At 37.3% G+C, this 72,089-nt stretch overlaps 4 protein-coding genes across 5 annotated transcripts; 3 read left to right on the top strand and 1 right to left on the bottom strand.

The window, feature by feature from the left end:
* Window positions 1–6,823: 6,823 nt before the first annotated feature.
* LOC131302148 (aldehyde dehydrogenase family 2 member C4-like) lies at window positions 6,824–15,282 on the top strand. Its single transcript, XM_058328762.1, has 9 exons — window positions 6,824–7,193; window positions 8,444–8,586; window positions 12,478–12,861; window positions 13,050–13,139; window positions 13,508–13,681; window positions 13,800–13,937; window positions 14,049–14,186; window positions 14,299–14,360; window positions 14,815–15,282. The coding sequence occupies exons 1-9, from the start codon at window positions 7,091–7,093 to the stop codon at window positions 15,086–15,088; spliced, it is 1,506 nt and encodes a 501-aa protein (XP_058184745.1). The 5' UTR covers window positions 6,824–7,090; the 3' UTR covers window positions 15,089–15,282.
* Window positions 15,283–18,071: 2,789 nt separating this feature from the next.
* Window positions 18,072–21,755, bottom strand: LOC131302164 (trihelix transcription factor ENAP1-like). Its single transcript, XM_058328764.1, has 2 exons — window positions 20,408–21,755; window positions 18,072–18,415 (listed from the first exon to the last, which is right to left on the bottom strand). The coding sequence occupies exon 1, from the start codon at window positions 21,456–21,458 to the stop codon at window positions 20,409–20,411; it is 1,050 nt and encodes a 349-aa protein (XP_058184747.1). The 5' UTR covers window positions 21,459–21,755; the 3' UTR covers window positions 18,072–18,415; window position 20,408.
* A 4,147-nt stretch (window positions 21,756–25,902) lies between these two features.
* On the top strand, window positions 25,903–27,900 carry LOC131302112 (glycine-rich cell wall structural protein-like). 2 transcript variants are annotated; one of them, XM_058328751.1, is made up of 3 exons: window positions 25,903–27,338; window positions 27,372–27,446; window positions 27,516–27,900. In XM_058328751.1, exons 1-3 carry the CDS (start codon window positions 26,168–26,170, stop codon window positions 27,671–27,673), a joined length of 1,404 nt encoding a protein of 467 aa, XP_058184734.1. In that variant the 5' UTR covers window positions 25,903–26,167; the 3' UTR covers window positions 27,674–27,900. The 2 variants fall into 2 exon arrangements, with proteins under 2 accessions (XP_058184734.1, XP_058184725.1); XM_058328742.1 differs by having other exon boundaries at window positions 25,903–27,446.
* Window positions 27,901–47,102: 19,202 nt separating this feature from the next.
* Window positions 47,103–54,301, top strand: LOC131302104 (probable sulfate transporter 3.5). Its single transcript, XM_058328731.1, has 12 exons — window positions 47,103–47,450; window positions 48,517–48,724; window positions 49,259–49,430; window positions 50,479–50,544; window positions 50,648–50,761; window positions 51,335–51,451; window positions 51,749–51,875; window positions 52,077–52,363; window positions 53,003–53,193; window positions 53,296–53,384; window positions 53,739–53,815; window positions 53,900–54,301. The coding sequence occupies exons 1-12, from the start codon at window positions 47,135–47,137 to the stop codon at window positions 54,041–54,043; spliced, it is 1,908 nt and encodes a 635-aa protein (XP_058184714.1). The 5' UTR covers window positions 47,103–47,134; the 3' UTR covers window positions 54,044–54,301.
* Window positions 54,302–72,089: the final 17,788 nt, after the last annotated feature.

Raw genomic sequence — 72,089 nt, 5'->3', positions numbered from 1 at the left:
TATTGGGTGCTTATCACATACAAACAAAAGCAGCCTCTACAATCGTTCAATCGTACTTCCTGTTAACTTTGTAATCGACGGATCGAGTGAATATTTCCTAATGTATAAACCTTTAATAATGTAAAAGTTTTGCTAACATTAAAGAGGATTTCCTTTTAAAATTTACACGTTTTCTAAACATACTCCTTTATTTTCCAATTGATTTTGATTGATTTAATTTTGTTCCCCTTTCCGAAACCTAATTCAACATTAATTTTATATCCTGTATATATGACTTCCTAAAAAGAGTTTTTAAGTTCAAATTTTATTGGCTAAAGAAATTCCATAATTGATTCCATGATTTGGGCATCTATATTATAGAGTACGTAATAATTGATTCCAAATTGATAAAATATTTACAAAGAGCATTACTCTCTCTTTTTTTTTTTTTTTTGATCGGCAAAAGGAAGATACCCGTTCGTGCTTACCAATGTTGGCTATTTCACACCGGAGCCGCAGACCACCACTCTGAATGAACAGTAAATACTGTGGTATCTATCGCATATTTGACTTATTCATTGAATCTCATTTTCTCTCTATTTATCTCACTAGCTATTTGGGAAGCTTACAGTCAATACAGCGAGAATTCTTGGTTATGTAAGCTTAAGGAAACTCTTATGTTTAGCAAGAATTCTTGGTTTATGTTAGCTTACGAAAACTTTTATGTTAGGCTCCGTTTTGCTAAGGTTCTTATTTTTCTATACCTGGATGCAACTAATGGAATTACACCGGTTTGATAACACATGTTGTGTTAGACTATTCTTTGAATTTGAAATTTCGATAAGTAGATTTGGTTGGGAGGAGAGAAAAATTTCTACCTAACGGTTATTTGTAACCTTCTCTCATAGGAGGTGGGATATACACATATACGGAACTCACTCCATGTGAGATGGAGTTAAAAATAACGGTTATATCCAAAAAAAAAATCATAAAAGTACAATTTAATACTTCATTTAGACTGTGTTTAGAATACGTCGCGCTGTGCCTTCAGGCATGAGCATCCACTAGCTCACAATAAAATATAATGAACAGATACTAAGCACAAAAATTACATATTCTCTATTAGGCACAATAGATTGTAGCATGATGTATTTAAAAGCTTCAAACCATAAACACATAAGTCTAAATATTCATTGCTAATTCTTTTGTACAATTAACCCTGACGAGTTTTTAATCACTAGAAATTATCAGTAAATAGAATATTGTGTGTCAATAAATGTATCGAGTTCAAATGCAAATCAATTTTTTCTTTGAAAAGCTAGAAAAATGATGGGTTCAAGCATGCCACAAAAAGTAGCAATTCAATATTTGCCTCGGTGAAATGACCATTTAATTCTCGAAGGGGTGCATTGATTTTGTTAAAAACTCACAACTTCAAAAAGGTGTAAAAAAATAAAAATAAAACAACAGGTGATAATTTTCCGGGGGCACGTGACCTCCTGGGCCTTAACTGGCTCCGCCTCTGGCTGTAGCAGTTCCCTTGGAAGAGATATGGAAAATTGGGATTGGATCCTCTTGATAACTCAATGATGAAGTATCTCCATGTCAAGGCTGTTGTTATCCGGTCCACTATGTAATTCACCTTGGCTGTGAAACATGTGTTGCTCAGAGACCCTCCTTTCTTTGCATTGAAGTTTTTATTTCCTCCATGCATTCCGCCTGGGACCATAGTTTAAATAGCAGTAGCGGACTGTGTAGAGGTAGCGGGAGTTTCGAATGATACGAAGCGGAAATCGAGTGTGTCAGCCGTGAATTTTTTTTAAATTATTTTTTGGCGTCAAAGCACCTATAGCTGCTGTAGCGGTCACATAGTGTCCGTAGTGGTCGTGTAGTGGGAAAAAAACCCTGGATACAAAGCGATACGTAGCGAGAACTAGTCGATATGAGTGTGAGTTTTGGGTAGCAGCATAACGGGATGTAGTGGTACCGGATAGCCTTTGTCACACCCCTTTGCTGATAGTTTTTGAATTTTTATTGGTAAAGTTCTACCCACTATGATCAAAATAATGCTTTTATAACCCTGGGAAGCACCAAATCTGGTCATCAAGGGAATAGGTATTCGCTTAACGGCAGGGTTGAGTCCGTGGTAGAAAGGTGTTGCTGGGTCCGTGTTACTCCATCGTTGGTGTGGCCTGTGGTGGCATGGTTGTGATGGTGGTGGCCGGCTGCACGGTGGTAGTGGCGGTTTTTCTGTTCTGATCTAGGGTTGGTGATCTACGGCTGAGATCGAAGGTGTTCAAAAGGCTAGGGTTAGGTTTTGGGTATTCTTTTGGGCTGGGCTTCAATGTATTGATTTGGGCATTTTAGGTCTTTTCTTTATGTGCTTTATTGTATTATCTGGGTTTTTAGGTCCACGGGTGTTTCTATAGGAGTTTTGGGCTTTGTCCCAACTGAATGTACTTACAACTTTTGGTTGGAACCCCCCTTCCCCTTTTCCTCCTTAATAAAATGTTTTTTTGGATAAAAAAAAAAAGAAAAAAAAAACTATGGTAACAAACGCATCTGGTAGTTGGAAATGATTTGGTGCTTATAATAAAGCATAGGAATTAGATCCTCTCTGGTCCATAAAAATGGGGTGGACCTTCCTCTTATCCTACTTGTGGGCTAATTTTTTTTTGCTCGGCTACTTGTGGGCTATTCATGGGCCCATTTTGAGAATCCAAACTGTTCACGTTTTAGAGATTGTCGATAACGTTAATCACGACAAAAAGCATTTTGATTGGATGCTGGTTGATATAATTTTGAAATGCATTTGCCTTCAGGTTACATGGGTTCTTATTCGGTATTATAATCTTGTTATGTTCTAAGTAAATATTTTCCGAAATCATATCAAACAATATACGATTATAGTACAAGATTTCATCCCAAGGACTAAAAGCTCATTGCTTTTGGGTTGTGCCCTAATAGTCTAGACTTCATACGGTTATAATAAACTAGAGTCAGTTCGATCTTGAGTGTTTGACACAAATTATTTTGATGGATTATAAATTCTGGATTGCAAATTATAGCGTTTGAATTATGGAAAAACTCATAATCAGAATCTGCGAAAGCGTGTGGCATAAATGTGAAAATAAATTATGCATATGTAGAGTGTTTGAAACTAAAGTTTAAAATATTAAAAAGAGTTTTGCAAGTAAAATCAGATTATCGGATTGTGGGTGCATATATGGCCACAATATCCCCGCTTTATTGACCGCTTATGTTAACATATATGATATGACATTATTTTGTTATTTAGTTTGAAACCATTAAAAGAAATTATTGGAGTATTGCATACCATAGGAGTACTACATTATATAACAAAAAACACTCCCCAAAACAATTTTTTTTTTTTTTTTTTGTTGAAAGGAAAGAGGAAGAATTTAAGGAAAAGATTCACGATCTAGACGACTTGGAGGAAGAGTTGAGACGTGCTAGGGACACATCAGGTGTGGCACACCTCAGCCACACCCTTCTCACATGCAGGTGGGACCCGTTCCAGCGGGCTCCACCTACATGTGAGAGGGGTGTGGCTAAGGTGTGCCACACCCGATGTGCCTCTAGCATTTTTGTAATTTGTTTTGGAGGAAGAAGTTGATTTCGAGGATGGTGCCTCTCTTTCTATGGTTTTTTAATATCTAGGTTTGGTGGTTTTGGGTTGTAATCTTGGTTTCGGTTTGCTCCTTTGAGTTTTAGGTTTTTTCTTTTGGTCTTAGGTGTTCTGGCTGTTTGGGTTTTTTCAGCAGTAGTTTTAGATTTGTTTTTTTATGGAGTTTTGGTTGGCTCATTGCTTTCCTTTGGGTTTGGTTCTCGGGTGGCGTTTCGCCGGTGTGTCCTTGATCCATAAAATCTTTGTAATCCTTTTCAAAGATTTATAAAATTTTGTTGCTATCGAAAAAAAAAAAATTTATCTCTACACAATGTTTTTTTTAAAAGGCAAATATTTTTTTTATTAATCTTTAAAAACAAATTATCTCCACACAATGTTACCTTCGGCACATAGAAAAAATAAAAATAAAAAACACTCTCTATACCAGATTGTCATCACATGTTAGCCTGATCAGTACATTAGCAAAAAAAAAACAGTCAATGAGTGAAACTTTGAACGTTGAACCCAAAAGAGTTGAATTTATAGTGAGCTGCAGTAAGTACTAGCTAGCTAAGTAAATAGTAGTTGAAAAGGTTAATGATAGAATAGTCATGTAATAACCTATCATAAGAGAACAAATTTTTTTTAGTAAAGATATATAGTCAATTTTAGGTTGATAATGGAGAAGAGAAAAATGGATGGTACTACAAATTTGAATGGAATGGACATGCCAATCTTTCGCTTTGGTTGTAGCCATGGATTTGGATTTGGATTTGAATCTAATATTACGGTAATCGGTGTTATGCCCACCGCTCTCTTTTACCACTTAACATTTTACTGTCTGTTTCGGCAATTAATGGTCCGGATTTTAAAAAAACTCTTCCAGAAAAGTCTGGTAAGAGTACCATCGATTGAAAACACTTTTTTGGAAAGAGTACCATCGATCCAAAACACTAAAAACTCTTCCAAAAAGGCCTGGTAAGAGTACCAACGATTGAAAATATTTTTTGGATGATAAAATTGAGAGCGGTGGAATCGGGAAAGCGGTAAAAATTGAGCAGTAAACGTAGAATTTCTGTATTACCAGGGTGTGGGGGCTAAAGGCCAACGGTGAGACAAAACCTGAAAGAGAAGAAAGGAAATAAAAAAATGAGGCAAATGGGATAAAGTGTTTAAGAAGTTATGCTCTTATTAATTAAAGAGAGGGGAATATGTGTGGAAAGTGGAGGGATTCAAACCAAAAAGGAATATAACATAAAATAATAAATAAAAAAAAGAAAAAAGAAAATGATATAGACCGGGGAGCGAGAGAGAAAGAGGGAGTGATGGGGGCTGTCAATGGAAAGAGGTGATCAGCCACCGAGTTAGGAATCGAAGTTGAAAAGGATCAAACAATGAAAGAAATATTGGTAGGATTATGAATTGGAGGATCCGACCAAAATTTTGGTAAGATTGTTCACTTACCTTGTTGAGAAAAGACGAAAGTACGTAGATATACCTTATAAATTATCACTTTTTGTTACAAAGACTCCTTCACATTTAAAAGCGTCCATGCAGACTCCTTCAACTAATCTCCGTTACCCAAGTGACACCCCTCCGTCTCTAAACCGTTTGAGATGAACCCCCTCATCCATAATTCGGACAAAGATACCCTTGTTGCATTTCGTACATATACCCCCTCTAACCCTTCTCTTTTTTCCCTCTACAAACAACCTTCAATCAAAACCCAAAATCAGCAAATAGATTTGAAACTTTGGTTCATATATATATAGTCCTTTTCAGGTCCAGTTGCCCGAATTTTCTTACGGTCCGAATTTGTGTCTTAGCTCCCATTTCCCGATCGATTTACGATGATCCGAGCCACTCAATGTATTCAGAACATGATTTTAAGGGTATCCGCGAAAAATCAACAAAAAAAATGACCGGGAAGGGCTTGATCCGAGCAGTTTTTTTATTGAGCGGTCAATCAAAAAACTGCTCGGATCAAGCCCTTCTTGGTCATTTTTTTGCTGATTTCTCGCGGGTACCCTTAAAATCACGTTCTGATCACATTGAGCAACTCGGATCATCACAAATCGATCGGAAAATGAAAAATTCAGACCATAAGAAAATCCGGGCGAGTGGACCTGAAAATTACTATATATATATATATATATGTGGGGGCCAATTTCACACATACAATTTAAAAAAAAAAAAAAAACCTCCATCTCAACCACTCTCCTCCACTTCTCTTCTCCCACACCTCTCTCCTTTCCCTCGTCTTATTCCCTTCTCATTTCTTATCAGCAAAAGAACCACCGCGGCACCTGTGGCCGTCGCGCCACGGTTTTCGCGCTATTTTTTTATGGTTATATACGGAAGATTCTATTTAAAATGATTGATGTAAAGAAAAAAGAAATTGTATAAAAAGAAAAAAACGATTAGAACAACGACTGATAGAATAAATGTATAATATAAATGTTAGAGGGTTTCCGTGGAACAAAGTGATAGTTGAGGGAATGTTCATATACTTTTGCCTTATAAAAAATGGTATCTTGGTCATTTCCTCCATTCCGTTAACAGAGTTAGCACTTTTTTCATTTTCAGTAGTTAAGGGGGTCTGTATAGACGTTTTTAAATGAGAGAGGGTCTCTATGGAAAAAAGTAATAGTTGAGAGGGGTGTTTATGTACTTTCGCCTTGAGAAAATTACTTTACTCTCTGCATAATTATCAATAAATTTTTCTATTTATCTCTCTCTACCATCTAAGGGGGTTTCATTTCATTTCAATGGAAACGTACTATTCCAATACTATCGAGGACGGACGCAAAGTTTTATAGTACAGGCATGGGCGAACTTTAAAACAAATCATTGATATAAAGATGTAGTTGTATTTTCTTCCAAAACTCTAGAATGGGTGGTTGTTCAATTATTCAAACTATGCTCGAGCGAACATATATACTTCTTGACGTTTTTTCGTACATAAGAGCAGGTGAGTGATTTTCGCACTTTTTTTTTTTTTTTTTTTTTGCTGCTCCTTCTTTTGTCTTTATTCATATATAGTTACAATATTGTCTTTTAATGATCTCATTTTTTGGCACAACTAAGAACAATATTATATTTTTACATAATTAAAAGACAAAAAGGGGAGTGCGGTTATTAAAAAAATGGAGTGCAAAAATCAAACAACTATAATTCTAAAGAAAATTTGAAACATGGACGGAACAGTAGTCCGGACTCATCCACCTCCTCTTGTCGGCCGTTGATAATATCACTATAATTTTATTGGAAGTTCCAATCTCCGAACGCAACAAGAGCGCGGTCCGGAATCAGATGTGATATGCGCCTCAATTTAATATGCATGTGTGGCCCATGCAATATATTTTATGAAGTACCCCTTTTGTCGTTGCTTTTTAAGCACATGTGACATGTAGTAGTACACAGGAAGAGAGAGAGAGAGAGAGAGAGAGAGAGAGAGAGAGAGAGAGAGAGAGAGAGAGAGATATGGCGGGTCATACCAATGGAAGCACAGAGTCTTTCGTCAAGATCCCAGAGATCAAGTTCACAAAGCTATTCATCAATGGAGAATTTGTCGATTCCATTTCAGGTTCTCTCTCTCTCTCTCTCTCTCTCTCTCTCTCTCTCTCTCTCTCTCTGTACTGGGACTTCACTTCATATTAATTACCTTCTCAAAGGAATAGATGCTTATTCTAGTAGGAAATTAAAGGGGGAGGAGATTTACACGGCGGGGATGCGGCGGGGGAGGAGGCACAGACCGACCTGACCTTTGCATCTCTTCTACGCTAGCTATTCCTCTTTTTTTCTCTCTCTAGAAAGTTTCTCCTCTCTTTTGTTTGTAAAAAATAAACGAGATTGTTTCGATCAAACAGTACGTCAATAACCGAAACGTGTCGAGTACCGTTAAATATATATAAACTCATGTGCATCGAACGGTGTTGGACGTGGTTGTTTTTAAACTTGTGTAGCATTGCTTTTTTTTAATAAACTTAGTGTGAGCTAGGAATAATTTTAATTTTTTTGGTATATATTTGTAATATTAGTATCTTTCAATCTTTTGTTTAATCTTGGTTAACACTCAAACAATTTTAGAACACCCCAGTGTTTTTAAACTTATGTGTAGCATTGCTCTTTTTTCTTTTCTTTTTTTATCATAATTTTTTTTATATAAATCTTTGAAAAGAATTACAAATATTTAACGGATCACGGGCACATCCAAAAAAAAAAAATTTTCTGGATGAACATTTATAGTTTCTTCCGGCCTCCTTTGGATCAAAATCCTGACTCTGCCATCATCTCTCTATGAAACATACAACAATCAATTCAGATAACCAAATTCAGGATTAAAGGGAAATCACCATATTCTATGTCACAAATATCTGATGCTTGGTAACCTTTTTAATTATACTTGTGTAGGAGTAATTTGTTTTAGTATTGCTCCCAATATTGTGATAATTGAACACTTTACCGGCGTGTTTATTAGAAGTAAAAAATGACGGGATATGGAAAAAAATTCGACTCTACCCATCATTGGGGTTCGCTTTCATTTTCACAACCGGATATAAAATCCCGGATAATCATTTATGCTAGTATACCCGGATAAAATTTGGACACCTCTCGCCCTATCCAAATTACGTCTCCCTCCATATCCACCTTCAAAATAGTACAACTTTGCCATTATTATTCACGGACATACATACTATCATTCATCCATAGTCCCTTACTCAACCAAACCCTACATGACTCATCGATAATCCCCCGTTTTATTATATCTCCCTTCTTCCTATATCCCGTTATGCTCTATGTAAAATTTGACCGCTAACAAACGGGCCGTTTCAGGGAAAACGTTTGAGACGATAAGTCCGAGAACAGGGGAAGTGATAACGAGGGTTGCAGAGGGCGACAGGGAAGACGTTGATTTGGCTGTCAAGGCGGCTCGAGATGCTTTCGACAATGGACCCTGGCCTCGCTTACCTGGCTCTGTATGTATCTATTTCCTTGTAAATGCTATAATTATTAGTATATGATAAACTTCTTGGAGAGTTCTATGTCTATATAATAGTGATAGGCTATAAGTTGGCTAACCACCGCAAGCAATTTATTTCTCTTTTTTTGGTCCTAGTAGTTCACTTGCTCGGTACTCTCTCTCTCCCTCTCTCTCTCTCTCTCTTTGGGACACATCCTAGTGTGTTCGAGCCAGGTTGTTTACCGCATACTTGCATCTTGACTAATTTCTGGGAGACCAATTTCATTAAAGTCAGGGATATTCCGCATGATGATCTGGACTTGTAAGAGTTGATAACACTTAAGAGGTTTTGAATCCAAAATCTTAGGAGAGAATATTCCTAAGTCTTAGCATGTGAGTAAGCCAACGCTGGGGCTGCTTCAAGAAGAAGTTTTTTTGTTCAACTTTCATCAAATTTTGCATGAATTAACAGAAAATAACTCTTCACTATTCCAAATATTTTCGTAACAAGCCAAGATAATCCATAATATTTAGGTGTATCATAAATACTCATTCCCTCCTTGCCTCAACCTTTCCAAAAGGGAAGGACCTCTCCCTCTGGGGGTGGGAGTGGGAAGATCATGATCGGAAAGCAGACCAAAAGCTATGGAATTTGGGTGTGGGTCTTTTGTGAAAAAGGAATGAATATTTAGTTGTGTATCCTAAACACTCAACCCGTAATTCGTAACTGACAAAAATAATACTTAACAAATCAATCCATAAAAATACATACTCCCTTCATTTCAAATTGATGGTCCTTCTTTTCTTTTATGGATGTCTCAAAATGAATGTCCATTTTAAAAAGTCAACATAAAAAATTGTGAAAAATTACTCTTTCACCATTTTCTTTTCTATATTAAGTGTCATGTCAAGCATAAAGTAGGGGTAAATTAAAAAAGTCAACACCAATTATATTTCTCATCATTCTATCTATAAAAATTCGCTTCCCGAAACAAGTAAATTGGGACGGTAGGAGCATAAAGCATGAACCATAACATCCGTAACTACCTTGAAGGCTAATATGTCCCGATCTTATCCTGCTCCTTGAAGGCCTAACATTGGTTTTTGTATCTTTCTTTGCATCCAACACTTTGTTACATGCTTATCTATCCTTGTCTTAATTTGGCTTCATGTTTTGTCATGCTTCCATTATCTGGCTTGGACTTTTTTCTTGATGTACCCTTTGTCAAGTACTCCTTCCGTCTGGATTTAATAGTCATTCTGGGAGTTCGTGTCTTTTTTAATCGATTATATCTTGTAATTTATAATATTTTATGTAATTTTTGAAAACATTGTCTTATAGAACTAATTGAGATCTATCAAACAAAATCTATATTGAATATAAAATTCATTACCAATTTAAAGATATAACTCATTTTTTATCCGGTTAGAATTGAACGATGAACTATTAAATCCGGAAGGAGGGAGTATTAATAAATTTTATTGCCGATAAAAAAAAATCCGTAACTACCCACTATAACTTTACTTTCGACGATACACATGCACCTACTCGCAACTACATAATTTGCACCATATATTATAGCTTTCTCTTTGCTAGCTAGAAATAAGTAACGAATGAGACGCAACACGAGCAGAATAAACAAATGAATGATGATGAGAAAACGACGGGGTCCTATACCAAATTTATTTACTTGGGTTTTGGTCCTACCATCAGTAGTTTATTGCATTGGTCTCGTCACTTAATTTGTCTACGCACTTGAATCTTGACAACTAGTCCCTATTCCCCAAGCAAGGCCAGAAAGGAAAACACAGAAACAACAAAGGGCTGCTAAAGTCGAGGGTAGCTCCAAGTGACGACAAGAATAGTGTAAAACTCAGATATTTTGAATTCGAAACTTGGCAACCTCTTGGAGTTATGCCGCAAAAGAGAAATCTCTTGTGAATCATCTAGTTTCAGCGTGGATGGTCTGTCTTTGACCAAACCGGTGGACTGGGGAGAGGAATAGTAGTGATGCGTGTAAGCTGACTTAGACACTTTCGACTGTTAAAAAAAAACCAAAACAAGAAAAGGGCACTTGCACAATTGGAGAGTTTTTTAAGTAGTAGTTGTACCTGCAGGTAAATGATGGATATATAATAATAATCATATACTATGACAAAATAAATTTATCAGAGCAATAGTTATGGAATTTATCAAAGACAGACAGGCAACTTAATACCGCCGCTTAGCAAAAAAAAACTTAATACCGCCGTGATTTCACAAAATTAAACGTTGACCTTAAGTTTGAAAAATTAACTATTCTAATTAATCCCAACCATAATTGAATACGTGCCCCACTCAAACTACTTTTTAGACCCTAAAATGCAGGTTGGTTTTAGGACTATGATTTAATTTACTCTTTAATTTGGGACGTTTACGTATACGTAAAGTATAATATAGTTACAGAAATATCTTTAATTTGCAATGCAAAATTTTCGAAACACTTTAAACTCATTAAATTCTGTTGCAAAAATATTCATGAACAACTTGATTGAGCAGTAATATTCTTGTATCCAGTATAAAAAAAAAACATTTATTGTACTACCATATAAGTAGTTATCCATTGCGGATAAAAATTGTATGGAAAATGCTGACTTCCGCTCATTAGACGTAGGATAATGGATAGAAAGTGTATCGATATTCGAAAAAAATGTATTGATATCCGTAAAATGTGTATTGATATCCGAACTTGTTTGACATTATATACGTATCATCCTCCGTCTACTGAGCGGAGGTTAGCAAGACCGAAATTGTACTAAGGTTATTGAATAGGTAAGTAAGGAACTTCTTAACCGGTGTATAAATCCATTCACTAATTGCCACTTTCGAAGGCCTGAAATAGGGCCTCCTCGGACTTGCAATCCAATCTCATCCACAATCCGGCTGATCAAACCAAGCGATAGTGTTTTTTTGTTTTTATACTCAAAAAGTTTATTCAAGAAAACTTGACAAATGCTATATCAAGTCGGGGAGAGAGAAAGCAAATCCAACCAAAAATTGAATTAAAAAACACCAAATGGGACAAAGCCCAAAACACCCAATGGGTCAAACCTGAAACACCTAAGAGAGTAAAGCCATTAAAACACCTTAAGGGTCAGGACGAAACACCTAATAGGCCAAGTCCAAAACTTAAAAAAAAAAAAATTATCCTACAGAGAAGAAAACCATATTCCTAGCAGAAGTAAATTGAAGATGGTAAATCCTTGCTAAATGTGCTGCAAACTTCTGTGCATGCCTTATCATACAATAGTTCAGACTAAGCCCAAGAAAGGATAAATTTTTTGGTGCCGGGTGGTGGGTATATCCCACGTGGTATCAGCTCGGCACATCCGAGCCGTCCAATACACTTTTGGATAGCTCGGATTGAAATTCTCTCTCTTCTTTCCCCCCAACACTTTTTCTCTCATTTTTCTCTGTCAAAATTTGAGCCGTCCAAAAAAGCAATGGATTGCTCGGATGCGCCGAGCGGACACCACATGGTACCCACCCGGCACTGAAAAATTTTCCCCAAGAAATAGATTTTCTCTAAGGCACTCATTGTCAAAATGAAGTACCACGTGGAGGATAAAAAAAAAAGTACCACGTGATTGCAATTTTTCACTGTTATATATGCTGTAATTTTTTTATTTTATTTTTTGTGTATTCTAAAATAGCAGAGAAGACTATTAGCATAACATATTTTTGCAACAATATGCATAACATGGTGATGTGACATTGCGTCGTTGATTGCTCATTGCTGTAAATAACATCTCATTCAATCGCCAATGAAGTAGTGTCGCATGAGCATCTTGTGCAAAATATTGTGTTAATAGCAATTGTACTACCTAGATAGTCTTTCATTTTTATTTTTTGTTGAGTGGCGATTAGGAAAGGCGAAGGATAATGATGAAATACGCCGACTTGGTAGACGAAAATGCTGAGGAACTGGCTGCCTTGGACACCATTGATGCCGGGAAGTTATTCGGATTGGGGAAGGCCTTGGACATTCCTGGAGCCGCACAGGGCCTACGATACTATGCAGGTGCTGCCGATAAAATCCATGGAGAGACGCTAAAAATGTCGAGAGAGCTCCAAGGGTACACGTTGCGTGAGCCTATTGGTGTCGTAGGCCACATCATTCCTTGGAACTTCCCAACCAACATGTTCTTCATGAAGGTTAGCCCAGCTTTAGCCGCCGGGTGCACCATGGTGGTCAAGCCTGCTGAGCAAACCCCGCTTTCAGCTCTCTTTTATGCTCATCTGGCTAAGCAGGTAATTAACTTTACGTATATTTGTATGAATGTTCGAGAGTGCTTTGATCCACAGAGTAGTGTTTGGTAGCAGCTTTAAGCATTTGTTATTGTAGAGTGAATCTATAGCCAATATATGTTTTCTTGATTCCTTTAAGGCTCTTCTGACATTTTGTTTCTGTTTCGGCTTGTTTTTCTTTTTCCAATCAGGCTGGTATACCTGATGGAGTGATCAATGTTATAACGGGATTTGGACCGACAGCCGGGGCTGCCATAGGCTCTCATATGGATATCGATAAGGTGATCCATTGTTTTGTACAATTTTGTATAGGCCCGGGGTTTTAAACATCACATATCGGCTGACATGGCTCGTGTTTTCTGCTTCCCAATACGTTACCCTTCTGCATACTCTGGAGAATAAACTTACTTTTCGTATCAAACGGGTCTACAACCAATTCGTTGCCTAGTTCATAGCCGATCTAGTCGATTGTCGAGTAATGAGGCCAATTGGTTGTTTTTTCTTTGGCCCTTCAGATTCTATCAATTAAGGAACACAAACTAGAATCTGCTATGCATACGGTTTGATATTCTCAGTTCTGTTTGGAAGTGATTTTCGCGGTTACACGGACTCATAACATGCCTATGTGTCTAAATTGCCATTTTTATAGGTCAGTTTTACAGGGTCCACAGAAGTGGGACGTCTTGTGATGCAGGCTGCAGCAACTAGCAACTTAAAAGCCGTCTCGCTCGAGCTAGGAGGGAAGTCCCCTCTAATAATTTTCGATGATGCAGATGTTGAGAAAGCCGCAGATCTTGCACTTTTGGGAATCCTATATAACAAGGCAGAGTAACTTTCGTTTTGTTTTCCTTGAAATTTTCCTCAACACTATGAACTTTGCTTTTATGCTCACAAAGAGAGTGCTTGAATAGGCTCCTCAATTCGTTGTTCTTCGTTTGCAGGGTGAAATATGCGTGGCAGGTTCTCGTGTTTTTGTTCAAGAAGGGATTTACGATAAACTCGTGAAGAAGTTGGCAGAGAAGGCAAAGACATGGGTGGTTGGGGATCCTTTTGATCCTACTGTTCGTCAAGGACCTCAGGCAAAATCTCGAAACTCGGAACTTTCTTTATCAGTGAAAGTACTTCTTTTCGAAAAATCAAAAGCGCACGTATGTAATAGCTGATAAAGATGCACATTACATCTGGTGCAGGTAGATAAGACTCAGTTTGACAAAATATTGGCGTACATTGAGCAAGGCAAGAAAGAAGGAGCCACTCTGTTAACCGGTGGTAAGCCCTGCGGTGAGCAAGGATACTACATTGAGCCGACAATTTTCACAAACGTTGCGGTAAACTCCATTTCAATATGAAACAAGATGGATTTGACTAAACGCACTTAATTTCGGCCACTGGAAATATACACTGCTCATCTTCTTCTCATAATGTTGTTGGTTTGTTCAGGACAACATGAAAATTGCGAGGGAGGAGATTTTCGGACCAGTCATGTCACTGATGAAGTTCAAGTGAGTCCAACTTTTCGATCACCTTATCTTCTTTGTGTCCCTAATACTAAGTAATAAACAAAACTCAAACGAGAGTTTCAGTTTCATAAAAATGTTTGATACTACCGAAAATAGGCGCGCACACAAAAAATAGCAGAGTGAAATCGTTTATCCTCCATATCCTATCCAGTGGACTTCCATCTTACGATTAGAGTTAGAGCGCCAAAAGACAACCATTTCTTTTCTCATCATGATGAAAGACCACAAATTTTCTAGGGTAATAACAAGCAAGGACGTGTTAGACTGGATTTGATTGTTGGTTCTTCTTACGGTATTCAACTAAGTACAGGGCGATGGACTTCTTACTCCTCGTAGCAACTCTTTATCAAAGCTTTCTATCCTTCGAGCAAATGCGAAGATGGTAGCTGTGGAAGCATTCTTTTTCTAAGTTTTTTTCCTCATAAAAATGTTGCAGGACTATAGATGAGGCAATAAAGAGAGCCAATGACACAAGATACGGCCTAGCAGCAGGCATTGTGACCGACAACTTGAACGTGGCGAACACTGTTTCAAGATCAATCCGTGCTGGTATCATCTGGATCAACTGTTACTTCGGGTTTGACTATGATTGCCCCTATGGAGGGTATAAAATGAGCGGGTTTGGAAGAGATATGGGAATGAATGCTCTTGACATGTATCTCCATGTCAAGTCTGTTGTTACTCCCATATATAATTCACCCTGGCTTTGAACATTTGTTGCTTAGCATATTTGCTACGGTGCTTTGAACCATTCATTTCCTTGCTGCAGCCTTGTATTTTTCCTTGCTTCTCTGATCCTCTCAACAGAAGAAAAAAAACCATTGCGAATAAGTGGTCCAAATTCAATCTTGCTCGTGGGGTCCTCCGGAATGAATTGAGCCACATTGAATTTTTCTGTACAAAATCTCAGCATTAGTTATGTGCGTAGAATTGCTCATCTTTCTAATAGGTTGTGAAAACCGAGGTATTCTTGGTTCAAAAATGTGAAATGACTCCTCAGCGGAGTAGTAGAAAACATGATTTCTTGCTTACAGAAGAATCTGGAAAGGTACTGCGTAGTCAAAGTTACCCCACTTGTTATGAAGAGGGTAATTCGCGTGACCTAGAACCGTGCCATAACAATGGGGTGATGAGCACCCATCATCCTCTCAGGCCTCGATATACATGTGCACAACATATTTGCGTAAGCTAACAAGCCAACCGAGTTTGGGGTAGAGCAACTTTGTGAATGACTTGCGAAGGATGTCATACGATTATAGCAAGCACCACACCCATATCTTTTGGTGTATTTCGGTTCAAAATCGGGATTCTCTGGACAAAGGAGAATCTTTACGGGTAAACTAAAAAGGCTCCCCCTTACAGCAAGTGAAATGTTCTCAGGCAGCGCTAACGTCTTATCACTTGTCCATTCCAAAATTTGGATGCCAAGCCCACCTCTTTACAACACATTCAAAATATGTAGAGCACAGAAAGGACTGCACTCAATTGCCAACAAAAATGGAATGAAGCTCATATGTGTGCCAAAAAACATGATACTTCACTTCCTATATATTTTAGCTTAAAAGCATGTAACTGCTTGAGAGAAAGATGACCATTATGTTCTCAAATCAAGAATAGACTCTGTGAACATACCTTAGATAGTTCTGCCAAATTTCTCGTGAATTAGGAGCATCACTCTTGCTTCCAAGGGACGTGATCTTCAAATTCCAAGTTGACTCCCTCCCAACCATCCTCTCTCACGTCATTTCATCCACATAAAATCTTTTTCAATGGAAGCTCATTAGGGAGGGCAAAATCATGCCTCTCTCAATCATGAAATCTTTGCTCTGGATCACCCTTGATGCAAACCTCTTCAATCAGGAATTATTAGCGCGCAAATAATAACCAAAACCCAAATTAATTCCAAGTCCAAACAATGAGGTCTTAAACTCACCAGGTCGCCTAGACATCAAATTTTTCGAGAATTCGATCAAAATATCACTCTCCATCCAACCTTCTTCTTTTTTTTTTTTCCAACCTAATTCACTATTTCTCCTACTTCTTCCTAAATCTCCCAATCTCTCTCTTCATATCCCACTTCCTGATCAACGATTTCCCTCAAATCTCCTTCATGCTTAGACTTGGAGATCTACTCGGGCAAAATGGTTTCCAAACCCATTTTTCCTCAAATACCGCCTCCAAAGCTACTTTCCAAATCATTTTCCTCATAACTGTTTGCCAGCCCTCAGCCATCACTTTTTTCCCTCTCCAAGAAAAGCTGCAAGTCTACGACCATTCAAGCAGCAACAGAGAACTACAATGGACTCAACCTCAACCTCTGTTCTAAATGGCGGCCGCCGAGGCCGCCTAGGCGCTTGGAGGTACCCTGCCACCACGCCAATACCCCTTGGCGTTTGATTTGAAGCCCAGGGAGGTTTGGCGGTGTTTGGCGGCCGCCTAGGCGGCCTTGGCGGTCTTGGTGGCCACCTAGGCGGCCTTGGCGGCCATGGCGGTCTCGGCGATTTGGCGCCCAGGGAGGTTTGGCGGCCGCCTAGGCGGCCTTGGCGGTCTTGGCGGTAGTCTTGGCGGCATCATCGACGTCTTTGGAGGCCTTTGGCGGCCTAAAATGTATAGTATTAAACTAATGTAGATCAAGTTTTGGAAGGGTATGGAGGAGAAGAGTTAAAGAAAGGAAATGAACTTTTAACTTGGCATTAGGAATCTACGATCTCGTTTATTTCTACTTATTGTCTTATTCAACTTATTTGCAAGTTGCTACTACTTAATTTCATTTGGGTTTGTACATTAAACTTTGCATTATGGTTATGTAGAACTTTGAACTTGTATTATGGATACATAGAATATAGTTTGATTGGATAATGGTTTGTTAAAAAAAAAAAAAAAGGCCGAATTGCTTGGCGGCGCCTAGGCGGCTTGGCGCTTGGAGGTGGGTCTCCGCCCTACTAGCGCCAAGCGCCATTTAGAACATTGACCTCAAAGGAAGAAAGCATATTACGTGAAGTATGTTGGCATGGATTAAGCTTCTACATACAGTTTTTTGGAGTTCCGGCTAGTGCTTGGCCAATTTTGAGTTCTGGCTGTTTGTTTGGCTGCTATTGCCAAAGATACTGATTGCACGGGGGAAATGTTCTAGGGCATTATGGGCGTGGGGTTCCCTACGGTTTTCGGGTATTCACTTGCACATAGTTGTCTTGGATTAAGCTTCTACAGACTGACTTTGTGGAGTTCAACTAGAACTTGGCCAATTACAAGTTCTGGTTGCTTGTTTGGCTACTGTGCCAAAGATACTGATTTGACGTGAAATGTTCTAGGGCATCATGGGCCTCGGGTTCTCTACGGTTTAAGCCTAGGGTGTTCAATCGACTACATACCCTTTTGTGAGGCACTTAAACATGGTATGGTTTGTGAGGAACATAACAAGCGTTTTATCTATCTTGGAGTTGTCTGGGTTGGAGTCAGATAGGAGTCTCCACAATTCTCAACAGAAAAAGGAATAATAAGACAGAGAAAATCTCAAGACTCCCTACTTGCTCAGCTAGAAGTCAGTTCAGGAAAAAAATCTGCTGATAATTCCAACTAGTACAGGGGAAATAATCACAAACATGAGCGAAAGCGAAAGCTATTAATGCCATATTTCTACAAAGTACAAACCAATATCTAGCAACTGAGATGGAGGCCATGGTAGTCCGAAAATAGTGACAGAAAATCATGAATTTACTTCATTTATCATGCCGGTAATATCATAAAGGAGGGTCAGATTACTAATTAACGTAGGAAGAAGATTAAGAAAACAAAGATGATGAATTCAGAAGCTTAAAAGGCTACAAATCACAGTAAAAAGAATATAGAAACCATTATACTGGATAATAAGGAAAAAGTCCACATGCCTAGCACATTATAGAAAACCTGCAACTTGTCCCAAGCATTCGCACTGCATCTGATACAGATTGACTGCTTCCACCATAGCAGAGAGCAAATATCTTTTACTCAAAGATTACAGTAGGTTCCATTATCTTCTTCCTGCTTAATAACCGCACCTGCAAATAACATGTTTTTAAAAGCATTATTAACATCTTCATTTGGGGAAGATTATCAAAAAAAAAACATTAAATTAATTTGAATAGACAATAGAACAGTCCAAATTACTACAAGAATCCAACTTGGGATAACCAGAACCTCATGAAATCATACTAACATACTACATATTCCGGAATGAAACTACAACCTACGAATCTAAGTTGCTATCGGTAAAATATGGTATGACGCAATAAAACAATCCCAACTGCTACAATGTGTAGTTGTGTATACAATTTCGAACAACGAGAAGAGGACTGTCAAACATCGTTTACATCACCGCCCTACAACACAACACCAAACCACCAATCATAACTGCTTAGGTTTACAGCTTATGCAATTTTTAAGAACCAAGGTCCTTTGAAACCACCTTTTTTTTAACAGCCTTTGAAACCACCTTACCATTGGTCCATTATGCAAGTCCCAAAATCATGAGAGAACTTGATGAGGCCCACCTTCTCCATGTCTATGAAGAAAGATCCCGCACCCAGCTCAACACTAAGGCTTGTAAGATGCATAGGCCATTGCTTCAGCAAAGTCTGACCTAGCGCAAGCTAATAAATTATCTTTCAGTGCTGTGATTTTGGAGAGACAACCTAATGAAAACTCCCTAAAGAAATGATCTTGTTTGATGGCGAAAGAGTCTTAAAGAAATGTCATAGCTGCTAATACACCTTTTAATAACTTCAATGATGTCATGTACAAACATTGTTTCCTAGCACTAATCGTGATCAAGAAGTAAAAGTTCCAAAAACTTGAAAGTGATGCAAACAAAATACCAAATTGGCAACTTCTGAAGTTTTGATATCAGGACATCGCTAAATTCATACAGTAAATGCTGCGACTAATTATGATGCCGATGTTAAACTTAAACTGAGCCCAACCATAAATCCATTAGAAATGATTTGTGTTCTGTCACATAGTATAAGCAATTACAAACATTAAGCGTCATCCAGTGATAGGTACTGAATAAAAGAAGTAATAGCACTAGGAAGGATGTTCTGGGAGTGGTACTAAAACAAGATGAAAATAGATACTCAGTCCTGATTTAATATGATTACAAGTAGTAAACAAATTGACATTCTTTCAATGCTCAACGCACACGTCATAATACATCTCGCAATTACCCAGTCATTGACTTGGAAAATCACTGAGCACCCAAAGAGAATGAAAATTATAAATAAATAAAAGAATAAAACAAAACAACATCAATCCCATTCTATCCACCACAATCAATGACAATAGCAGGAGTTGAGATAAAAGAAAAAAAGAAGAGGCATTAAGTTCTCCAAGATTTATTTGTAGTTTTGTACTAATAAATGACTATATTGATCTATTACTTCCCCTAATGAATGCAATGCATTTCTATAGAAGGACCTTAGTAGCACAAAGTGGGAGCAGGTGCGGAGGAACAGAGGCACCTAGAAGCTCCTAAAGTTGAGAGCACCTAAGGATTGTATATAGGTTATATATAAATACGTATATAAAATATCTTTAAATACTTAACCATTAAAAAAAAAAAAAGTTATACTTATTGAGAATATTCGCGGTCTTAAAAGGGTAATTATTGGAAGATAGATATTTTCTATTTGCAAAACTTCTTGACTAATATGATTTTCATATTCTTATTTCCACAATAGCATAATTCCCTTAAAAGTAAGAGAATAAACTGCCTTAACAGCCCGATAAGCTCCCATATTAGTTAGGAGCGAGCTCTCGTCAAGCTCCCATCTTGGGAGTGCTGATTCGACCCATCTTGGGAGCGCACCCATTTTAGAAGGATCCTACTACTAAGAGAAAGACCATGTAAAAAAGTTTTAAATGAAACAATAACAGCAAACCAATTATTATGCAAGTTACTAACAACAATCAACTATTTTACTAATAAAAGAGCATATATACAATACACGGTCTTATAACCATCATAATCTACACAAGGGAAGAAGGCCACATACATTACCCACTAAAATTCTCCGCAGAAACGTCTGTTTCATCATCATCATCATCACCATCATCCCCTCCCCTGATTTTAGCAATCTCGGCTTGCGCCCTCTCAAGAATCTGCTTCTTCTGCACCTCCAACTCTCTCTGAAAATCAACCCTCATCTTCTCCAACTCCATCATCTGCTGCCTCTTACTACTCTCAATCTTCTCATAAATCTCCCCAAACTTCTTAACCGAATCCGCCAACAACCCAAACGAAGCAGACCCATCCCTCCTCGGCATCACCCCATCATCGTCCCCATCGTCCTCCAACGACTCAGACCCCTCCGGACTATCTCTCATCTCATCCAACCCATTCGACCGGTCCAAATAAACCCTCGGGTTCATAAACACATACTCCCCTGAATCAATCCCACATGGCAACCCACATTGTTCTCTAGCCGACGACGAATTCAACAACATATCCATCTTCTTAAAGAATCCCCATTTACCACTATACCCTCCTCCCGTCCCCTCCATTCTCTCCCTCTCTTTCTTGTACTTCTTCTTCAACAAATCCAATCGGTTCCGACACTGTGCATTGTCCCAGTCGACTTTCGACCCCTCCGAGACCTTCTCGGCCACATCCTGCCAATCCTCAGACCTCAAGCTCATCCTCCCTAACTGCATAAACCTATCCCCCCACGCCTCCAACAACAAAAACGTCGAGTGGTCCGTCCACTCAGCCGGCGATGAATTCGAGGGCTGCTTTCGAGGGGCAAACTCGTAATCCGACACCAGGCTCTCGATTCTCCGCTTCTTCTGGCGCCTCCTCGATTCGTCGTACCCATTTTCGATACCCTCTTGTTCTTCCTCCTCCTCGTCCTCCTCCTCCTCTTCCTCGTCGTTATCGTCGTCCAATTCGTCGTTGACTCCTTCGTCTTCTTCTCCTTCGCCTAATTCATCGCCTTCGTACTCGTCTTCTTCCTCGTCGTGATAGTAAGAACTAGGGTTTCGATTGGAATGCTCTGACCGAGTCGAGGATTTGTTATACGTTGAGCGAAGATTATTAGGATTGTCCATAAATTCCTATATACAGGAATATATGAATCAATATGTGTGAGTATAGAGATTGAGAGGAACCAAAAAAAAAAAGCCCTAATTTTTTAAGGTGACGAAAAGATTTGGCTTTTGATAGGGCTGGAACTTAATTGTATTGCTATTTGGGATTTGGGGATTAATTGGAGAGGAGAGGGATAGGGTTTGGAGATGAAACCCTAGTTTCTGGGTTTTTCGGATTGGTGATGAGTGAGAGAGAGAGAGAGAGAGAGAGAAGTTGGGACTTGGAGAGTTGATTGGTGGTAGTTGATGCTAAAGTGGGCACGGGAGGTTGATGTCAACTGTCCAATCGAAAAAATGTACTTGTACAATGAACCGGATCCGATCCGATCCGATCCGGATCCAGATTTGATCCGAAAAATTCAATCCGATAACGTCGATCCGATAATCCGAATTCGGCAATCCAAATACGGATTCGGATCAGATCAGACGGATTAAATCCGTTATCAATCCGATCCGAGCTTAATATTTTTTAAATTTTTTTTAAAAAAACTATAAATTTTTATTTTGAAAAAAAAATTTGTTTAAGAAGTTGTATTTTTATTTTAAATTTTTTAGTTTAAACTTGAATTTTTAATTTAAATTTTTTTTGGAAATTGTTTTTTTGAAAAAAAATTGTATTTTTCGCTAAAATTTTTGAAGTAAAAATGTTTTCGGATCTAGATTTTTCATATTCAAATTATCACTATCGGATTCAAGTTTTATCGAGTTCGGATAGGATTTGAGTCTTATCGGATTCGAATTTATCGGATAGGGATCGAATCTGGCTCATTGACAGGCCTACTCTAGTACATAAGTCAGAGTTCTCTATTTTGATTTTTTATGCTCTTCGGCTGAACTTTTTAAAGACTTTCTTCTAGTACGATTTTTTTAAATTTTTTTTACTTATTTTTTTTTGGCTACAACAAAATTTTATTTTTTTTCCCCTTAATTTTTACGAATGTTATATTTGGATCAAATTTTTACATCACATGGTTCGATGGACATGAGTCGAAAAATGAACAAAACTTTAGAAAAAAAAAACTCATAAGACGAAGGAAAAATTCGAAAGTTAGCCAAAGAGGCCCTCAATTTTTCTATCTTGGAGACTCATAAAATTATATTTTATGCAAAAAAAAAAAAGTGTATTCGGAATATGTCACTGTTTATACACATTTTTCCTTAACTCTATATTTTTCAAATGCACCTTCATTTTATTTTCAAAAATACACGCAACTTTTTCATCAAAACCTTAATTGTGACATTCCCAAATCTCACATCGGGACATCAAGGAAATGATAAATTGGAGATGCTTTGACAAAGGTCCAATCGAAATATTAACGCTCCATTCTAACCTGGACATAAATCTTTTTTTCTTTTTAATATATGATTTTAGTTTGAATTTTTATCGTTTTTCTTTTGTCAAGTTTATTAAAAACTCATCTTATGTTCACCCTACTCGGTTTTTTAATTAAGTCCTTTCAATTGCTTTTCTAGAAAAAAAAACTATGAACAGAGACAATTCGCAGAGAACCACGCAGAATCAATTGCTTTTCAATTGATTCTTGTAGTGTTTGTACGACGAGAGATTGACAAACTATGTCAGTACCTTCAACACACACGAATGGCTATGATTTGTCTTCTCTTTTTTTTCCTATTTTTTTTAGAGAGGGCAATAGGGTAATTTCATCTAACAAACTCATCTTCGCTCTCTTTTTTTTTTTTTTTTTTGTTCTTCTTTTGTTGTTCAGGATCTTACTAAAAATTTAGTCTGCCAAATATGTGTCCTATTCAGATCATAGGAAAAATAATTTAATACCAAATTTGACAGGAGAGCGAAGATGAAAAATGCGACCAAAATATTTTGGAGTTGTTTTAAAACGTCAATAATTTGGCATGTCATGTCAATTTTAACATCTTTGATTGGAAAATGCTCCTTAATGTTTTCCTAATTTTAGGCCTTTAAGGGCCATTCTCGACCTACCAATCACTCTATCTATAGATTTCTCGGGTTTTTTCCAAAAAGAAACTAAATTTTGTTATACATCAATAGCCACATAAACAGATTATATCCGTGGAAAAAAAAAAAACATTGACGATGTAAACTTCAAATTATATCCCTTGTTCATATTTATGTTATCAATGTGACTTGCTAATACGACTATCGATATCCGATTCCTTATTTTAATTTTTTGAACGACTAAATTTACTGACAATGCCGACGAGATTAACGGTTAGGATTATTATTTTGATTAAAAAATGATCTCAAAACTAGACCAAAATGGAGAATTAGAACTGGACTTGACCCTTCTCGGTAAAGCTTTGGGTTAAGATTTCGTTTTCAGTTGGGCCATGGACCAAGCGATGTAGACGAGGGGCCCAAAGGGCGTTTATCAAAACAAAAAGGAAGCGACCTAATTCTCTAAACGGATTAAAGCCCATAAAAACCTAAAATTACAAATTTCGAGATAGGTCGTTTTCCTCACATACATCAACTAAAAAGTTCATTTAACGGAAATAGCTTGTCTAAAGTCATTGAGTTATAGACAAAATTTTACGGAAAGACCACCTTAATATAGGGGCACCGAGGCTTTTATTTTATATATTTTGAGAAGTCTAATGATCTTCTCAGTCTCTTCAAGGAGCGAAAAATGAGAAAGAAAAAGATAAGTCTCATTTACTTTTGGGTTTTTCTGTCTATCCTTTCTTAGAGCATGTACAACTAGTCAACATTTTAAGGGCGATTCCAATTTAGTTCTGCGGTGACAAAAATATTCAATAAATTTTTCTATATTAAACATTGTATGAAGTAAAAAAAAAAAAAATACTCATTTAGGTTGAAAATTTATTGGGCTTGTTTTATTTTGTTTGTTAAGCTATATCGTCTAGTACTTATTTACAAATGTATAAGAGAACTGTCATTTCCTTTGTCTTCATACGAATGATTGTGTACAAACAATATCAGAGAAAATATTAAACTATAAATGTCCAAATATTAAATTTTTGCGCATTTTTTTGAACCCAAGGGTTTGCTCCAACCACCTTAAACAATTGTAAAGCCGCCCCTGCCACATTCCACATTTTAGCGAGTCACTTTTTTTTTAAAGAGCATCTTTACCAGGCTCTTTAAAACCCACTTTTGGTTAAACTAGATAGCAAAGCTTCAAAAACCCTTTCACACCAGTCTCGCTACACCAACCCAAATTTTGATTTTGCTATAGTCCCTGGTTATTTCAAGCAAGCGACTGTTGATCGGGTAAAACTTATTTTATTCTTTTCTTACCTTTTTCAGCGCCTTATTCACCAGATAAAACCCACTTTGCAATGTTTTTCTAATAAACTGCAATATTTTATTGCTCATGCACATGAACTTTAATTTTAAGTATGAATATTTAATTGTATGGCTCTCGATTGTTGATTGCCGAGATGAGTTCCGAGCCATTAGATTAACGATCCAATGGCTCAAAGGTGCACAGCACGGTGATGTGCACCTCATTGCACAGCACCAATCCAAAATCCAAGTGATATGGGATTGAAGTGATTTATTTTAGCAAGAAGAACTAAGACATCAAGTTCTACCAAATTAATTAGCAGATCTTGCTACCGAGGTAGAAACGTCCTGCGCGCATGGACTACAAAATATGTGACTAATAGCGAGGAATGTTTTACGCTCGCGCTCACGCCCCTATGCTCATGCACTTGCTCCCGTTTATGCTCACACAATAATATGTGCTTAGGTACGTTCTAACTCCAAAATATACTTAGCCCATCTGGTAGTTCCCCTTAGCTCCAAAATATGAAGTTTCGGGTTCGAGTTTATGAAAAGACATCAAACACCTTTGGTGGTTAAACCATGTTTGTGTAAAGAAAAAAAAGAAGACGACTCATGTACCTCTTACATGGAACATTAACTGAGACTGTATCTACTGAAACCTTCTTAGATCTTTAGGAATCTTTCAAACCACAATCCTATTACCTCATCTACTAATTAAGATCAAAGATCTAAATTAACATTAGTTTAAATAAAAAATAAGAACCCCATTACATTTCCTCGCATATAACAGTATAACTACTATAAACCAGAGAGAGAGAGAGAGAGAGAGAGAGAGAGAGAGAGAGAGAGAGAGAAATGAATTCAACCAAATGAAAGAAGCTCGTGAGCACTGTGATTGCCACAACCGTGCCCAAACTAAAGGGCAGTAGACAGCACATTGTCATATGCTTGCAATCATCAATCGTTTCTTTCTGGTTGTACGTTCAACTTCCACCTCCCCAATCTAATTTCATTCTTTCAATCTTGCCATAGCAGTATCCAACACTCACAGTATGCATGAGCCAATGGAATGCCTATTGACATAGCTTTTTCACCCGAGAGAGAGAGAGAGAGAGAGAGAGAGAGAGAGAGAGAGAGAGAGAGAGAGAGAGAGAGAGACGTTGGCCATGAATGCAAGCATAATTGTGATGGATAAGTGTTGGAAAGCTAGTAGTGAAGCAATTGCTATAACATCCCAACCATATTTTGCCTCCTCTGTCTTTATTTTCTGAAGTTATAGACAAAAAATGCAGGGGAAAAGTGAAATCAGGGAGCAAGATAATGTGAAAATTTTGCAAGCCCAAGCTCTGTTCTATATAAAGCAGAGAAGCAGACTTTATATCTCACATGCTCTCAGCTTGCTTGAAACAATTGTGTGGCAATGGGGAAAACAATGGTAGGGAATGGTCTTGTGGTCTTGGTTGTGGTGGTGTGGGTTTTCTTGGTAGCGGGTGGTATTGAGGGTAGGGAGTTAGAGGTTAAAAATGGTGAGAAAGTGAAGAAACCGGAAGGGTTATATGATGGAAACTGGGGTGGGATAGGGAATGGTGGGAATGGGCGTTTACATGATGGTACTGTTGGGAAAGGGTTGAGTTTAGGCCATCCGTTCGGTTCTGGCAATGGGGACGGGTTTAGTTTGAGTAATAGAAAGCCTGATAGTGGCATAGCGAAACCTGATTGTGTTGGAAAAGGAGGTGGTGGCGGGACGGGTGGAAAAGGTGGGGCTAGTGGAAAAAAGCGCCGAAAGAAGGAGAAAATTCATCATCACGGCAGTGGTCGTGGAATTAGCAAAGGTGTTGGAGGAGGAGGTAGTGGTGGTGGTATAGGTAAAGGGACAAAAGGTGGCATTGGCAAAGGAATAGGGGGAGGAGGTGGGAAAGGGGGAGGAATTGGACATGGAGGTAAAGGTAGGGGCGGTGTTGGTGGTGGTATAGGTGGTCCGGGAGGAGGTGTTGGTGGTGGCGGTATAGGAGGTGGAGGAGGAGGTGTTGGTGGTGGCGGGGGTATAGGAGGTGGAGGAGGTGTAGGTGGTGGGGGAGGTATTGGTGGAGGTGGGGGCATAGGAGGTGGAGGGGGTGGTGGAGGCGGGGGTATAGGAGGTGGAAGTGGTGTTGGTGGTGGCGGGAGTATAGGAGGTGGAGGTATTGGTGGAGGCGGGGGTATAAGAGGTGGTGGTGGTGGTGGTGGCGGCGGCAGTATAGGAGGTGTAGGTGGTGGTGGGGGCATAGGTGGTGGCGGAGGTGTTGGCGGAGGTATAGGAGGTGGAGGAGGTGCTAGTGGAGGTGTTGGCGGGGGTATAGGAGGTGGAGGTGGGGTTGGAGGAGGTGTAGGCGGTGGTGGAGGTTATGGTGGGGGTATAGGTGGAAGAGGCGGGATTGGAGGTGGTGTTGGCGGGGGTATAGGAGGTGGAGGTGGTGTTGGAGCCGGTATTGGTGGTGGTGCTGGGGGAGGCCTTGGGGGTGGTATAGGAGGTGGTGGTGCTGGTGGGGGGCTTGGCGGCGGAGGCCTCGGTGGTGGAATAGGTGGTGGAGTTGGTGTTGGTGGTGGTGTAGGTGTCAGAATTGGAGGAGGAATCGATGGTGGAGGAGGTGTTGGAGGAGGGAGTGGAGGTGGAGTCGGAGGAATTGGGAGTGCAGTTGGTGGTGCTGGAGGAGGAGGAGGTGTTGGTGGAGGGAGTGGAGGTGGAGTCGGAGGAGTTGGGAGTGCAGTTGGTGGTGCTGGAGGAGGAGGAGGATTTGGAGGCGGCATAGGCAATGGAGTTGGAGGAGGTTTGGGGGCAGTTGGAGGTGTGGGTAGCGGCATTGGCGGTGGAGATGGCAACGGCGGAATTGGCAGTGTTGAAGGGCCTGAAAGTGGTGATGGTGGCATAATAAACAGCTTCCATTAATTGACAGTGTTGAAATGAAGAAGCCATGAAGTTGGCTTGAAAACAAGTTTCTGGGGGTGTATATCAAACCCTCTGTACCTATGTGCATGGCATCGTTGCTTTTGTTTTTCAATCTCTACCTACCATAAACTTTGCCCATAGTAACTCTATGTAGTATATCTTTGAATTCTTCAAATGTACTTGTATGTTCTTAGACAATAATTGTCATTGAATCCATTATCAATCAAGATGTGATCCATCCACCTATACTTTTTCTAGTCCATAGAACACTGTTGGTTGGCTTTATGGGTCCAGCACTCACGCTGTACTCAAGACACCCCATGCTGGCACGGGGCAAGTGTATTGGGAGGGCTAACCCGCCTTCGCCCGTCGATATTCATTAAAACTTCAAACCTTCATAATTTGACAATTGACCATTTTCTTTGGGCACAAGAAGTAGATTTTTGGCCCTTATGATCATCAAAGCAGCATTACAAAAGATTGAGTTCTTCATAATGTTTCTCAAAAATTACAGGCTTGTTACTTTGAGGTCATATCTAGTATTCAGAGATAATGAAAATCATGCAGAGTGTAATGCAAGGGAGTGAAAAAATTTCTCTGATTCAATTTCAAGAGAAGCCAATCAAATACATAGAAGACTCATTTAGATTTACCTGTCAAATCCAAAAGTACGCATTTTAAAGAAGTCTCATTTGCAAGCCCGGGATAGGACAAAAAATCGGAGTTCGGAGGGGTATAGAGAATTAACCACAATGTTAGCTTGGATTCTTTTTTCCTCCTTCATTAACAGAAGAAGCTTTTGCATTCGACAATTACTATGGAGAACCATGATCTATTACCTGAATTAAGTTTGTACTATCCACTTATCTCCTGAAGTATCCCAAAATATGTGTGAACTATGGGGAAAAGCTTAATAAAAAAAAGCAGAAGAAAAATCCTGATCATTACCAAATAAAAAACAGAGAACAGAAAAAACTTCTCTCTCTGTCATTCGTAGGGGAGGGCGTTTTGTTAATTTGGTGATCAGAATAGGCAATTAAGGCGGGGTTCTTGTGGAATTGTGTTTGCTGAGCTTAATTTGTGTCTGGGTTAATGTAACCTGGAACGCGTAAGAAAAGAACGGGAACATGGTATGCCACACGTTCGTAAGTGTGGTACGTTAGGGTTAGGTTTCTATAGATAACAAAATCAGAACTTTTTTGTTCCAAGTGATAAACATCTAGTAAAACTACGTACCATTTTGTAAATTAGTCATGCAAAACACGTTTTTAGGAACATAACGGATGCTTCAAATTTCTGTCACCAAAATGTCATTCTCTCTAAATTTGTATCTTAATAAGTTGATTTTTTTAACAGAAAATTTAAGGATTGCTTTGGATCGCTATATTTACTGTTTTCGGAGAGGAAGTGAACCACATTCTAAAATTTAAGAGTTGCTTTGGATCGCCATATTTACCGTTCCGTGCTAACAATAGGTCTAGGCATGCTTCTACTGCTACTCAGATGTGTTAGTGGGATAATTCACAGTCCTTTTTTTTTAAATGGCGTAAAAGAGATATTATTAATCAAATGTAACGGATACAAAAGATTAAAAAGGGCAAGAGCAAACGCATCCCAACGAGGGAGAAGCATCCCAACGAGGTTGGCACCCTAACTCCATGTTATTTGTACCCGTTACAGTTTTGTTTTAGTTTAGGTTTTCCGCTTATCTTTTTTTTTTTCTGCTTTAGTCAATCAGTATCAAAATCAAGCACCAGTATCAGTATCAAATTCAAGCCAAGTGACAAAGTTGGTAATGTTGGCGATTAGCACTTGACGTACGTAAATAAAACTTGAATGCATGCATTGTCAATTTTGACTTGTACTCGTTAGATAAAGGAGAATTGACTATACTGGGAAGTTTTTTCATAAGAGATTGGATTCAATTGGAAGAGAGAAACTTATTCACGGCTTCGCTATGAATAATTTCTTTACAGCAGTAATCAATCGCGACAATCCAAAAGTGTTTTCGACAGTCCGAATTTTAATGAAAAAGTTTAACTTTTCCCCGGAAATGTGTCATTAACATCCGGACCGTCCAAAGGCTCCGTAAACAATTATTCACAGCTTCTCCATTAAAAATATTTTCTCTTCAAGAAATATTTGACTTGTACTCTCGTTCGTGACTCAGAAAGCAGAGAGATTTTTGGGTGTAAATAGGGCACAGCTGGCGTGGTACCTGATGCGCACATCCGGGCAATTCAAAAATGCAACCGACGGTCCGGATTAAAACACACTTTTCCTTTTCTTTATTTTTTAAATCTGTTCGGTACTTTCAATCTGGACTATCGGTTGTATTTTTTGACGGTTCGAATGTGCGCATCGAGTACCACGTGGTACCCGATTTGCAACAAAAAATTTCTCCAGATAGCACCTGTCTTCGTTATCGATTGCACTCTAGTTATTCGTAATGTGAATATCTTCTTCAAGTCAACCTCCGACGTCTAATGAAGAAATGGTCTGTCACATATTGCCATATACACAAGGGTCTGATTTGGATGCAACTATAGAAAGAAAGAAAGATTGTGTGGACACAATCACACAATATTTATACACGTCTTTGAATGGGTGTATAAAAATGTATGCATCTGGCTTCTTTGCAATCTGTTGTTGGACTGCAAAGTGTCATCCGCATGATTCTAGCCATTCAAAAGTATTTTTATAACGGTTCAAATTTTAACAAAACTCTTCCAAGAAAGAAGGGAAGAGCTTCCCAGGAAGAGTTTTTTTAAAATTTGGAATGTTGAATGCAAAGATGAATGACTACGATGAAATGGCAGAGGCCTCTCTGGAGTTGGACTACAGAGAAGCCGGGTTCAAAATGTATCAAGCAGCTGCCACCCCATTCTTTTCAAGCAAAGGTACAAAGGCTGTAGGCTTGGGAGGTTCTTTGAGTTCTCGTGGAATTGTGTTTGCTGAGCTTAATTTGTGCCTGCTGTGTCTAGGTCTATGTAACCTGGAACGCGAAAGAAAAGAACGGAAACATGGTACATGCACCACACATCGTAAATGTGGTACGCTAGGGTTAGGCTCCTATAGATAACAAAATCAGAACTTTTTTTGTTCCAAGTCATGATAAATATCTAGTAAAACTAAGTAGTACTATTCTGTAAATTAGTCATGCAAAACACATTTCTATGAACATATCGACCTGATGCTTCAAATTTCCATCACCAAAATTTCATGCTCTCTAAGTTTATACCTTAATAAGTTGATTTTTTAACGGAAAATTTAAGGATTTCTTTGGCTCGCTATATTTACTGTTTTGGGAGCGGAAGTGAACTACATTTCGGAATGTTTATTCCACAACGTAATTCTCTAGGTAGTACTGTTATGTGCTAACATGGGTCTGGATTATACTTCTACTACTACTCAGTTGTGTTAGTGGGATAGTTCACAATCCTGTTTGTTTGTTTGTTTGTTAGTTTTGTTCTTCTTCTTCTTCTTCTTCTTCTTTTGGCAAAAAAGAGATATTATTAATCAAATGTAACAGACACAAAAGATTAAAAAGGACAAGAGCAACTGCATCACAACGAGGGTTGTCACCCTGGCCTAACCCCATGTTGTTAATTTGTACCCCTTGCGGTTTTGTTTTAATTTAGGTTTTTTGCTTATCTTTTTTTTCTGCTTTAGTCAATCAGTATCAAATTCAAGCACCAGTATCAGTATCAAATTCAAGCCAAATAACAAAGTTGGTAATGTTCGCGATTAGCAATTAACCAAACCAAACCAAGTCTTATGTCCCAATCACTTGAGGTCGGCTACATGAATTATTTTCCTCCATTGAGCTCTGTCAATCATGACTTGTACTCATTAGATAAAGGAGAATTGACTACTAGGAAGTTTTTTTCCATAAAAGATTGGATTCAAGGAGTGAATGACTCGTTCATGACTCAGAAAGATTGGATTCAAGTTTTTTTCTCGTTCATGACTCAGAAAGCACCTCCCTTCGTTTTCGATTGCACTCTAGTTATTCGTAATGTGATCGAATATCTTCTTCAACCTCCGACGTCTAAGGAAGAATGGTCTGTCACATATTGCCATATACACAAGGGTCTGATTTGGATGCAACTATAGAAAGAAGCAAAGATTGTGTGGACACAATAGTTATACACGTGTATGAATGGGTGTATAATGCAATTTGTTGTTGGACTGCAAAGTGCCGTCCGCGTGATTCTAGCCGTCTAAAAGTGTTTTTAACGGTTCAAATTTTGACAAAACTCTTCCAAGAAAGAAGAGAAGAGCTTCCCCAGATTATTAATTTTTTTAAAATTTGGACCATAGAATGCAATTATGAATGGCTACATTGAAACGGCAGAGGCCTCTCTACAGTTGGACTAGAGAGAAGCTGGATCCAAAATGTATAAAGCAGCTACCACCCCATTCTTTTCTAGCAAAGGCTTTAGGCTTGGGAGGTTCAAAGAAGTCATGAGCAAATACTTTTTATCACATTCAACCTCTAATTGACTAGTTCTAATTTTTAGTTAGATGCTGATTTTGGAGCTCCACTTTTGTATGTAGGCGCTCCACTTTTAAAAATTGAAAGTGGAGTGCCTGCGTACAAAAGTGGAGCGCGATAATAAATTTCCTTTTTAGTTTCTACTAAAACTTGCACAGTTGCAGTGGTTTGACTTTTTAGTCAGCCAAAAGACTAGAGATAATCATATGCTAAGGTTTGTTTGGGAGCAACCTAATTTTCATAAACTTGGAAAATGGAAAACCTATCGCATCTATACTAACCCCACACACACACAGAGCAAAAACAGAACAGAGCAATAAAACAGAGTGCCACCTTCTCTTTAGTGACCAGGAGGTTTCCCTCAAAGCAGGATCAAAGACATTGGGAAATCCTTTTCTAAGAGCATGTCCCATAATGGCTGCCATAATGTGTGAGAATTTTCTTTTCGAAAAATCATGTTCACTGGTGAGGCCAATCTTGAAGCAATTTTGTCTTTGTCAAATCTGTCATATTACCGAAGCCAAATGATTGTTGCATCGGAGATAGGATATGTTTTATCCAATTGTCTGAATTTGGGATTGAATCCGGCTAGCACCACATTGCTGCAACAATTTTGGTACTTTTTTTTTTACTTTTTTAACGCTTTCGCAAGTCGAAGACAACCATTTTAGCAGAGCTATTTTGACATCAATGGATCAAGTAGTTTCTGTATGAACTGCCCTAAGGAAGCTGGTTGGTAAAATGGCAATTGTTCCATATATGTCAGTATTATATGTAAATCCCCATTTTAGGAGAGGTAATGGAGTACACATGGATTTCCATTTACAGAAGAAACCTGAGAAATTAAATAGGAAATATTTTTGACATTAATAATTCCCAGCTGGTCTATTTTGGGCTAACCACTGTTTGACTTGCATTCTGCGATTTCTGACCTTCTTTATTCAAAGACCAATTAGATTTGCTGGAAAGTGTTTGAAACAGCAGAAAGTGGATTGAATTTGGGAATCCCAAAAGGTAAAAAAAAAAAAATCTCTATGTGGTGGGGTAATTATTTTTTCTTGGATAATTTATCCCAATAATTCATGTGGTGGGGTAACGGGACTCTTGTGGTGGAATTTGATGTGCATTTCATTGACTGGCACTATCTCGGGTGATTTTCTAAGAACCAAGCACGCTGCAACAACTCAAGGGCACGCTGCCGGCTCTAGGCTGAGGTCCAAGATGCGTGGACATTAAGCCCCCAAAAACTGTTAAAAAAATAGGGCTCGCACTTATTTGTAAGACCTAGAATATATGTGTTAATTTGGGGCCCAATTTTAAACCCAAGAAGACGTTCTACACTTAAGGCCCAATGACCCAGAAAAATGGAACACGGAACCGTCGGAACGCAAGAAAAAAACAAAAAGGAGGAATAACAAAAGGTCACGGGATTGCCAAAATCTTTGGGGCCTTTCAAAATTATTCAGTTTGGTGGGTGCATGGTGCATCTTTTTTTCCCCTTAAACACTACTACTCTGGGTGCATGGGTTGCTTATAGAATCCTATTGACTATACCCGCTACCGTTGGTCCGGAGAGAGAAGCTTTTCAAGGTTGAAGTTGATTAAGTTTTATCTTCGCCCAACTATGTCACAAGAAAGGTTAAATGGACTGGCCATCCTATCCATCGAGAATGAAATGGTAGAGGAGATTGATTGGGAGGGCATAATTAGTACTTTTGCTGCTAAAACTGCAATAAGAGTGATGTTTAAGTAAAGATAATGATGCTTTTGAAATAGTGTGGTATGTTATATTTTTTGTTGGGTTTTCCGCCTTAAATACATGTATTTGGTTTTGAAATTAAAGTTCATTTATCGACTTTTTATTTGATTGTCGTTTACAATTATTAAGGGTCTCACTTTCGAAGATCGTTCTAGATCTCCAAAATCTCAGAGTCGGCCCTGCAAGGGCATTTTGTGTTATATAGTAGTGCACCTAAGTTTGTATTGGAGAATTTGTATAAAGATCAGCATGGGGTAGTAGCTCCCCGTTTTGTAAAATTATATCAGACTTGTTACCCTTTTGTGTTAATCTAAGTTAGGTGGTTTGGTTAAAAAAAAAAAGTCTTGTTTTTTTTTTTAAATTTTTTGACATGTAAGAAGTGTTAGTTGTTACTCTCTTTTTTATAATAATAGTATTGCATAAATTAAAGAGTTACAAACCGAGCTCTAGGGAATAATTTCCTAATTCTTGGTTAGATTTGACCATTGATTTTGTGCATGGGGGTATATAGTGTCTACCAACTTGGCTACCGCCCCACTTGCACATATAAAGTCTTGTTGATATATAGAGTTTCACCTCTTGGACTCCGCTTACGACTATGGTGGTGAATGGTGATAACTTGGTAGGTTTACTCTCCACACAATTGACTAAATTTTGATTCTTGGGATTAGACAGAATGAAAGTAATTTTTTGTGAATTTTCTAGTTCCGGCGTGGATGGCATTGTCTTTGTCCAGACCAAAGAGAGATCAATTGAGGTGCAATAAGTTAACCCAAACACCCTTGACCGTCAACGAAAAAATGTGATCAATGGTCCTAAAAACCCTGGTCAAATACGAGTGTAATTTTGTTCACCCTCCTTAAAAGATGATGAATATTACCCTCTCTCTTATTGGTTGAAATGGTGTGGATCCCATCATAAAGTGATGTAATGTTTATCATGCAATACACTTTTTGGTAAGCATGGCATCACTTTATGGTGGGACCCATGTCATTTCAACCAAATAGGAAGGAGTGTAATGCTCACCGTCTCAAGTGGAGGTTGAACAAAACTCAACTCAGTCAAATACTGTTCAAAAGAGTATACGTAGATTGCGTGCAAACCTATCTATGCACCATGCAAATTTCAAATGATCAATACTCCAAGTAATTAACTGAAAAACTTAGAATTAAAAGTATAAATAATGATATGTAATTAACTTGCGATCAATTCATGATTTTATTTCCAGGCCAGCTAATACCCAAATCAATTGACAAAAAAGATCAGAAAAAGGATCAACCGGCCAGGGGTTTCAAATCCAAGTTGTCTTCGTTGATTAGAATTGATCATCGATCGATGGATGTGATTTTTTACTACAAATTGTCATCTTTTTATGTCAATTTTCAACGCGTAGATGTAATTACAAACTCTAATATTTTGTAAGTTTGCGAAATCTTCCTAGACTCAGCCAAAATTTTAAGCAATTATAGATAGAGACACGCCGAAATTTTGAAACCTCACAAGTTCTTTTTTTTTAAAAAAAAAAACATTTTGACAAATTTCTCTTCTTCCACTTGGTGCACAGGCATAAGTGAGTAGAAGTTCAAGTGTTAATAGATAAGCTGTAAATCCAGACATCCTGAATTCGAAACTTGACAATTTTTTGGGATCAGGTTGTAAGAAAGAAATCTCTTGTGATATAAAGTTTCCATATGGTATCAGAGCGGGACCAGTTCCAACCCATATTTTATAAATTTCACAATTCACACCCCACGATGATAGACCAACAAAAAGGTTGCACGTTGATAAGACTCAAAAAGTGGCCACACGTGACAGACCTCAAACGCGGCTGCATGTGAGGGAGCATATTAAGGAAATAGAGTCTCATATTGCTTGGAAGTGGAATGAGAGATCACTTAATGGTGATAACTTGGTGGGTTTACTCTCAACGCAATTGACCAAATTTTGATTCTTGGGATCAGACAGAATGAAAGTAATTTTTGTGAATTTTCTAGTTCCGGTGTGGATGGCCTTGTCTTTGACCGGATCAAGGAGAGATCAATTGAGGTGCAATAAGCTAACCCAAACACCACTGACTGTCAAAAAAAAATGTGATCAGTGGTCCTAAAAACAATGGTGTCATACTGTTCAAAAGGGTAGATTGGGTGCAAACCTTATACATGCACCATGCAAATTTCAAATGAGGCTGCGTTCTTTTTAACTTATAAGTTTGAAACTTATTTCAGTATTTTTTTATTTTTTTAAAATTTTTTATTTAGCTTTTCATCGTAATTTCTGAGATTAATTGTTCATTTTGACGAAACGAATCGGGAAAGTATAAAAATATTGACCGACGTTGGAAAAATTCAAATAAAATGGCACTTTAGACAAGACATTTGTTTCATACTTTTTCGGTCTTTAGTGAAATTTTTTTTTCTTTCGATCATAATTTTTGTACTTTTTAGACTCCTCTCATCGAGACGGATGATTAATTCAAAAAATATCACACAAATCTACCAAATATTCAGAAAAGACAAATAAAACACACAAAACGAATAAACAAATTAAGTTAAAAAGAACGCAGCCTGAATGTACTACAAGTTAGCTGAAAAACTAGAATCGAAATATAAAAAATATTGATATAATTAATTAAGTTGCGATCAATTCATGATTTTATTTCCAGGCCAGCTAATACCCAAATCAATTGACACAAAAGATTAGAAAGGATCAACCAGGGGTTTCAAATCCAAGTTGTCTTCGTTGATTAGAATTGATCATCGATCGATAGATGTGATTTTTTACTTCAAAATTGTCATTTTTTTGTGTCACAAATTTTCAACGCGTAGATGTAATTAAAAACTCTAATATTTTGTAAATTTGCGAAATCTTCCTAGACTCGCCAAAATTTTTAAGCAATTATAGAATTATAGATAGAGACACGCCGATATTTTAAAACCTCACAAGTTCTTTTCTTTATTGTAAAAATATTCACAAATTTCTCTTCTTCCACTTGGTGCATAGGTGTAAGTGAGGCCACCCCAAGGAGTAGAGAAACTCGAGTGGCAATAGATGAGTTGTAAATCTAGACATTCTGAATTTGAAATTTGGCAATTTTTTGTGACCAAGTTGTAAGATTGAAATCTGTTATGACATAAAGTTTTCGCATGGTATCAGAGCGGGACCTGTTCCACTCCATATTTTATAAAATTTACAATCCATACGTGACAGCCTAGCAAAAAGGTTGCACGTTAATAGTGTTAGTAATTTATTTTAATCAACGGGTATCTGTAATATTAACGTGGGGAGATTAATAAATATTTAATATCGTGGAGCTCGTAATATAATTGAGATAAGGACGGAAGTGTAATTATAATTCTACAGTGGGGTGAATTATAATTAGTGAAATAAGAAATAAAATTCTGGTGGGAGGATTTTTTATTTATACTGGGAGCCCGGACTTATTACTCCTTAGGTTCCTATCGTAATCTTATATATACACGTTATGCTCTCTAGGTCAGTTAAACATTTTCTATCATTCATGAAATAAAAAGCAGACTTCGAGAGAATAAACAGATCACGAAAGAGTCCACACTTAGTTCGTATTCTAGACGTGTAGGGAATACGATAGAAGATCGTAAGGTGCAGTCGAGCAGTATACATGGCTTATAGCAAGACGTGCTATAACAAGTTCAACCACCGTTCATGTCGCAGGGAGTTGAGGTGAAATCCTAATTCCGCCACGTAGGTTTTGCGGTTTTCTTGTTGTCTAATCTGGACACGTCATTACTGGGTTCTGGGGAATCGTTTCCTAACAGATAGGACCCAAAAAATGCCCACACGTGATAAACCTCAAACGTGGTTGCACGTGAGGGCGGATGTTAAGGAAATAAAGTCTCATATAGCTTGGGAGTAGAATGAGAGATCACTTAATAACATTTGGGACATCTTTGCTCATTGCTTTCGAGATGGATATAAAGTGTTTCCATATGGATGGTCTGCCTTTGACCAGATTGGGAGGAAAAATAGTTGAGGTACGCATAAATAGACCCTCACACCCCTGACCGTCGACTAATAAAAAAAGTAGGCATAAGTGAGGCAAATGATTGAGGATGTTGAAACATCAAAAAAGAGGTGTATTATTGACAACAAAAAATCAGTACTTTCCCAAATATTGCGTTTCAAAGTTGAATTTGAACCACTCTGATGTGTTGCACACTATCACATTAAAGTAGACAACAAGATGTACACTTTCTCATGCATAGGCTAACCGAGGGAGGTTTCATTTGGGGGTGAAGTAAAGTACTCTATTTTCAAACTGTAGCAATTTTCTAGAATTTAGTTGGATTAAGGAGTGGAGGAGTGATTTTATTGAAGAAAATAAAATATGAAGGGAAGGATGATGAGGAAACAAAGTAAATTTCCACTCTTTTGATTTTCTGCCATTTCCTTTATATATATACATATATATTTCAGGGCGGTTCAAGGGACACCCAAAAAAACACCCCAAATCTCAATCTCATAGTTCCCGATCAAATTTTGATGATCCGAGCCGCTCAATGTGATCAGAATGTGATTTTAAAGGTGTACGCGAGAAATTAGCAAAAAAAATGACCGAAAACTCCGAGAAAGACTACAATACACACCCCTTATTTGCAGTGTGTATCATATGCACCCCAAAAAATGTTATGAATTATGAAGAACGTGTTATGAATCGTATTGTTAAAAAGTTACGAATCGTATAAAAGTTACGAGATACACCAAAATGTTATGAATCATAATAAAAATGTTACGAATCATACTGCTGAAAGATTATGAATCTAGAACAAAAGTTATGAAACACACTAAAATGTTATGAATGAAACATAAAATAGATGCATATGGTACACCCTTTTAAGTAGTGTGTATTATAGATTTCCCATAAACTCCTAAGAACAGAATATTGGAAGTTAACAACCTGATGAGATATTATGAAGTAGTACCGTAAATTTCTTTTTTTGTCATTTTTAGAAATTTTTTGGATTAATCATTCAAACATAATCTATAGAGTAAAAAGCTAAAAAAAAAATTTCCTTAAAGAATTAAAGTTTAAGAAAAACAGTAACAGAATTACCCTATAAAGAATGGCTAGCCAGTAAACATCTTTATTAGATTCTGGTGAGAGTGGGTTAGGTCCAACTTAACAATTGTTTTTGCTAACTTGTTTTCAGTTTATTCTGCATTAGGTCTTTATCAGTCTTTTCTATACCTTTTCAAATTCTTTGAACTATAAATATCCCTATGATCTTTAAGCTCACGTTCTTGCTAAGTTAATAATTTAGTAAGAATGTGGGCTTAAACATCGTAGAGATATTTTTGAATTTTTATTAGATTTACATCCAATTTTTAGAACTCGTTGTTAGGAGGGTATATAGGTTTTCAAGTAACTTTGGAGGTAAATAAGTAACTTAAATATAATAAAAACTTGCTTATCTATTTGAGACACCTTCATATTATGAACGAATTAAAAAGGTCTTCTTTGTGCACTCATTTTTTATTTGTGCTCTCAGTCACTTTTTTTCCTTATAAAGTTCTCATTAGGTTTTCTAATACACCAAATCGTACTACAATTCATTGTGAGTCGAAGGTTTTACTTCTTCTCCATTCGTCAGGCATCTTCCTAGTCATAATAATTTTATTGAATAATTTCGTCAACCAAGTCACCCCCAGATCACTTAAACTTTTCCACACTTCAATAGGGATACCATCTGGTCCTAAGGCCTTACCTAGATTCATCATTTTCAAAACTTTAACCACTTTGAACTTTTGTATTCTCCGATAAAAACTCATATGCTATGTTCTCGTCACGTACATACACTTGCTCCCCACCAAAGTCTTCTTCATGTTTCTTGTTTAACAATTTCTCGAAATACAACTTCTATCTATCCCTGATCGCCTCGTCTTTCACCAACACCACCGAATCAATATCTTTTATACACTTAACTTGAGAAACGTCTCTAGCTTTCCTTTCTCGCAACTTGACAAGTTTATAAATAATCTTTTCTCCATCTTTACTATCGAGTATAATTCTCATAGGCTTTCAACGTAGCATTCCTAACGGCTTTCTTAACTTCCTTGCTAGCTTGTTTATAACCCTGTAAATTTTTCTCATTCCGGACATTTTGCCACTTTTTAAAGCACTCCGTCTTGGCTTTTATCATAATTTGAACCTTGTCATTCTACCACCATGTCTACTTAGAAATTGAACATTTTCAAGAGCTTGAAATAAAAATACTGTAACAAATGATGATGACCCCTGAAATTCAAAAAAAATTGAAAGTCTAAAAAGCATCCGTAACACATGCTTTAACTCTGGGTCTTTACTCTTTAGTGTCATCTGATCTTTTTTCAACTTTAATTCATTTCTTATACTTTTTTATTTCTCTGTAAAGACGACTGATATTTTTATTTTGAACTGCGTAAAAACGAGTCCTTTTTAAGAATTCTGATGAAAAACTAGATAAAGTATAATTAAAAGTTAAATTAATACAGATGTCACTGATATACGTCAGTTTAAACTAGATTTTGGCCAAAACTAAACATAAACGAGAAATTTTTTGGTGTCAGGTGGGTATGTATTCCACATGGTATCTGTTCGGCACATTCGGGCCATCCAATACACTTTTGCACGGTTTGAATTGAAATCCTCTCTTTTTCTTCTCATCTTAACACTTTCTCTCTCCTTTTTTTCTCTCCAAATCTGAGTTATCCAAAAATACTATCGTCGACTCGGATGCGTCGAGCGGTACCACGTGATACCCTATGTGGCACAGAATTTTTTTTTCCAAACATATACAGTAAACCCACCAAAGCAGTTACACGTGCTGTATGACGTCGCTGATAACGTCAGCGCGCTTGTGTCATGCACCTCTTAAAGTGGAGGAAATCGGCAACGGTGTCGACTCCACTTCGAAAAATTATAGACAAGCCCCTCATGTTTATTTATTGGTAAAAAAACATGCCCCTGAACTTAATCTATAAATAGGGCCATCAACTTGTATCCCGTTCCGCTAAGGTTCTTATTTTTTTACTTTACGAGGTTCTTATTTTTTTACTTTACGAGACATGTCATTCTCTGACAGTACATCACATTTAATTCAAAAATAAGTACTTATTTTGAAAAATACTTTATGTGGAATCATTGTAATTCATTTATTTTTTCTCAAAACTATTAGGAAAATAATTTTTTGATCTCTTTTTATTCATTTGTGTTCTTTTTCTTGTTTTTATTCATATAAAAGTATAAAATCATCCTTACTTTCTAATTAATATCTACAGTCATGAAGAGTAATCTTGAAGTTATAATATAAATAATGATGAAAAAGAGTGCATGTGGATCAAAAGAGAGAAAATATGATCAATTACCAAATTATTAAATGAAAGCAAACTAATTTGGCGATTGATTGAAACCTTCCAATGATTTTTTTTGGGTAATTTTCACCAACCTTCATTGAAGTTAGATACACAGGGCCCCAACTTTCAACAAATTGCACCGGTCTCCTTTGAATGCGAATAACATAATTCAATTAGTTCCACTCCTTTAGTCTTCGGTTACATTTGTCGATTTCAAGTTAATGACCTTAAAAAAATTGTACATTGCTCTCATTTGCCCTTAAGTTCCCCCGGCGGGAATCCAGACCAAAGGAATTAAAGCTTTTAAGGACTAAATTGGTTGGAGGGTAAACTAATTTAGTTATAACTTTGACTTTTTAGGACCAAAAAAATTTATTTACTTAAGGGCAAAATGGGAGCACAATAATTTAAAGGAAAACTTACAGGCATAATAAGCACTACGTAGTATTTTTTAGGTTATTAACATGAAATCCACAAATCTAAAAGACTAATTAACGGAGTGCATCTAACTAATCTACGTCATTCTCATTCAAGGGAGGTCGGTGTAATTAGTTGAAAGTGTGGGAGCGCAGTGTATTTGTCAAAAACCTCAAGGGAGGTTGGTGTAAATTACCTTTTTTTAATGTTTAAAGTTAAGGGCGCTGCTATTCGCAACCCTTTATTTTCTCCCATAACCCATTACATTTCTGTAAATGGTTGTTGAAAATCATACATAATATTTCGGTAAATAGCTGTTGAAAACAAGATTATATTTCAGTAACTATATATCGAAAATATGTTCAACTTTCGGTAAACAACTGCCAAACATGCATTTTCTGTAAATAACTATTGAAAAAAATATTGTATTTTGGTAATTGGATGCTGAAAATATATCTCAATTTCGGTAACTAACTTTCGAGTATAATTGAAAATTTTTAACGGACTATGAAAGAAAATAAAGGGCTGCAAATAGCAACGACCAAAGTTAATTGCACCTTACGGTCACTCATTACCTAATACATTCCTCGTCGAGTCTCGGAAAGTGCAAGGCTATGATTGATTTCAACTGGGTCAATTGTTGTGGGCCTACTTACTATTAAAAGAAATAATGGGGGTTAATTTAATTTGAAATATCTTGCACTAAGTAATATTTAGTGAAATTAATAGTATTTTTACATGGATTACCATTCATGGGATTCTACAAGTGAACATTCAAAAAGTCTAGGACCACGTCGTGCGGGGCCCACTTCAGACCTCACAAAATACAAAAAAATATTCATAAATTTAAAATTTTTTATTTATAGGTTCTTGTAAAAAATCAGCTCAAATGGATATTGGTATATAAAGAGAATTGGTCGGTCTATTTTGAAATTAGAGAGAAGTATTTTTCGTATGCAACTCTTATACTAGTACAATTAATCACAAACACTTGCACAATCACAATACACACAATGACATTTAGGTCTCTAGGTTGGGTCCCTCACACAAGTATCAACCTTAATGAGAGTGTGTGTAAAAATATTTGTGTAAGTGTACTAGTTGTAGACACAGAAGAGGATTGGATATAACTCTCTGAGACCTACCAATTATGGGCTCATGTCTGAGTTGGAAATTCTTGTCCTCCCTCTATGTAGGAGGCCAGGGTTTGAGCCCCGTTGTGGGCGTTTGAAATTCAAGGCTGTGGATAACTTTTGAAACCCCCTATGGACTAATCTATTAACACCCTGTTGATGTATGCAATATTGGAAAAAAATAAAAATAAAAAACCCCCTCTCTGAGACATGACTCGGAGAACTATTCCATTTGATGGAAGCTGAACTAGACATTTTGTGCTTCTTTTAAACTAACCCTTCCCCCTAGGCTTGTTCATGAACCGGATCCGATCTGAAAAATCCGATCCGATCCGGATCCGAATCCGAATCCGATAACATTGATCCGATAATCCGAATCCGGTAATTCAATACAGATCCGGATCGGATCGGATTAAATCCGTTATCAATCCGAATCCGAACTTTATTTTTTTTAAAAATTTTAATTTTTTTTTTAAAAATAGTAAAATTTTTATTTTGAAAAAAAAAATGTTTAAGAAGTTGTATTTTTATTTTTATTTTCATTTTTAATTTTTAAAATTTTTTTTCCGAAAATAATTTTTTTTTGAAAAAAATATTTTTTTTTTGCTCAAACTTTTGAAGTAAAAAAAGTTTCCGGATCGGATTAGGATTTTCGGATTTGGATCCGGATTTTTCGGATCCGGATTACCACTATCAGATTTGAGTCTTATCGGATCCGGATCGGATTGTGTCTAATCGGATCCGGATCCGGATCTATCGGATCCGGCCCATTGACAGGTCTACTTCCCCCATTGAATTAATGACATTTGCGCTTCCTCGTTCTCTTTCTTCTTCCAATTATTCTCACCGAGAAAAACTTCTTTGCTATCGTTTTCGTGAAAAACGTGTTTTTTTTTTTTTGTCAAAGGAAAAACAGATTACGGAGCCCAAATTGTACGTGTTAAGTTTTAAGTAAATTGGACGGTCCAAATTTTTATGAAACTTTTCTCCGAAATTTTTTTATTAAAATTCAGAATGTTAATTGTCGAAACGGACGGCTATTTACCTCCGCAAATGATTTGTTTATGGCACAACCGTGAATAAGTTTATCTCATTCTCACCACCTCCTTCCAAAATTGGAAGCTGAGTATTACTTGGTCTTTGGATCCTATACCAACTACCATTATATCTCCAACAAAACATCTACGAACACAACTTAAAATTTAACTACGAACACAACTTTATTCGAATCCGTTAGATGTACATGGGTCTATGTGCATCCAATGACTTCGACTGTGTTCGAAATTGTATTTTAAAATAGTGTTCGTAGAATTACTTATTCTCCAACGATGATAACTAAAACCAACTCTCTTCCCCAATCCGCACCTTTGTGTGATGGTGACCAAAATATAGTAATTGCACTTAGGCCCCGTTCCAGAACATATTCTTAAAAAATAAGTACCTATTTCACATTTTCAAACTCAAAAATAATGTAAATGAAAAATAATTTTTCAATATTTTTTTGCACCGTATTAAAGATCTCAATAAAATCTATCAAACAAAATCCATATTGATAGAAAAGATATTTGCGTAAGCACATAATTTTTGAATTTAAAATTACCTTTTTAAAAAATAAATACTTATTTCTTTCGAGAACAGGGCCTAAGGAGTTATTTCACACTCTTTCAAACTTACTGTGCGTTCCCACCGAAATGGTGTACCATTTTTCTACTTCCTTTGGAGTCCGTTTTGTTGACATGACTCTTCAAATATAGTTTGATTTTGATTTTGATAGCTCCCTTAGAGATGCTCTCAAACGGATCTGCAAATAATGCCATGCTTTTATTTCCTACCTAGCATATGAATTTAGCTTTTGCTACGTACGTATCTAATTTGGTCTAATTACTTAAGCCCTTGTTCGGTTGCAAACTTGAAATTTTTTTTTCCAACTCAACAAACACTTATTACCTATATTTTCAATCATTACTCTCATTTCTCTCTTTATTTTTCAATCATTTTTCTTATTTTTCTCTCCATTCATTACTCATATCTCCAATTATTACCCTAATTTTTCTCTCCACTCATTACCAAAAAACCAAACTAAAAAATTTTCAAAACACCATCCAAACAAGGCAGACTCTCCTTTTGGGTTGTCTCGTAGAATCTCTCTCAACCAAAACGACAATCACAATAATTTGTAATTAGGCATTATAACAGGGACCCTACTTTTTATGTAATCCCCTAAAAAAGAACCTTAAAACCTCCCAACTTTTTGAAAGGAAGTACCAGATTTTCCAAAATTAGCAATTGCATAAATCAGTGTTTTACAAAACTAACCATTCTTTTTTTTTGTTCCTATTAAAAGAAAATGATCAAAACGAGTGAAAGAGACCCGACCTTCCAATGACTTATTAATGTAGATAACATACGGTTACCGGGGGATTTGTATCTTAGCAAGGGCGGATGGTTACTCGCATAATTTATAATCGGTCTTGCTATTGTCAGCCCACTGAGCTGATAATAAGTACATTAGAAGATAAGAAAAATACATATTTCTGTGTACTTTTTAAATATTTTAATACACATTTACACACTTGAAAAGAATAAAAACTATGTTCTATGGAAAACATGACGCGTCTCGTCTCCTAACGCCAATATATATGCAGCCAATGAAAAGTTGACAACTTGACACTAGCTAGCTGTTGGCTGTGGTTTTCTTTCTTGTCATGAAACATTCACAAAATGACAATCGGTAAATAACCCTACCCCAAGAAATGACTAAAAATAAGGTATACTTATAAGTTAAGTTCAGCTAACATGAATATGATGTCATAATCAGTCAATAACCCTACCCCAAGAAACGACTAAACAAGGTATACCTATAAGTTAAGTTGAGCTAGTATGATGTCGATCATTATAATTTATGTTTAATTTTGAACATATAATGTGATATTTATTACTGTAGTAATTAACGTGCAAAAGCTTACTTCTTTTCAGAGCCAGCCCAAAGCTAAAGCTTGTTTTGCGGCCGCTTTAAGCCTCTAAAAAATTTGGAATTGTAAGGGTCCCTTCTACTTTTTTTATCTTTTATTATAGTCCAACAAAAGAGACTCTATTTTTTATTTTCACTTTTAAGCTCATGAAACGTCAGGGCCGGCTCTGCCCCTCCTCGATGTACCCTATTGAGTTCTTTTCTTAATAAAATTTTCTTTGCCAACAAAAAATAAATAAAAATCCAAAAGCTAGTGACTACCTATTATTTCGCTTACTAGATAAAATATGCAAAAATGCTACGCGCACAACCGTTGTATTGATTGTGCGCGTAATTCTGACCGTGTAGATGTATTTGAACAGTCTAGATTTTAAAAAAACTCTTCCAGTGAATAGTTTAACTTTTTCGGATAAGAGTTTAAGCCAATCCTGACCATTTACTATAACAATGGACGGTTAGAGATTGATTGTGTGTTGTATTTTATACAACCATTATATGTGTAGCACTTTTGAATAGATAGGATTGATAATTTTCTTTAGCCTTTCGATAGATCGTATTTGCGTGAAAAAAACAAAACCCTACAGTACACACTTTACATATGGATAGATAGATGTATATGGTATCCACCCCTCTAATTATAAAAGTGAGGCGCAAAAGTATCCAACCAAAAAAAAAAAAAAATTGAATAAGAATAAAATAAAAAAAAACTCAAAAAACTTACTGGAACTCAACCTAAGCGGTTTGTTTATTTTAATCGGTTTTGCTAACCTCCGCCTATTAAACAAAGGATAATATACACATAATTTCAAATAAGTTCAGATATCAATGTATATCTCACAAATATTAATACATTTTCACAAATATTAATATACCATTCCCGGATATAAATGCACTTTTACCTATTATTCTATCCCTTTGAGCGGACGTTAGAATAATTCTATTTTAATTTCGAATTCAAGAATCCCAGCTCCACTAGCTGCTGTGGCCACCGGACTAGCCTAGTAATTTCCTCGTGATATACTCTCCCACATGTTGAAAAAAAAAGAAAAGAAGAAGTCAAATCAATTACACTTCCTCTGTTATTAAAACTTTCCCAAATTAAAATACTTGGTGTCTGTTAAATAAAAAAAAAAAAATACGGTGTGTCATCACGGGGTCAAATTCCTCTTATCCAATCTTTGTCATCTTCTTTTTTATCTCTTGTTCGTTGCTTTTCTCCCCTATAAATACGCCCATAAAACCTCTCCCCAATAACCACTACTCTCTCTACAACCCCGCCCACCCCCCCCCCCGCTCTTTCTCTCTCTCTGTAGCCATGACAGACGCCAGAGAATCCTGCATTTACGAGGTGAACTACGCCACCCCGAGGAGCTTCGGCACCGCCCTGAAATCCGACCTCAAGGAGACATTGTTCCCCGACGATCCGTTTCACGAATTCAGGAACGAGCCGCCTTCGAAAAAGGCGAAGAAAGCGATCCAATACTTCGTCCCGATCTTCGAGTGGTTGCCCAAATACAGCCTGCGCTTCTTCAAGTACGATCTCCTCGCCGGGATCACTATCGCCAGCCTCGCGATACCGCAGGGGATCAGCTACGCCAAGCTCGCCAACCTCCCTCCGATCATCGGGCTGTGTAAGTATAATTGCAGAAATTAATTTACGAGCGAAACTTTTTTCGCAGAGAAAGATTCATTCAGAATGACGTGACAGAAGTATATTTGTAGAATTTTAAGATTTAATAATGGGTGCGTTTTTGCTTACTTTCGAAGCATCAAATCAAAAAAAGGCAATGTCATTATGTCTGGAATCCATTACGAAAATCACATGCCATTACTCATGAGAATAATATCTGGTGGGTGGATTTTTGTTTTAATTAAGGAAAATGATTCACAAATCTCGGATTATATAGACAATTTTGCCAGAATGATATGGAAGGATCGCGACTATATATATTTTTGGAAGGATAGCTATATCTTTATCAAGGAACAGAGTCAAGATTTTGATCGGGACAGATTTTCATCTAAACGAATGTGTTGTATCTTGCAGAGGAGACATATCTTGTACTTGATGTTATATCGTAGTACCCTATATGCTATGATAATTTCGGCTCAATGCGATCACGAGTATATGAAATTATTTTCATTTTTATATTAAAAATAATCAAAATTATGCATAATATTATTAAAAAAACTAAAATCTGACTCCACCCATGACTCCTATTGGCAAAATCCAATTATGAAAAGACATCGCAATGACTTTCTTGGAAAGGAAACCCATCTCTGCTTAATTATGTGATTAGTTTTGGAAGTAACTCACAAATAGAAAAATATATTTTCTATAACCTTTTGATTCTTCAACATCACTATTGTTAGTTACATGAGTCAACCTAACGAGTATTTTCCTTTGAATTTGAAAGAACCAAAAATGCCACGTCATATGAAATTTATTCCAGAAACAGAAATCTACTTTAACTGTAAAAAGTGTTTGTTACCTTTTGTTTTTTAGTCGAGGGTTGATGATTCCTAGGTCACATGCAACGAGAACGTGAAATTGTCTTTCAAAGATGCTCTGAATTGCTAAAATTTTGCAAGAGCAAATATTGGAAGTGAAGACTAGCATGAAATTTAACTGAAATATAACGTGACCTAGCGGTCGATTGAGTCTAAAACTGATATTTTATTTTATTCTTTTATGGGCAGACTCGAGCTTTGTTCCTCCACTAATATATGCGGTATTCGGGAGCTCAAAGCATCTAGCTGTTGGAACAGTCGCGGCGTGTTCTTTGCTTATCGGTTCGATAATAGGGGAAAAAGTATCACCAGTTGATGATCCAGAGTTATACCTTCACCTGGTTTTCACTGCTACTTTCTTCACTGGAATCCTCCAGTCTCTTATGGGTTTCCTAAGGTAACAGAGTGAGGATCCAAAAAAACAATATTACTAATTCTTTTCTAAGAGCTTGTTTTTGTGAAATATAAATATCTTTTTGGGATGTTACCCCACACAGTGATGGACAAGATCTTTTTTTTTTTTTTATTCCCTTTTGAGCAAAAGAAAAGAAACCGGGTGGCCGAGACTAGAGACTTCAAAATTTTCTTCATCTTAGGGTTCAAGCTAGTTAAATGGGTCTACCCCACACCCAATTTTTTTTCGAGCCAAGTCTAAAATTTTAAGTGGGTCTACTCCCAAATCGATGGTGAGATAATTACCTCAATAGTTTGGTTAGTCGAGATGCACATAAGTAAGTTCGGACACTCAAAATAATAAAAAAAAAAAAAAAAAAGAGGATTGGGGAAGGAAAAAAAAACCGTGTTATAAAACGATCACTTTATATATATAAAAGGAAAGGAAACAGTTTTTTTTTTTACTTTTTTTTTTTGTCATGGTCGTACTAATAGTCAATACATTGATTTTGTTGGTAATAATTGTGTTTATGTGCAGACTAGGAATAGTGGTGGATTTTCTCTCACATTCCACGATCACCGGCTTCATGGGAGGGACTGCTACGATTATCTGCCTGCAACAGCTCAAGGGCATGTTTGGATTGAAGCATTTCACGACCAAAACCGACGTGGTTTCTGTTTTGCACTCTATTATCACCCATCGACATGAGGTTGTTGCACAAAACTCTCACTCATCATTATCATCGTCGTTGTCCATCCTCGTCTTTAATTATCCTTTTTTCCGACGGTCAAGGGTGTCCGCGCACCTCGACCAATTCTTATTCCTAGTCTGGTCAAAGGCGTCATCTATGCCGAGGGTAGGGATCCACAAGAAATTACACTTTTTGCGGCTTCACCCCAATAACCGAATTCTTATCAATTATGCGAAGAGCAAACTCATCAACCGACCAAACTAACCCTCCGGCTTTTAATTATGATTTCTACTAACACAAAAACAAGCTAAAAGCAAGAATCGACCACCTCTTTGGAGTGGGGTACGAGGGTATCTGTCTTTCATGTGTCCAAATTCGTGTACTCAATTCTAATGGATTCTCTCTTTTAGACAAATATTCTTCTAAAAAGAATATTGCTATGCATCACGGACTTATATTAATTTTTTAACCACATTTATTCTTAGAATCGTACTTTTATCTTTTCGTGGGTAATGCAGAGTGTCCCGAATCAGCTCACGCGCATCTCAGAAATCTTTTATATTATTGGTTATCAAGCTATAAGTCGAATAAAAGGGAAATCAATATTTACCAAGAGTTATAGCATTGCCTCTCCAAAAATTTATTCATATTCCTATCAATCAGAGTGTGCCTATCATATCCACCCACCCACCCACTCTGAAAAAGGCTTAAAACTCAAATTATGAAAAGCAAATAAAGGCATGACTCCATTTTCCCCACAATGTCCAAAAATCTTTTTACCCCTAGGAATATCTTTTTACTTGTTCCCTTGATATCATTTAGACTAAAGTGATAAAGTTATTCTTTCTCGCCCACCCGAAATATCTATGCTGGATTTTTGTTTTTTCACAATTATCTGAGAAAATGACCTTTCTTGTAAAACATGAAATAAATACTTAAAAAATAAGAATCTTAGCGCGACGGAGCTTGAATATAGTCACAGTTGCTCATGACTATAGTTAAATATTTAATTGTTATCTACCTTCAATTTACCCGTGTCTTATGAATTTTTTTAATTTCTTTCCAGTGGCGGTGGGAGAGTGCCGTTGTCGGCATCATTTTCTTGGCATTTCTCCAATTCACTAGATATGTGGTGAGTTTTCTGTCGATATATATATTTGTACAAATTTAAATTTACCAGTTTTTATGCGTAAAATTTTTTGTACCAAAATTAACTGAAATTATTGAATTTGCAGAAGCAAAAGAAACCAAAGCTGTTTTGGGTATCAGCTATAGCTCCAATGGTGGTTGTGCTCACTGGCTGTCTCTTTGCTTATTTTGCTCATGCAGAGAAACATGGCATTCAAATTGTTAGTTCTCTTTTCCTTTCCTTACTTTTGCTTATATTTATTTGGATGGTGATTGATATCAAATTCCCCTGAAAAGACGAAAATGCCCTACAAGACTGTCAAAATCTACCATTATTTGGTCATAATTAGTTCCCCTAAAAACAGAGTTTTCGAAAAACAGAGTTCTCTCTCTTTTTTTTGAACTCTAGAGCTTTCTTTTGTTTTCGCCTCTAATGTCCATATTTGCTGAGGCCATAAATAGCATTAGTGGGGTTACCGAGATACAAAGTAACCAAGCTCGGACCCAGAATTTGACAACACTTTTAAACGATTTTCCTTCCCGAAATTGCTCTGCTTGGATAATAAACGATTACGATATCGAGCACAAATGTCTCAAAAGCTCGATATCACAAATGTCTCAAAAGCTTTGAGCATGCATGTAATGTAAAGGTCAAACAAAAACATCTAATTTCTTAGTAGGGTTGGCAAAAGTGGTGGAATACCCATTATAGTTTGTCCAGAATTTCTTATGACCATGCTTCTTATATATGATTGCTTTCTTAACATTTTTTAGGGGGCCCCTTTTGTTTGCAGGTGGGAGATTTGAAGAAAGGGATAAATCCACTCTCCATTCAACATTTGAACTTTGACTCCAAGTACATAGCCGCCCCCATTCAAGCTGGGATCATTACTGCCATGGTGGCTCTTGCTGTAAGCAACCCCAGGAGCTTATTTCAATTTTCTTTTTACTTAATTTTTGAAGACTTGTATTACGCTTAATTGCAAAGTTGTGAATTCAATAAAAGACGGGTAACTTTTTTCTTTATTTCATCCCACTTTTACATAGAAAAACAGAAACAACCCACAACAGTAAAAATATGCGCGACCTAATGCTATCGCATAACAAAATTTCGATTCCAATATAAGTTCCATGTCCAAAATGTCATTGGACTCAAACTATAATCCCATTTCTTTTTTTTTTTCTGAAAAAAATTGCTATTATTGCAGGAAGGAATAGCAATTGGAAGGAGTTTTGCCATACTAAAAAATGAACAAGTTGATGGAAACAAAGAGATGATTGCTTTCGGATTCATGAACATTGTTGGATCTTTCACTTCATGCTACTTGACAACAGGTAATCTAACCGTGATTGTAACCTTCAAATTAAGGGCTCTTTTGCCCATGTCTATCGATCGATTCTATCGCAGCAACAAGGAACCAAATTCTGTTCTCGCCTTGCACTTCACAATTTACCTCTACACAAACAAACTTGAGTACAACATTGTATGATGAATCCGGCTAACAATTTTTGACATGCACTACTTATAATCTGCAGGGCCGTTTTCGAAGACCGCAGTGAACTTCAACGCCGGGTGCAAGACCGCGATGTCGAACGTGGTGATGGCCGCGTGCATGTTGTTGACACTCCTGTTCCTGGCTCCCCTGTTCAGCTACACCCCATTGGTGGCTCTCTCGGCCATCATAATGTCGGCAATGCTGGGGTTGATCGAGTACGAGAAGGCTTATCGACTGTTTAAGACTGACAAATACGATTTCTTGATCTGCATGGCTGCCTTCCTCGGTGTTGCCTTCATTAGCATGGACGTCGGCCTCATGCTGTCGGTAAGGACCTTTTTTGATTCACAAATCATACTATCAAACTTTTGCCTTTTGTTTTGTTCTTTTTTGTTTTCCTTTTTGTTTTTAAATTCTTTTGCAACTTTTGGAAGTTTTGTCCTCATTAAAAAAAAATCCTGTTCGTGCATTTTGCACCAAATTTTTGTGGATTATTGATTCGTCTTGACGAGAGAAATCAAAAAAATTCTTTTACCCAAATATTCACTTTTAAGCTTTTTTTTTTTTGCAAAAAGTGGCACTTTTTAGCTTAAAAGTAGATAATTCCCAAAATATTAGGGTAAAAGTAAAAGTTTTGGATTTTTTGATTGCTTTCGTCGAGACGAACCAATACCACAAAAATTTAACGCAATACTAACAAACGGGAAAAAATTTGAATAACAACAAAACTCACTTTTTGCACTTATTGTTTGGTGGAACTCCATTTTTTGCAACAGAGAAAATCGAAAATACTAGGCCCATAGGCCGACACAACCGGCCCAGTTACATAGCAAATGCATCCAATTCAAATAAAATCTAATAAGCCATTATCTTATCATTTTTTATTTTTTTTTGAAAGGCTTATTTTCTTTTGTTTTGAGCCGACCTAATAGCCATTTTGGACATGCAACCTTTCTTTCGTTTCAGGTAGGACTTGCGATACTCCGAGCACTTCTATATGTGGCTAGGCCCACTACTTGCAAGCTCGGAAGCATACCGAACTCATCATTGTATCGCGATATAGAACAATATCCGGAGGCAAATGGAATCTCTGGGATCCTCGTATTGCAACTCGGTTCCCCTATATACTTTCCAAACTGCAATTACATTAGAGAAAGGTAATTAAACTTTGGTTGTAGTTATCTTTCGTGGTTTTTGATATTGGAAAGTGCTGATAAAGGTATCTTATGGCTTTTTTGGTGCAACTTTAATTTGATTAGGATTTTGAGATGGGTGAGAGATGAACAAGCAAGTAGAGATGCTGATCAAGCCGGAAGTGATATTGAGCATATTTTCCTAGAATTGGGAGGTAAGAATGAGCACAACTCAGTAACAGCTCGTTTGGATGGTGAAAAAAAGAGAGATAAGAAAGGAGAAAAGGGAGCTCTTTCTCACTAAATCTCACCATTTTTGGTGAGATTAGGTGAGAAAGAGAAAGGGCCAATCAAAATATTTCTTTTTTGTACTTTTTTCTCCATTTTTCACAAAAATGTTCAATCCAAATGAGGGATTTTACAAGAAACAATATCTCTTTCCTTTCTTTTTTTCATGAAACCCCCTCCATCCAAAGGGGTTGTAAAATTTCCAATATAGGACACTAACATTATGTTTACAACCTATGTATGGGTTGTTGCTAATAGAACACAAAATATGGTGTTTGTAGGAGTTACCTGCATTGACATTACGGGCGTTGAAACCCTAATCGAGATCTTAAAAGCCCTGGAAGCCAAAGGAATTAAGGTAGGCTACAACGTCCTATATATACTAGTCATTTTCCTAGTATCATAAGTTACATGTTTTCTAACCTATAATTTACTCTTGCAGATGGCACTAGTTAACCCTAGGCTTGAGGTCATGGAGAAGTTGATTGTAACGAAATTCATAGACATAATTGGGAAAGAAAATGTGTTCTTATCGATCGACGATGCGATCGAGGCATCCAGATTTAACCTCAAAAGTTCAAAATAGTTTCAAGATGCATAAGGCCATAATTACGCAATTGCATGGTGATAGTTTAAGCAAAGTTCGAAATTGTACTTAGATGAGAAAAACGATCCTTGTTTGCCAAATGGTTGTGGGAAAGCATAAATTGTCCAAAAAAAAAAAGAAGAGAAATTGTGTACACGATGGATAATGATGTAACAAAAGGTCAAATTTTATTGTATACTTGTGCTGAAAATAAGAATTTAGGTGTAATACAACATCTCAATCAATGCCTATTGTGTTCTGACTTTCCAGGTACTTTTATTCTACCTCCACACCTAACTACACACAAACACAAAATGTGGCGTGTTGACATAAGACATTGGGACCCACAACCTGAACTCAATGAAGCAACAGAAAAACTTATTTACGGAGCAAATAGCGACCTGCTTAGCGAAATCCTAATCCTAAAATAATGGGTTGGCCCAAAGCGTAAGGCTGAGACCGATGTAGCATAATATTCAGTAAGACCGGAGTCGAATCCACAAAGACGGAGATGTGTGCTGACTTCAAAACTCGGGTTGTTATAATTTGAACTGGCTCTTAGGTAGCCACCCCTTGTCGTTTTATGCGGAGATTAACTAAAACCTAAGAAATGGTTTGGTTTTTCCAAATAATTAAAAAGAAGGTATGGTAGTACGATTCATAGCATTCGCAATCAGTCCGGACTTATCTGCTCTATTTGTTGTTCTTGAAAACGTTCAACTTTAGAGAGAAAAAGATACCTCGAAAGATGCGAACCTTTATGGTCGTCGTTTACTTATGCGCATTGGAGAATGAGTTTTGGTCCCCCATTCCCCCATTCACATGGGCTCCGACAATGCTCGGGTTCGTCTAAAGGCAGTCTTTACTAACCGAAAATTGCCTTTTCATTATTATTTTGAAATAGGAGCAGAATATATCTGACCTAGCCACGGTGTGCTAATCACCCCGCGACCCTACCTATACGACTACGCACTCATTATCAAGCAAGAAACATCAAAAACCCTAGTTGGAAACACGCTTCTATTACTCGAAGTGGAAATTAAACAAGAGATATGAACTAATCGAGTACCAGCGAACAACTTTTATAAAGAACAGAAATTGAAACGAGTTACCAGAGTGCGAGAAAACTTGAACGAATCGTCAAGAACTTGAAAGAAAAGAGCTCTAAAGAAAATAATGTACGTCTAAGCTATAAAATAAATTCCAAAATCTTAAAACGACGTTTAGAGGGTATTTATACCAAACCCCCAAAATCTAAAATTAAAACATTAAAAACTTTTTTTTTCCCGTTGTTGCCACCAATATCGATACAGTTAAGGGCTGTATCGATACAGTCATCTCTATCCCGCAGCTAACCATATCCGTATAGATACAGCTTAGAGTTGTATCGATACCGCCTCTGTTAGTGGGCCATCTCGAGCTTTGCATGCACTTTTGGCACCCGACGCCTCACGCCTCCGCCTTGACTTCCCACAACGATGTCCAAACCGGCCTCAAGGCCTCGCAATCCAACCTTGGCACAAAATCTGCCTTATTTCGATCCGGCGAAACTAAGAAAAACAAGACAAAGCACGGCATCAAGCGGAAAATGAGATAAAACGTGCATCTAATGCGCTAATTTGTCCTACTTAGGCGCTCATATCCATGATATCGTGCGCCTATCACAACTGTACAAAAATGTTTTGGACGGTCCGAATTATAAACAAATTATTACTGGTCAGAAATATTTATTACCGGTCAAAATTTAAAAAACATATCTCAATCATTGATTGTCTAAATGGATGGATGAGTTCAGGCAGCTCCATAAATAACCTATTTACAGCGGATTCGTAAATAAATTTCTCTCAACACATGAAACAAAATGGAAAACAGAAACGAAAAAGAAAACTCCCCATCCCCTCTCTCTCTCTCTCTGTCTCTCTCTTAGGAAAAGGAGACTCTTTCATCTTGGACTCCCTTTTTCATCCCCCCCCCCCCCCCCCCCCCCCCCGCCCTCCACTGTCTCTCACCACAAAATTACCCACCTTCACACCATTTCTCTCCACCAATCACCTACCTTCACTCATGTTAAGTAATCTTCAATTTACTAGAACAAATAAGCTCAAAGAAGGTAACTTAAACAAGAACGGTGGTTTTCATGTGAATACAAGGAACCAAAAGGGGAAGAAAATATCACTCCCGATTCTAGAATCCAACAATATGAAGAACAGGGAAATGGTAATTACAAAATCCTCCAATTGAAAAGATCTACATTCCACCATTTTCCTGTGTCTTGTCGTCTCCTTGCTAGGTTTGGGTTGATTTGTTTCAATTATGCGCTTCTTTGTTTTTGCCAATTTTCACAGTCGATCAAGAGCTAGTGAGAGAGATTGATTGATTAAAATTCAGATTTTGACAACAGATTTATTAAAATTCAGTTCAATAACTTCATCAATTTGATCCAGGAACTCAGCCACAAGTGACACTCTTGCTTTATCAAAAACCAAACACTAAAAAGAATGGCTAGCCAGTACACTTTCAGACCAACTCAATCAAGTTGGCAAAGGTAATGCTGAATTGGGAAGGACCAAGAAGAAGAAAATTTTAGTGGAAATTCTAGGCTACAACCCCACTCCATCTCCCCTGTGAAAAACCGTGGTGGAAGGAAAAAGAAAACCAAGAGTGTGGTGTTCAGGGCTGCTGCTGCTGTAGTTGCTCTTTCTATTTCGACTGAAGGAATTTCTAACAGAAATAGAATTCTTTTGGATGAATCACAAGCTGTGTGGCAACTGAATAAAATGATGAAAATTGGGTGACAAATGGCCAAATGGTCAGTGATGAAAATTGAATCGTTGACAAATGATTTTTTTTTTTTTGCTAAGCAAAAAGAATTTATTAATCTTTATAAACGATTACAAAGATTAATCGGAATGAGGGCACACCGGCATATGCCATCCAAGACCGCTAAAAAAAGGATGGCAAGACGCTAACCAAAAACAGCAAAAAACTGAGGAATTAAACCTAACTGCAAACACCCAAAAATCTAAACGAGAACTCCAAACCAAACTTCAAGACCCAAACCATACCTCAAAACCCAAAGCTCCACAAAAAGCGAAAACAAACTGAAGTAAAAGCGAAAGACTGACACCAAACCTAACAACATGCACAATAAGCCTTGAAAACCAAACATAGGAAGCTAAAACTCCAAAAAGATAGAAGCATTGTCTTCTCAATCAGAAAATTCTCCCTCTTCTAACTCCGCGTATTTCTTCAAAGCATTCTTGCTATATGCAATTTTCTCCTCTTCCATTTCAACCAATTTCTTCAATTGAAGTTTCTCCCTCCGACAAGTTTAATTCCCAATCGAGCGCCAAAATCCAAAGTCTTACTAACATTCTTGAATAAAGCAGAATTCCTATTCCGAATGTCTTCCCAATCAGAAAATTCTCCCTCTTCTAACTCCGCGTACTTCTTCAAAGCATTCTCTCTATATGCAATTTTCTCCTCGTCCATTTCAACCAATTTCTTCAATTAAAGTTTCTCCCCCCTACGAGTTTAATTCCCAATCGAGCGCCAAAATCCAAAGTCTTACTAACATTCTTGAATAAAGCAGAATTCCTATTCCGAATGTCTGTGGATGACAGAGAGGAGGAAGGAAACATCAAAACGTTGACAAACGGTTAGTGATGATGAAGTGATAAGCAAGATCATGGCCATGGAATAAGAGGATGATGACAGGTGTGAAAGTGTTTTTGCGCATATGAATTGGATCTTTGCTTTGGAATCGAAAATTTAGGGCTTTTGGAATCGAAAATTTATCTGCTTTGGAACTTCATTTCTACTGGGATCACATCTGCTTTAAACTTCTGTGAAGATATGGGAGAATGCTTTGGATCAATCGACTCTGACTCTCTGAGATTCAATAATCATGAGGATTTCTTGCTGGATCAAAATTTCTTGGAGAGTTGTGTTTGGCTTTTGGATTGTAAGCCCCGTTGTGGGTTGGCTCCTGGCCATCCCTTCTTTTTTTTTTTCCTTTATTGGGTCAAGGATGGCATATGATTGTCCTGAGCTTATGTGTCATCCTTGTTGAGATGTCTGCTTTCAGGTTGTGACGCCGTTTTATTCTTGTTCCCGAAGTCTGGCCAGTAGATGTAATGACTAGGAAGAAGAAGAACTGGAAATGAAAGGGAAATGAAAAATAGTTTCTTATTCCATCAGGAAGTTACAACTCAGAAATTGGCTATTCATAACATTTCCCTTCCCTTCAAAGCAGACTTGTCCTCAAGGCTCGAAATCGGGGTACTTGGAAACAAGCTCTTCATAGTCAATCCAAGTAGCATCCTCCGGAAAAGACCTAGACCATTGCACCAAAAGCTGAACCACTGCTCTGTTATTACGTTTCACCGTTCGCCTTTCTAGCACAGCCACTGGTTCCATCAGCATGACTCCATCATCATTGACTGGGGGCAAAGTGGGATTGGTCATGGCATTGTGTCCAATTTTCTTTTTGAGCAATGACACATGGAAGACTGTGTGGAAGTTATTTGAGACGGTAACGTTTATGCTAAGTCTGTCATCCAACATCTTTAGCAGCTGCTTTTGACCTGTGTTTTGGTTCGAGGCTAAAAAGGTCAATTATTAGCACATGCTTATTCCTTTCTGCCGAATGTTTCTTGATAGAGGTTATATGGCTCCCTTGTTATCGTAATTGTAAGTTCTGGGGAGTCATATCACCTAGGATTGGGAATTAAGAAGCAAGGATACAGCCACAGACACGCGGGTACAGTATTTCTATGAAAAGTAGGATATAGACGAGCTGATACGGTGTCTTGCATTTGTGTCACCATTAGCTTACATCTTTTATTAGATAATAGATAAGGCACAAGAAGTTACAAAGAACCTTGACGGACACGGGACTCTGGAAATGTTTGAAAAGAAGGCGTGGACAGAGCTGGGAAATGCTAAATCATCTTCCTAATATTTCTCTTAAATTGTTAGTAGATTGGAATATGTCCAACATGTATTAAAATGTCAAAATCTTGGTAATTCCAGGAAGTATTTCAGAATTGTCGATTACATGCCAATTTACTTCTCACAAACACCAAATAAATGTCCGACAAGTTACAAAAAGATTGTCGGATACGTGTCAGAATAGTTTTTTATTTCTTATTTATGGAAGCGAAAAAAAGAGAGTATCGGACGACTTGCATCAGACAATGGTTGAAACATGTCGGTGTCAGACATGTATCCTTCTTTGAAGTGTCCGTGCTTCTTAATTTGGGAATACTGGTCATCACTCATCGATGATTGTATGGGCTTAAATACAAGTTTATTCAACCTTCTCTACTCGATAAAGTAAAGCTCGTGTACTGGCCTGGAATTGTCTTCAAGTAAGGTCAGTACAAACCATGCCCAAACCAGTGGCAGGGGGCTTCTGAACACTCAGCTTCCAAATATCCAAATCTCGAGTACTGGGTCTAGAATTGTCTATACACATAACTTGAGCCCAACTATTATTAAATATTTTGGGCTTCTGAACAGTTAGCTACCATTATAGCCAAAGTTATAGTGGATAAAACACCAAAATCGAAAGCTCAACAAGTCCCAACTTTTGATTGATTAATTGTATTTGGTGAATTAGAAAAACTTGATATCAAATTGCAGTTTCCGTTTTGGTAGTCAATGATCAAAAGAAAAACCAATTGGATTCTAAGTTCTGAAGCAAAGTTTAGATTTTTGTCGGCTTAATTGTCTCTTTTTATATCTCCCGAGAATCTCGTTTTGATTAAGAATACCTGTTGGATTGGACTCTAATTGAACTGGGAACTTTTTCTAGTTGTGGCTGATCTATTTGTTGGATGCGATTACTCCCTGCATCCCAATTATTGGTCCTTTAGGGGAATTCGCAGAGGAACAAAATTAACACAGTAGAGCTCAAATCAATAACATTGTATCCCAATTTTGCCCCCACTTGTTTCCGCTTGTAAGCTCCTTAAGCATCCACAGTGGAACAACCAAAAGTCAATAATCAAAAGTTGCGACATCATCTTTTGGTTATGCATTTAAGAGGTTGATAAAGTTACCAATATAAAGGTTCACAATGGTACAATCAAATTTGAATAACCAAAACTTGCCACATCACATTTTCAATTTATAAAAATCTAAAAATTGTGAACATAGAAAATAATTTTTTAAAAATAGGTTTCAAACTAATAAAAATAAGTTATTAGAAAAAGAGAAAATAGTTTTTTGAAAACTTTGATTTAAAAAAAACAGGTTTCGGGAAAAAGTTTTAAAAAAAAACAGTTTTTGAATTAAAAAATATATTTTGAAAAAAAAGTTTTTTTTTTAAGGAATAGTTTTTGAAAAAAAAGTTTTAATAAAAAAACTGTAATATAGGACCAGTTACATATTTTTCTTTCGTCGACTAAATTTCTTTCCGGCCAGCCTACCCGGTTGGGCTGCCTGGCCGAACCTCGGATTGGGCTACCCTAACATTTCTATTTCTAAATTGGAAGGACTTATAGAAAGAGACTAGAATCATACGGAAAGGTTGCTGAAAGTCTGGGCCTAGCCCTTGCAACTTGCCCAATGAGTGTTAGTCATATTTAGCCCACTTATCGTCTATCATATATTTTTTCATTTTAGCCATCATACCAGAATGTGTATCCCTTATTGTTAGATAGCTTAACAAGTGTAATGTATAACTCAAACTACTATTGTACCCAATATAAAATACAATAGTTATAGCACATAATTAAATAAAAATTTTGATAGACAAAATTTGCTTCTTCAATTATATAAGATGTCGTAATGAGAAAAGTATATAGCGTGTCACAACATGGATTGTGTGGATATCATAGGAATATTTTCTTAAATATAAGGTACATTTGGATATACGCATGGGTTTTACTTGTAACCATACCGAATTGTAAGGTACGTGTCGTAGGTGAATGGTAAGTTTTATTTAAACATAAGTATGCACAGAGGGGTACCTATTGATTTTGCCTCAAAAAATATCAAATCATAAGTTACGTATAGCGCATCGTTAGATTTCGACAACACTACTTAAAAATTCTTAGATCAAGGCTAGGCAGGTAGCTAACCACAGACAAAATTTAGCAGTAATTAGTCCTCCGTTTCCAAGTGGGAGTTGTGGAGACCTTGTCGATTGTAAGCTTTATTAGATACCAAATAACTTCTTAGTTGTTATTGTATGAGCGAATTTGTTGGTAAGGCATTTCGGCTTGATTTACTAGACAATAACCCCGTGACATTAGCCATGACATTGGCATGATTTGTTTTGTTGGTGATTCGTAGTTATGGGCTTTCTTGATTTGTAGCTTCCTGCTTTCCCCTTGGCATTTGGCTAATGTTTCTGCATTTCAGTTTTTTAATCCCTTGGTAACGATCATTTCGGGAAGAATTCTAGGAACGAAGACGCATCACATGCGTTCTAATTCGAAGTCAGAATATGTTGGATTTATCCTGATACTTTGCTTTAGCAATTTTTGTTGCCTGATACAACTTGTCGATTGTTGACCTCTGAATTGTTGTTATTGTACAAGTGAATTTGGTGGTAAGGCACGTCAACTTGATCTACTAGACAATAACCCCGCGACATTAGCCATGATTGGGCGCATTTCGATTTCCTAGTCGCTCCGCAATTACCATTGAATTCTAAGAACGAAAACGCGTCATACGTTTATAATTCACAGTGAATTTTTTAGTTGCCCGAAAAACCCTGACAGTACAACTTGTTCCTTGTTGACTTCTGTATTGTTTTCCAGGAACTGGTATCTTACGTTGATTTTAAAATGCCTTCAACAGGAATAGAATTATAACTCAATGTCTTTCGTTCGTAATAATGCCTAAAGATCTTCTTCTCTAAACATATTCAATAGTATATTCAATTCCAGCCATTGTTAAATGGAAGTCAATAATGTTAACATTTCTGCTTAGTCATTGGCTGAAATGTCAATTCTATCATCACAACATTACCAAGTCCCTATCAGTCCAGCATAATCCAGCTGCCGGCACACCAAAGATCTTCAGGTGAGGTAAGCATTTCTTATCTTAGCTATACGTATATGTTGGGTCATATTTTACTACATCTGCATTTTTATTGGTCCTCGAATTTTTGTAGTATTGTTCTTCAGCGTTTCTGTTTGTCATCGAACGCGCAAATCCACATTTCCTGTGCATTATTAGAATTATTATGGAATTATAGTCAAACCTTTTTTTGTCTAATGTTATTTGATCATCATCGCGAACCACTGGCAGATAAACCTTGTGGTTGGTGTATCAACTAAGATGATATCATTTAGTATTTGCAATCAGAATATTCTTAAAAGTCCAACTAATGCATTCTTTGCAATATATGATGGAATGTTAGAAATCTTCCTGTCCTTACTGCAGCTGGACACTTGCATTCCTCGTTGAAGGATTTAAACAATGACAGTTACTTGTCGACTATGAAGCACCGACATGGACACAGCAAAATACGTATGGGACATGCCACACCTTGTGATGACTATTACTTGTCAGCTATGAAGCACCGACACGGCAAAATACGTATGGGACACGCCACACCTCGTGGTGTGCCCAATAAATTTTATTAATTTTAGTAGTGGGACACGGCGTGCAGGGTCACGCGAAGAACACCTATTAGGACACGGCAAGGGTTAGATATACAATTTTTTTTTTTAAAAATTAGGTTAAAAGTGTAATATAATGTAAATATGATGCTTGTGTTTATATATATATACACAGTCCGGATCCTATAAGGGATCCCGCACGGGCTTACCGTGCGAGACTCCCATTTCCCAATCGAATTGCGACGATCCGAGCCGCTCAAAGTGATCAGAACGTGATTTTAAGGGTATTTATAAAAAATCAGCAAAAAAAATGATCGAAAAAGACTTGATCCGAACAGTTTTTTATTGAAACGGACGTGATTTTAAGGGTACTCGTAATGTTACACGGCTAACATTACCATTGCGCGGGCCCTTCTTGTTCCAATATTTACCTTGCCTTCACTTCTCCAGCCGGAGTTGGAACCCTAATTAAAAAAACCCAGAGAAGGTGAACCCACGGAATGATTAAGCACACCAAACACAACAGTACTTGAATCAATTTTGGGATCACGAGTTGGTGGAGAAATTCCGTTTTACCAAATTAGTAATGGGAGTCAAATGCCAAGGCCGTTTTGAACCAAACTTAGGTACAGCATTATATATGCTTTCTTCTCTGTACTTCTGATGTCCCATATGGTGATCTGCTTTCATTTCGTTTTCAGCAATTTGACCTGTTGTATCATATATTCCTCATCAACCGTATCCCTCGTTGACGTTCTTTTAATATACTAGCAAGTTGTTTCCTTGCACTTTTTACAGAACGATACGGCAGATGAGAAGGAAGAAATGAATTACCCTGCGGATGATTTTTCCAGGAGAAATTTAGAGTACGCTCCCTGTGCCGTAAAAGCGATTATGAAACCGTTGGCGGTCCCGTTACAAATTGGGTTAAAGCCATGCGTAGAAGGTCTTAAATTGGTTGTATCGCAATGTGTAACAGGATAGATATATCGGTCGTGGAATAACGGTCTTGGGGTGTCAAAGCGACATGTAGCAAGAGTCGGTTGCAAGCGTGCAGCAGTCACGAGTTTTTTTAGAATTATTTTTTGGGAAATGTTTAACTCATTTAAATTTTTTTTCCTAACTGTAATTTTTTTTTTTTAGTATCTATAGAAAAATCTTCGAGAGGTTGAAAGATAGATTGAGAATTTGCGAGTAATAGGAGAGTATTGTGCACTCACCGAGGCTCTCTCAATGCTTTTCTTTTCTTATCGTACCAATTTGACTTCTCTATCCCCATAACGAACAAAACTTTTTATCAATATAGCGTACACGATGCACTTTTTGTTCGGAAAGTGCATCATGTATAGTACCATTGAAATCTGGAGGCAAAATTAAAGTGGGAACCAAACATCTCTTTAAGGTGGGTTCAAGTGCGTTTATTCATCATTATTAATTTGGCAACGCTTATTAGCGGTCCGCATGGTATCTCTCTATCTCCATATTCTATTCCTACTGTCTTTTTTACATCAAATTGTCACAGGGAGGCCAAGAAAGGGGGGCGACCAAATGGGACAGCTTGTCTTCCCTACCACTTGCTTTGTACCTTAGGAATCAAATGCACTTCAATAGTCAGAAGTGTCTGGGCCAGTTTACGTGCACTCAATTAGTCCCCTCCCCTATCCGGTCTACTCCAGGTCATTCACGCTGAGACTAGAAAATTCAAAAGAAATTAATTTCTTGCGACCTAACCCCAAGAATGGAATCTTGATCAATTGTATGGAGAGCAAATACACCAACCAACTGAACTAACCGAACTAACCTTGGGGGCCATCTCTCTCTCTCTCTCTCTCTCTCTCTCTCTCTCTCTCTCTCTCTCTCTCTCTCTCTCTCAGTCAGTTGGCTTGGATTTGGACCTTTGTTCTTCCCATCATACGATTCACCAGAAATTCCATTACAAAATGTGTTTGTTTAGGGGAGAAAAATTTAAGTTGCATGTGCAAGAGCACTGAGACTAGCTACCCCCTTTTAGTTTTCTAATAATACTGCTAACAATTCGCAAAGAATGTCCCAATCATATGAATGAATGATTATCCATAAACAAAATCGTTTTCTAATACTTTATTAACAACTAAGGTGGTCGGAAACTTCACAATCAGAATACTCCTAAGATCAAATTAGCTAGATTTTATGAATGCTCCATTTCACCCACACCAAAAAAAAAAAAAAAAAAATCACATTTGTTAAAGAGATTGTATTCTTTCCACCGGTCACCGCCGTTGTGGGTCTTACTATGTGTTAATTATTTTAATTTGAACTATTCATATTACAAGGCCCAAGAGTATTATATCCATGCAGAAAATCAGCTCGATTAGACATCACTAGATATATTAAAGATTAGCTTTTTTATTTATAAAATGGGCAATCTGGTTCTGTCAATAATTTTAAATTTAAACTGTTCATGACCGTTGATTTAATCTTTTATTTATATGTATATACACACATATATACTGGCAAATTGCCCATGCTTAAAAACCTATACAATGAAATGTTAACACCAAGTAAAAAGTATTTTGGATCCCTGGTGGTTTACATAATCGTTGATTTTAGGATCCTAAGATTAGTGTTGGGGTGTGCACAAGCTAGTCCAAATATCATGTTATAGGAAGGGGGAAAAAAACTAAATTAGCCACCTTGTATTGACCTAATTTTAACTAATCATCCAAACAATAAAAAAGGCATAATGTTCGTGCAGCTTATAGTATTAATGTTAAAGAAGAATAATAACATGTTTTTCATCCTTCAATTTGATGAAATGAATTACGGGAACATCTACCACAGTGATAGATGTTCCCGTAATTCTCGTTTGTATTTTTTGGACATTTTAGAAACTATGCTCTGGGGTTTATTACGCCATATTTTGAAGCACTCATGGGAATATGTACATAGATACAGATATAGTGTTTCCCTTTAGTTAGAAATTTTTGGGTGCCGAGTGGGTACCACGTGGCGGTACTCATTGGTGACCCCTACCGTAGATACAGATATAGTGTTTCCCTTTAGTTAGAAATTTTTGGGTGCCGAGTGGGTACCACGTGGCGGTACTCATTGGTGACCCCTACCGTACAACGTGTTTTGGACGGCCCAGATTTATTTTCTCTCTCTCCTCTTTTTTTCTCTAAAAAATCTGGACCATTTTGAACAGTTTAAATCGCCGACAGAATATTGGTACGTACTCGCTCGACAACCAAAAACTTTTCGTCGAACATAGCTGGCATTTCTGGTTCTTTTTGCTTTTGCCTTTTGAGTCTTGTTTTGTGAGGTTGGCTGCGAACGCGATTATTAATGTTTGTCATAGGTTAGGTTTTGCTCAATTATTGTTGGCCTTTGTTCTCACGAGCCCACAGTGGCTACTCAAAACAGATGGAGCTACATTTGTTCACATGATTCTCAAGCTTCTTTCCGCTCACGCCTATATCATATTAACCACTTTTTCTTTTTTGTTCGATGGTCAGGAATGTTCAGGTCAAATCATGCACACCTCGACTAATCATTTCCCCCGGTCCAATAAAAGAGCAAGTGGTCCACGCAGAGACTAGGAAATTCATAAGAAATTTCTTCCTTACCGACTGACCCAAGAAATTGAACCTTTGTCAACTGCGTGAGAAGCAAACCTACCAACCAACTGGACTAATTCTTGGGGCTATCAAATTAATCGCTACCCATAAGCAAAGAAAATCATCGCGCTAGCCATTCACGAGGGGCGTAGCCATGATTTTTGTCAATAAAAACGCTCCCTCGCTATTATGCATTTTATACACAAGTTCATCAGTTGTACATACATACGTAAATTTGTATATATACCAACGGCTGTGCTCAACAACGGCTGTTATAAGTTGTGGCTGAAAGTTTTTGTTTTTATAAACGATTACAAAGATTAAACAGAATAAGGGCACATCGGCATAAGTCACCCAAGACCACCTAAAAAGGACAGCAAGACGCCAACCAAAACAGCAAAATCCTGAAGTAAACCTAACTAAAAAACACCTAAATGCCTAAACGAAAACTCCAAACCATACGTGTGTATTACATACATTTCAACTCTTGTTCAGCTTTCTGAAATTGTGTTCTAGATGAGTTTTACTCAATGGCTGTGCTCCACTAGTTCTAGCCCAAATGTTTTTTAGTTAAATTTAAACTTTTTACGATAGTAGCTTGAAAAGATTAAATCTCAGTATTAATTTATGTTTGAGGGACAATAGTGATTTGAGATGGTAGGTGTTGCAGCGAACTCTTCAAATGTCGATCCATTCTTTAAAGATGTTTTATTCTATGTTCAAGTTTTATATGGGTAGTATACTTCAAATAATATCAAATGTGAAATGTCGTAAACTTTGAAAGTGATTTGAGATCGTAGGTGTTGCAGCGAACTCTTCAAACGTCAACCCATTTTTTTAAAATATTTTTTTGTTCTATGTTCAAGTTTGATATCCGTAATGTACTACAAATAATATCAAATGTTAAATATCGTAAAACTTGAAAGTGATTTGAGATTGTAAGGGTTGCTGCGAATTCTTCAAAGTTCAACACACTCTTCAAATATTTTTTTTATTCTCTATTCAAGTTTGATGTGCATAGTATACTTCAAATAAAATCAACTGTTAAATATCTCAAAATTTCAAAGTGATTTTAGATTGTGAAGGTTGCAGCGAATTCTTCAAAACGCCAACCCAGTCTTTAAATATTCTTTTTACTCTCTATTCAAGTTTGACGTATGCGTACTATATATACTTTTTTTTTTATTAGCAAAAATAATTCCATTCATCACATGGATATGAATTGAAATCAATATAACACAGTAGGAGTAGAATATATACTTCAGCCAATGTTAAATGATTTTTTTTTTATAATCTCAAGGAGCAAGTTTATTATTTAAACAAGATGGTGGGCTACACAACGTGGGGTAGCCATCCCATTAACATCAAAAAGGAGGCGTTGGGATACAAAAGGGAACATATGCAAAGTTCCGTCTGACGCCAATGCCTTTTTTGCCAAATTATCAGCTACACAGTTTGCTTCCCTGAGAATATGAGATATGCGAACATCTCATTTATGGGCCAGTAGCATCCTGCAATCAAAAATAAGAGGAAGGAGCCATGGTGAAATACAATGTAAATCATGAAGTAGCAAAATACTGATTTGTGAGTCGGACTCCAAATCGAGCTCATAAAACTCTCCGGACCATGCTATTTGGAGGCCCATACAGATAGCTTTGAGCTCCGCCACCAAACTTCTTGTTGCACCAACATATTAATTAAAACCAAGTAATTAATCAACACCCGTAAGAATCTCTAAACACACCTCCAATACTAGCACTACTAGTTTGAGGATTCGCACTGCCATCCGTGTTCAATTTAACTCATCCTAGATTGGGAGGTAACCACCGAATCAGTTTAGCATCAAACCTTTTCGGAGCTAGAATGGGTTGCCGTTACGTTGCAAGGTAGAAAAATTCCATGGAAAGGTGTGGTTGATAGAAAGCAGTTGATCTTTGAGGCCTAGAGGGGTACTGGACTGGAAACAACTTTGGTTGCGAGCTAGCTTTCCAAATAATCCATACAGTGAAGGCAAAACATGAGGACCAGGAGGAGGGGTGGGCAATTTGGGACGTACTGATGTGTTTGCAGAAGATTTTGTCGACCCCACCCAAGGATTGGAAAGGGTAAAAAAGTTAATTTGGGGGCAAGGGAATAGCTAGCTAGTCTTTTCCATACTGCCTACCTTGGCCCGTGCAAGGACAGTCACGAACCATACTGGTTATCTCGGAGGCGGGGGGGCTGCTGCCCCAAGGGGGCAGCAGCGTGCTGCTGTCCCGGCTTTCCTGGCCCACTCCGGTCTCACTCCGATGATCTGAAACGTTCACTTTGTAGAGCTCGTCGAGTAGAATAACTATGCAAAAAATCAGCTTAATTGGATATCATTAAGTGCCTGATCGGAGCCCATATAACTCTCGGTCCATGGGTTACAATGGATTTGATCCAATGTTTCGGATCCATTCTTTTTAAGATAAAAAGATTCCGATCAGGTACTTAATGATATCCAATTAATCTGATTTTTTGCATAGTTATTCTACTCGACGAGCTCTACAAAGTGAACGTTTCAGATCATCGGAGCGAGACCGAAGTGGGCCCGGAAAGCCGGGGCAGCAGCCCCCCCGCCTCCGGTTATCTCATTCATCCTCGTGTCACCGCTGTCTTCGTGTTAAAAGTGACTGTTGAACATTTGAAAACTGTGCCGGATTACATAACTACTGTAGCAAGACACTAAAATTGTAACTAATATATAGTATCAAATAAAGTCTGAAAAAGTCTATTAGAATGTTCAATAAAATTTTATATAAATCAACTTAAATTTGTAAACTGAAGTATCAAAGTGTACTTTTCATGATAAATTTTGAAGTATTTACTCTCTATTCAAGTTTGACGTATGCAAAGGATATATATACTTCAAACAATGTAATTAAATGATATTTGCTAAAAACGACTAAACATTTGAAAATTGTGCCGAATTACACAACTATTGTAGCAAGACAATGACCCTGTTCGTTTTTGGTTTTGAAAAAGGTTTTTGAGAGTAATGATGAGTGGAAAGAGATAAATAAAGAAAATTCATTGAAGACCGTGTACAAGAGTTTGAGTCTCCCAAACGAATTGTAATATATATATATATATATATATATATATATATAAAACAAAAAAGTCTGTTAGAGTGTTCTATAAAATTTTACATAAACAAACTTAATTAAATTTGTAAAGCAGTGAAGTGTTTATAGGAGATGATCTTATGATCGAGTTATATAAGCACTGGTGAAACATGCATCTAGTTAATTAAAAGAAAGAAGAAGTTACATTAGCTCTTCAAAAAAACCTTGTGAGCATGATGTGTCTCTTGTGTATTTGCAAGTTTAGCAATGGAAAAATTCATTTCGTTGAGTCTAGATGCCAAAAAGTGGCGCCGGCATTAGCAAATGATAAGTTGGCCCAGACATCCATTTGAAATAGGGAAAATGACGGCTCAGGACGTGTTTTAATAATTAATATCCGCCAAGGACATGCTGAAAACATTTGTTAATACTGAAAATGTTCTTGACAGACATTAATTATCAAAACACGTCATTGGCCGTCATTTTGCCTTTGAAATAGTATAAGCAGCATTTAGGTGTTTTCCCTTTTGTTGACCTGCGCTGTACACGGTACTCTTGTGATCTAAGTTTTCTTGTTTTGGTTTGATGTTTGCTTTTTTCTAAAGGTTTGAGGTTGGACCTGGCTTGTCAGCAGTTTCCTTATGGGGAGGGGACTATACCGTGCAATTGGCCAGATATAGGCTTGTACCGAGTTTATTTTCATGATCGGAATCGTTCATGTCGTAGAGCTCGACAAAAATTTCAATCATACCAAAAATCATAGTAATTAAACACTATTTAATTCCTGATCAAATCACATTTATGTTTCTTAAAATGGATATGGTCACATTAGATCAAACCCATCAGCACTAGTTTAATAAAGATTAATAAGTATCCGATTAGCATGATTTTTGACATGGTTAAAGTATTCGACGAGCTCTATGACATGAACGGTTCTGATCATAAAAATAAACTCGGTACAAGCCGGTATCCGGCCATCTGCACGGTGCAATTCCCATAAGGGGACTGTCGACAAGCCAGATCGCTTCCAAACTCACCAAGGCTGGAAACAATACAAACGTTTGTTGCCATCACTATAGATAGACTGGTCTTGTTGACATCACTACAAAAATAGGTTGGTTTCATTTGCAATTGTCAACAAACGCTACTACTGTATTAATCACGAAAGGACAAAAGCTTTGGTGTTTTTTTCTTTCTCATGTCCAACGACATGAGACATACATTTGAAGAGTTGCAATAACAGAACGGGGGATGGTGCTGTGCGGCATAGTGCTATACACATCTAGGCCGTCCGTTCAAGAATCCAACGGTCCAAATCTTAAGTCCACCATCCGAGCATCCAAGCCGTTCATTGCCAAGATAAAATCTGGACTATTGGATTGTCAACCGGACGGCCCGGATGCGCACAGCAACTCCCCCAGGATATCCGAAATAGGAATAAATGGGTTTTAGAAGCGCGCAGAAGTGGCTTGTGCTATCAGTAAATGTACTCTAGGTGGTGTTTTTTGAAGGTCCGGATCTTAGTTAGTAAAATTGGTGAAGTGAAATTAATGGTATCACAATCAGGTTGAGGGGATATTCTAACTAATTGGGGAAAGTGGTGAAAAGGAAAATGGTAGTGTTCCATAGGAAGATTGATGGAGTATTTGGAGACAGTTGGCTGTCTTTTTGGCCATTTCTTCTATAGTTCTGTTGGTGTTTTACCAATTCCGTCTCGGAATTGGCGAATTCAAGATTGTTCAGTTCGTATATGCCACTCTTGTTGACATAGAATTATTCGATAAATATTATTATAAAACGAGATCGTGTTCGGTCCATAACAACTAGATTAAGCTCAGCACATAACAAATCGACAAATAGATTTGTATGGAAAAGAAATAAATTAACACCCAAAAATTATTCTAGAGAAGAACTAAAAATAAGCAAAGAGTGTACAAATGTGGTCAATCAAGCTAGCCCTGTATGTCCTTGGATCGAAACGCCAAAAAGTGACTAAACAATTACATCATTGGTCCCTGTAGCTTTAGCAATGTTTCGCTATTGCCCCTATTGTTTCCATCAACTCAAAACCCCACACTTTCGTATCTTTGGTTCAATGCGATACCTCTTTTGCTTGTGTCCACACATGCGACTTTGACGAATTTTTAAATAAGAAATCCAAAATTCTCATTCTACACTTCAAAAAGGAAATGGGCATTGAAGCATTGATGTGTAATAAGAAATCCAAAATTCTGTCCATATCTCTAACTTCCACAAAAAATGTGATCAAGCCTAAGGGTTAATCCAGTTGATTGGTTAGTTAGTGGGTTTGCTCCCCACACAATTGACTTAGGTTCAATTATAGGATCAAGCCGCAAGAAAGTAATTTTTTATAAATTTCCTAGTCCCAGTAGTATAGATGAACTGCCTATGATCATACCGGACCGGGATTAGTTGAAGTGTGCGTAAGCGAGCCCACTAGCCTAGACACCCCGACTATCGAACCGAAAACAGAAAAAACAAAAAGCAAAAGATGTGATCAGAACCCAGGAAAAGCCCATACTATTACGCGGAAACTTTGTTAGGAGTGGGTTGGAGGCTCCTATTGAGGAAGGAAAAGCATCTCAAACCCTTATCCTTTTTCTTGAGAGAGAGAGAGCTAGGCACCTAATTCCAATCCAGCAGAGAGACAGCAGGGAATGGAAAGTGGGCACAAAGGACCACTTGGGCCATTATAATTATTGTCATCTCAATTATCATTTGGTACTTCTTTTTTTTTTTTTTTTTTGCGTCTAGCTTCGTTTGG

The sequence above is a fragment of the Rhododendron vialii genome, chromosome 1a (assembly GCF_030253575.1).
Source record: "Rhododendron vialii isolate Sample 1 chromosome 1a, ASM3025357v1".
Classification (NCBI taxonomy): domain Eukaryota; kingdom Viridiplantae; phylum Streptophyta; class Magnoliopsida; order Ericales; family Ericaceae; genus Rhododendron; species Rhododendron vialii.
This window is presented reverse-complemented; position numbering and strand designations above follow the sequence as displayed.

Coding starts and splice junctions, on each gene's coding strand:
- LOC131302104 (XM_058328731.1), top strand. CDS start 47,135: ATGACAGACGCCAGAGAATCCTGCATTTACGAGGTGAACTACGCCACC. Junction 49,431..50,478: donor TTATCACCCATCGACATGAG/GTTGTTGCACAA, acceptor ATTTCTTTCCAG/TGGCGGTGGGAGAGTGCCGT. Junction 51,876..52,076: donor TTCATGCTACTTGACAACAG/GTAATCTAACCG, acceptor TATAATCTGCAG/GGCCGTTTTCGAAGACCGCA.
- LOC131302148 (XM_058328762.1), top strand. CDS start 7,091: ATGGCGGGTCATACCAATGGAAGCACAGAGTCTTTCGTCAAGATCCCA. Junction 13,140..13,507: donor CTCATATGGATATCGATAAG/GTGATCCATTGT, acceptor CCATTTTTATAG/GTCAGTTTTACAGGGTCCAC. Junction 13,682..13,799: donor TGGGAATCCTATATAACAAG/GCAGAGTAACTT, acceptor CTTCGTTTGCAG/GGTGAAATATGCGTGGCAGG.
- LOC131302164 (XM_058328764.1), bottom strand. CDS start 21,458: ATGGACAATCCTAATAATCTTCGCTCAACGTATAACAAATCCTCGACT.
- LOC131302112 (XM_058328742.1), top strand. CDS start 26,168: ATGGGGAAAACAATGGTAGGGAATGGTCTTGTGGTCTTGGTTGTGGTG. Junction 27,447..27,515: donor TGGTGCTGGAGGAGGAGGAG/GTGTTGGTGGAG, acceptor CTGGAGGAGGAG/GAGGATTTGGAGGCGGCATA.